A 52,825-nucleotide genomic window follows, 5' to 3' on the forward strand; every position below is an offset into this window, starting at 1 on the left:
TTTTGACTTCAAAACCTTCACACCCCTTTAGCACTCGTAATTTCACTGCTAAATCCATTTTCCAACCAGCCCAGGCTGAGCTTAGCCTGGGTATCAGGATGATCACAGCCAACATGGAAAAACTGCCGGCAGTGTGTCCCTCGGGAAGGCTGGTTGTGAAACGGGAACAGAAGGGATGTCTGTGCTTTGCAGGCATCCCACGAGCTCCCTACACATGCACTTGTTCCTTCTGACAGGAAAATGTGGGATTTCAGTGGCAGCAGGAACTAATAAGGAGGCTTTTCTCATTCTTCCCCCCCCCCCCCAAAAAAAAAAAAACATCTCTGCATTTAAGGGTATTCTTTGTGAGATTCTACAAGCTTTTCATTAAAGATGGCAGTGGTTCAGCATCTGCTTTTCCTTGAAGAACCAGGTTGTGCTGCAGTGAAATGGAAAAAAAAAAACAAAACAACAAAACCCAACACAGAATCCTAAAGAAAAATATCAATAATTGGGATGTGCACAGAGTTTTTCAGCCCACGATCTCTTTTGCTTATCTTGTACAATGAGGACATCAGTGGCACAAAGACATTTCCAGTTAATATTGACATTTTGCAGGAGAACCACATAGATCCAGCTTGAAAAATAAAAAAAAAAACAAAATAATTTGATCAATATATCACACCTCCCCAGCACAAAAGAGGATCATCCCTGGTGAGGCACTGATGGATTCCCAAGATAAGGAATAGAAGTGGAAAGGTGAAGTACAGCCCATATTACCACCACTGCATTGAGGTTTATCAGTGCTGAGGGGTTTGGGTAGATGATGAGTTAGTGACTGAAAATGTACCAGATATTTTCCCCAAGACAAAAAAAAAAAACACATTAATTCTTCTCACAAATGGATATTTCGTTATTTTTGTTCTTTGAGGACTGGAGGACGGCACAGAAAATCAAATTATCTCCTTTTTCAAAGGCATCTCCTCACTCCTGGTGAGTGGAAGGGTTACAAGACAGACCCAGATATTAGAAATACCAACAAGCTGCTACTCCACACCTCCTCTATCTCAGATGAATGTGGGATTTAACTACATTGATTCCTGGAGTTAAAAAGCCCTTTGAAATCTTGAGTCAGGACACAGGGTTCAGGAAGTGCATGTTATTAAAATTCCCAGCTAACAGGCTGCCCTTGCCACTGTATTTCTTTGATATGTATTTGACAGGGCTGTCCAGAAACTGCTTTTTAAACTGCAAATTAAACCCTGCCAAACAGACCTTCTCTTACTCCAGCAGCAAGAAGCTGGATCTGAAATAATCAGACAGCCATTAAAGTGTAAAAAGTGATTGTTAACAAGGACGCTGCTGCAAGGTAAGGCTGTCTAATGGTAATTAGAGCTCTGGGAACGTGTTCTGCTCCTTGTTTTCAGCCTCTTCCAGCCCAGCCAGCCCCCGTGTCCTCCCTCCCCTCCAAGCCCACGAGGTGGCACCGTTACTAAAAGAATGAGTCGAGGAATTAATTATTTCATAACCCATTAGCCAACAGTCAAATACGACCCCCGAGCTTCTGCTGAAGTTGGAAAGTGCATTTTCCTGGCTCTTAAATGCCGATTTTCCCCCCTTAAACCAACAGAGAGAACGAAATAAAAAATCGGATTATCTGTTCTGCCTTTGCAGAGCACCTGCTGCCAACACAGAGCTCAGAGAGGCTCCTCAGTGCCTCTGTAAATCAAATAACATCCATCCGCCCCCTCTGAGGGACAGGGTGAGACACAAAGCCTTACTTCTGGATATATATCTGTGTATTTATATATATATTTTTTAACAACAGCTGCTGGCTGGACTGTAGTTTTAATAAACCTGTGTCTGCCATGCCCCAGAGCTCTCATCCTGTTGTGCATCTCCTGCCCAGCCCTAATTTTCTTAACGATGACATCAACAGAAGCACCATCACTTTCATTGGGTTTGACATATGCCTCAATATTTAATGACTTCAAGAGACCACTGCCTTCCATCTTCATGTCCCTTGTCATAAAAGTCTGAGATTGGGTGTTTTTTTTCCCCCCCCGTTTCACCTCCAAATGATAAATATGCTCCGATTTTCCATTAAAATGCTGTGGCCAGCAATTGCTGAGAAATGTTGCATTTCCATTTAGCTCAGGCATACACGTATTTCTCCTTAGCAAAATAACCATAATAGCATATTTTTCCCCTCCCTCCTCTCTCACAGCAGCAGTTTAACCATGTCAATACCCACAGCCCATAACACTGCAGGTGTCTGATGTACATGAACTTGTGCCCAGTACAAACCACTAAACAAGGAGCAAAGTTAAAAGCCTGGATTCTCCATGTGGGATGAAGCAGCACATCTAATTATGGTGGAAAATTCATGTTACCCTCTCAGCTCCTGAACAGTCCAACCACCTTTGAGTCGACCAAAACTCTCAGGTGATACAAAGCTGAGATCAAATCTGGTTAAAATCAATCCTTGTCTCCACCTTTGAGCACAAAGAACAAGTGACACCTATTTTAGATGACTCCATCAGTGCTACACATACTAAGAATATAATCCTAATTAACAAAGTCCCAGATAAGGAGAAATAATAAGTTGCCTTGCTTTATTTCAGCTCCAGTGGATATTCAGAGCCAGGCTGAACAATTCCCAGTGTTTTCCTACTCAACAATCATGAGTTTCTGCTGCTGAAGATCATTCTGCCCTTCTCTGAGCCCGCTGTAATCAATGTGACAGAGGAGAATCTGAAACAAGGTGACATTTTCTACTTCACTGTGCAAAACACGAAGTAGGAGTAGGTTGCATTCCCCAAACTACCAGCAATCACGAGCACCTTTAGCAAGTGAAGGGAAAAATGGACAGAGAAATCCCACGCACTGTCTGGGGGGTGTGTGCACATGCATGGATGGCAGCAGCCCTCTGGAATCTCTGGCAGGTGGTAGATGTGCCTTGCTGCCAGAGATATTGCAAAAATAAGCCCCAAATTAAGTCATTTTCCCCCCATATATGTCAAGTTTCTGTTCTTCAAGCACTAAAACCACAAAACACATGAAAGGCTTCCCTCATCTCACACCCACAGCAAGGCAGGCTGTGAACACCTCCATTCCCATTTCTCATTTTCCAGTTTGGCAGTGGAAAGGGAAAGGAGTGCCCTGTTCCAAATGTGGGCTACCCCTTCTCCCAAAAAACTACCTGTCCTTTCTTATCCAGCACCTGCACAAACGCTCAGAGCAACAGGGAGTTAATGCCAAGACACAGACACAGGAATTGTGTTCTCAGGCCAAACTCAGGGCAGTAAAACAAAGTGGGAGAAGACCTTTCCCTCTGGACTAAGTTAGGGGATTAACTGGCAAAAAACAGGAATTTATGCAAGGAACAGAACCAAGCAGTGTGAAATCTGTGCCACGTTAATGGGGGGCTTTCACTGCAGTGCTCAAATTCACAATCTGTTCTGCAGAAATTCTGGAAGGTAAAGCAGTTTCACCACTTTTACCCTTCATGGAACAACCCAGCTCCTTTAGAAATGAAGGTAACAACCCATCCAGACTTTTCTGGCACTGTTCCTCCCTCTGACCCTGCAACTTATAAAAATTAACGTCCCCTAACCAAGACTCCAACCCGGAGCTGCAGAAAGCAGCAAGTTTGACAGGCATTTGCCCAGTTAGAGGCACTAATCCTAACAGAGCACGACCCCTGAATTATTCATTGAGCAGCATTTTTCTTTCCTTTTTGCAGTTAGATCTGAAAAAGAAAAAAAAAACCACCCCAGTCTCTCTCAGATGATCTGTAACAATCTACATATCTGGCTGAAACATTTTTTTCCTTTTAACAGGCTTTTAGTTACGCTCAGTGGAGTGGGGAACTTCTTTATTCAGACACAAAGGGACGCTTCCCGAGAAGTCCACGCAGCCACAAGCACAGAAGGCTCAGGGAGCACCGTGGAACCCAATTCCTGAGGTGAACACACAGCCCTAAAGTTGATGTGGCAAGGCTGACATCACGCTTTTTGATCTGCAGATGGGAAATTGGAGTTAATCCCCTGCCTTCCTCCTCTATTACACAACTGCTTCCACCCTTCAGACATCCAGTCATTCCAGGGGGAGTGGGGTCACATCAAATCTGCTGCCAAATTATTCTGATCAACTGAGGGCTGCGGGGCTGTCAATCTGGAGCTTTAAATGAACATCCACCTTCAAGACGGAGCATCAGTCAACGGGACAAGAAACAACTCACTTGACCTTGAGAGAGAGAGAGAGGGGACTATTTTTTAGCCTCTGATTCTCCAAGATGAGGAATATTTGCTGCTCCAGCCCTCCATCTTCCATCTCAACACTTCAGCTCCAGCAAAGCCTTCACTTGAAAGTAACTCAGTAAAATACACAATGGGGAAAAGACCTGCACCTCCAGAGAGGATACCATGGTATTCATTATTGCTTGCACAGGAAAACATTCTCATGTAGTTAGTTCCACACCCAGTCTAAGTCAGAACAGCCAACTAACTACATATAATAGTAAAATTGGTGCCAAAGCCAAATGGAAATACCCTTTATTTCTGAAAGGACAAGTTCACTTCCATTTAAACCCCACGCTCGTGTCAGGCCAGGGCCAGAACACAGCCTGTTCCATCTGTCAGCAAAACCAGCAGTGCCCTTTTTCGGAAATCTATGGTAATGTTAGTGACCCAACGTCCCCCTTCCCCCAGAAAATGAACTTCTTAGTGAATTATCTCCCTACTTTTCTTCTAACTATGTAGAAGGGACACAGCAGAGAAAAGCTACATCTGCACACTGTCCAATGCCAGAATTTGCTTCCCCTGGGTGACAGACCACCCAGCATCCCCTGTCAGAGACAGCAGGGCACAAATTCCTACAATTTGTCTTCCCAAGAGCTTTTTTTTTTTCCCCTCCATCTCCCAGACATGTTATTTTGTCTTCAGCTCCAAACACACACTGTACTTAGGAAAGATATTTACATTTTGAAAGCATTTCCATTAACTGGCTTTAACTTTTTCCCCCCTCCCCCCTTGCTTTCTGAAGGTCAGTCATAAATTATTCAGAGCTACATACTGAAGGAACATGCAAAGCTCAACTTTTTACATACACTGGAGTTAGAGGACCAACTTCCATCCACAGAAAATCTGTGTGCTGTTACACCCACCATGTAAATCTACCTCAGCACATTTCCTACCTCTGGAGCCAGACAGACTCTGGATTGCATGTCTCAGGCTTATATACCTATAATATATCTAAATAATCTCTTAAGCCAGAGGTTTAATGTTTGGATTGACTCTGTTCCTCTAGGAAGGCACTGGTGGGAGTGGCAGAGGGGAGAGCTCTCCACCCCAGGGGGAACTTCAAATCACAGCAGCCTGAGAGGATGAATCCCCCACAGGAACTGGTTAAAACATGTCATCCTCATCACATGCCTCGAGTCCTAAAAGGCTTCATCTCATCCAAGTCACACTTTGCAGGGTTGATTAATTCCATGAAATGTATTATTGCCATGACAAAAGACACCAAGTGTTGCCCAAGACAGCTCTGTCATGTATCTGTTAGGAGCAGGAAATGAGTCACCTAAATTTGGGATCTACTTTCCTGCAGCATCTGTTCCTCGTCTGGTGGCAGAGGACTGAAGAGCATGATACTGAGCATCAGCTCACACGCAGGACACACACATCTGAATCCAACAGACACAGGAAGGTGCAGCTGGTAACCCAGGAGGGGTTAGCCAAAGGACCTGACTGCTGAGCAGTTTTTTTTCTCCACGTGCACTTTAAATGACAAGAGGAGGAAAATCCTGCTCCCAGTTCAGTGTTTCTGGCAAAGGCACAGTGCTCCGAGTGACTACACCAGTGAGAGAACCTCTGCAGCTGCCTGGCAGTGTATAAATGAGATTTCTCCCCCACACCAAGCTGAACCATCTCCATTTCTACCTTTGACCTCCCTGTCCTTTCCCCTCCCCTCCACCTGTTAAAAATATTTTGTATTTTAAGTTCGCTGCGAAAAGAAAAAAAAAATAAATTCCGTTTGGAGCTTTTCCAGGTTGAAGCCTTCAAGCCCCCATCAGCAGAAGCCTCTGAGTTAAGAGAAAGAAATCTGCAAAAATCTGACACCTGCCACTTTCCATTGAGCTTTGGGTGGAAAATGTCCCTGGCCTCTTCCATTTTTAATGTCAGGCTCAGCCTGGCGGAAGAGATTACCTCCAGGTAAAGTCATTCAGAACAGGAGCTGAGTGCCAAGCCCCTCCTCATTCCCTGCTCCACTCGTTCCCAGCATCACTCCTGCAGTCAGAATCCTCTCACAGTGTGTCTGGGAGCCCAAAGATATCCCTGATGGGATTCCCTCTCTGCAATTCCTTCTCTCATTTTGGTCGAGGGCACCTCCAGCTCCACAGGTATTTAAACAGCCCCCAAATGCTCTTATTGGTCATCAATAGGGGAATCTCAGCTGGGAAAAGTCAGTTTTGTTCCAAAACCTGTAGGATTATAGGTTTTAGCTCCTCCCAGCCTGGGATGGCTGGGTATATGTGCAGTATCCTGCATATATAACAAAGGAACAGCCTCCACCTCTGCCATAAATCAGCACTTCCAGAGCATTTCTGTGCTGCAAACGGGAAAGAAACAACAACAATGAAGAGTTATCAGAGTTTGCTTGGGCCAGAGAATTGTTTGCTATGTTCCACATTTGTATGGAGGCTTTAGGTTTAAATACATTTGGATTAGAAGTAAATCCCACTGAAACACTTGGATTCCCTCCCCAATTCCCTCTCAGAGATTAAAGATCTCCAGCCCAGCAGAGGAGGCACTGCCTGGAGGACCTGCCAGACCAGAATTCCTCTCCAGAAGGGGACTACAAAATCGACAAAGTGGGACCACCAACCTACAGTTCTCCACACAAGAAAAGCAGACAATTCCAAATTAAGATGATGCTGCCTCAGAGGTGCCCAAGGACAGGGTTTAGGGAAGGCTTCCCCCCCTTCTCAGCTTAATGGATTCCTTTAGCTCAACCCAAAGTACCTTTTATTTTCTTTTTTTAATCAAGCCCTCAGAAATTTGCTTCAAGTGCCTTTTTGAGCTGAATGTTATAACTTGAATGTTCTAAAATAGAAGGAAATAAAAGCAAAAGGGATGTCATTCTTCCCTCACTAATGTCATGAGATACTGATGCTCTTTATTTATTGATGGAGTGCTCTCACTCCAGTCTAGCAATCTCAACATCTTCATGAATATTTCTATGCACCGGGGAAGGAGATCCTTCTGCTTCTTTCCTTGCTGCTGGGACCATGAAAATTGGTTTCCTTAGACACGCTGGGCTGTTGTAACTTGGCTATCAAGAACCAGGAGCAAACTCATCTTGTCTCTGTGCTCTCCTGAAACTAAAACTCGTAGCGAGCAGAAATCCAGTTTGAAATGGCCAGGAATACCTTGGAGAAAGATTATTCATTTAATAACATGATTAATTCACAGCCTGGTGGCAAGGCTTTTCCAAATCCTTAAACCCTTCTCCCAGGAATAGTCACAGGAGGTGGAAGGAAGCAGAAAAACAGAACAGTAACTCTTGAGTGAGATTCATCAGACCCACATTAACAAGGAAAGATGGAATAAGATCCCTTCAAAGCACGATGGAGAGAGTCCAACACACCAACCTAAGCAGAAAATTCCAACGGCAACCAGGCTAGAACAGGGTGGAATTTCATCCTGTCACATCCTGAAACAACAGCAGAGCTGGAAGGGGAACTTTTAAGAACATTACCCACAGTAGAATCACAGATTCCCATGTCCCTTGAGCACCTTCAGGGTTTCCTATGACTTCCCAAACGTCCTTTGGGTTGAAGTAGCTTTGACTGGTGCAACTGGGACTGTCAGAAAAGCTTTAGGAACAGAGCAGGAAGCCTTTCCAAGTGTTTTTTTAATCCATCCAGAGTCGGTGTCACAGCACCAGTGACCACTCTGGCACTTTAATGGGAGCTGAAAGAGCAGGTCTGGGAACCTTCACTCCTTGCACTTCACATTAAATTAGTTATATACATTAAATGATTATCTTAGATGGCATTATTTAAACATAACCTCAGAGGACACTTGCCTGGAGCGAAGCTGCAGCAGAGCAGCTGAGCCATTGTGTAGCTCATCCATAAATGAGTGTACAACAACATGTTTGCACGTGGAGGTGTGTCCAGGCAAGTCCACAAGCTCCAACAATTTTTGGAGCATATGGACACGCAGGGCACGAACCCAAACCCATCAAAAACCACACTGAAAAGTCAGTATTTTATAAAGATACAGTAGTTTTTGAACAGGCAGTCAGCACGTGGCTGCCTTGCTTAAAAATCAACACTACCAGTTTCTCCCAAAACTCTCAGGGATTTCATGAAATCCCAGGAGAAGGAGAAACTAAATCATAGCCTGCAATAATTAAATTCAAGAGTTACATATAGCATTAAGCAGCAAGAGAGGAGTAATGTTACATATAGCAGTAAAATATACTAGATATTCCTAGATTGCTCTGCCCATTATAAACAGCAACTTCACTGAACATTCTTCAAATATTCAGAAACATATTTATAACAAAATATATGAATTCCTTTTCTTTTTGAAATCAATTCTTCTTAAAAAAAAAAAAAATCACTTCTAATATTGAGGGGGAAATCATTTGCTAAGGCAAGTGTGCTGCATTCTGGTAACCAAACCAAATAATTTACTTTCCCAGAGGCAGCTGGCAAAACTATGTCACACAGAGAGCATCCTGTGATGGGAGCAGGCAGGAATGTAAACCTCAGCCTGGTTGTTTATTAGGAGAGAGTTCAGCAGTACTTGGAGAGCAGTTACCTGAAAGCAATTCCGAGGTAATGGTTTGCTATTCTGGAGCGCATCGTTATGAGTTTGTTCACAAGCAACACAAATATTTACGTTTCAAGTAGCAAAATATTTGGTTAAGCGGGAGCAGAACAGAAAACTCAAACACATCGTTCACCTTTTACCCTAAATATTTCATGTCAAAAGCCTAAAACGTTTGCTTTTGGGGTAAAAAGGAAAATCTCTTTAGTTTTTCTGCAGGTCACACTTTACTAAACTTTGAGGTTTTTTAAGAAATACGTTTCTATGGGTGCTCAGGGTGAGCCTTTTTACCTCTGTTGCACTTGAGGACACAGATATTTCAATACAAAAACGAGCTGTGAGGAGTTTTAAAAGAGATTCTACACTCATAGCTGCTGTGTCAACAATAACTGTGCTGTGTAAAAGGAGCAGAGAAGGAAAATTGAAGAGAAAAAGTGCTGAGTTTCACAAACCAGGTCAGTGACAGGGCCAGCAGCAAGGCTTGAGGGCATCTACCATCTCCCAGGTGCTAAGTCACTAAAGCCAATCCTAAATTACCAAGCTATTCCTAACTCAGAGGAACAACTACACGCTGGGAAAAGTAATTTTAAAGCTTGATTTATATTTAACATTAGGATATTCAATTAATTCAATACTAAGATATATTTAACAATTTATATTCAACATTATTCCTGCATTAAGAGCTTCAAAAGCCTCGGAGCTTATTCAAAAGAAGCACCATCAGAACTAAACTATTGATGCTCAGAAATAACAGACGCTGAAAACAAAAACTCTACCAACACCCAAGCCTCCTTAAGCTCAGATTTAGGCACAGTAACACCTAAGCAACCTCCCTCAATCCTCCTCCAACCTATTTTTATGTTTTCCTATATTTTACTCAGGATAGAATTAACTTTGTGTGCTCAAACCCTTCATAAAAGTACATAAAAACTACACTTGCTTTAAAATAAAGCTATTTGGAAGTATTAAAAAACCCAAGGTTTTTGCTTACCTTACAGTAAAAGCAGCAAATAAATTGTCCTTTTCCCAGCCATATTTTTTACATAAATGCTTCTTTCTTTATTCCAGTTCTTCTTCCTAGCTAGTTTATTCAATTTTTCCTAACACATTTTCAATTGTTACCACGCACACATTAAAAAATAAAATTAATAAAACAGAATAAAACTCAGCATTTAGGGCTGTTTGAGCTCTTGGTTTTATGGTTTTCCTGTTGGCAGAGCCCTGGATTCTGAAGGTAGAGAGACATTATTATTTGGATATAACATTTTTGTGCGTTTTTTATGCATTTTTGTATACTAGATTGAGATTTTTTTTTTCTCTCAAGAGTTTTCTGTTAGAGCTTTAGTTGAAAATAAAGGCCTTGTATATTGAAAATATATAAAGCTTTTTATGGTAATGAAAATTAAACCTCATAGGTTTTGACCTGCTTTGCCTTCTGGTATGAAATCAATAATATATTGTAAGTAGCTTGTGCTCAGTTCTTTGTTTTTGTAGCATCAGCATAAAATTGGTACATTAAAAATTCTGTTGCTGTGTACGAGGAACTCTTTATATTTAATGTACTGAGGGGAGTTACAGGCTCACATAGGAAATAAAGCTCTAGCAAAAGGCAGACAGGGTGTTTTGCCATAAAACAAATAAAAATAAATGCTGGAGTAACAAGGACTGAGGTTTTAAGGAGCTTTTTTAGTTGTTGGTTTCTCCCTCAAATACATTTACTGGCACTACGAGTGCTAAGCCTCTCTGAAGTGAGAATTTTTTTAGTGATACTAAATGACTAATTGTGCTTTTATGATCAATTATTGAAGCCTCCTTGAGAGAGGAGAGCTCCTTAAACAACAACTGGTTTACAAGGCAGTGTCTGGGTCCTGATATGGAATAAAGCAGCTTTTCCTCCCGTGGCTTCTTGTGAAAAGAAACCTGTGGGAAGGGTTTGATTTTCAAACCTAATGCTCTTTATTGCCTGTTTGCAGGATGATCTTGTTGAGAGACTGGTTTATCTGCCTTGTTTGTTTTTCCCCTTGTATTTTTGTGCCTCTTTTTCAGCTATAAGTCCCAAATCAGAACAAAAAGTGGTTTTGCTCAGGAGATTCAGATTCAAAGTGCTCTTTGAGCTCTCCTGATGAATGAACTGTGGGTTTTTCTACTTACTATGACAATAAGCTGCTTAAATCACTGAAACCATGTGAAATAAGTTTATATGGGGAGTGCTGGAGAACAGGATTCATAAAGAGTCAGCACAAAGCTGTGTCCCTGCTGTGCCATAACAGTTCTGGAACAGAATAGAGCTTCTGGAGGTGTTTTGGGTGCTGGGGAGTGGGTTTGTAGTGTTGGGGGACAGCTCTAGCTCCAGGAGGAAGAGGGGGGTGAAAGAAATAATCTGATATACAAAAAAAAAAAAAATAGAAATTATGTAAAGGGTTTCTCTATGTGCTTCTGCTAGCTGAGGTACAAGAACAAGGTACTGGATGTTGGGCAGGCTTTTGGGACGTTGGATTTATTAAGATTTAAGGTTTAAAAGAGTGTGTTTTCTGAAAGGATTTATCATCCAAATGTTTGAAAGTGGGAGAGCACCAGGGAAGACACCAGAAAAGTGGTTGGTCTGTGGCCCGTGAGGGTCTCTACTGATGTTTGTATTCAGGAGTTGTAGATTGAACCTGCTCCAGATTTAAACTTGGGTCTGCCAGGACCGGTACAGGACCCCCAGCCCCAGCTCTGAGGAGCTTCCTGAAGGGGCTGCAGGTACAGTGGGGGTTGTGGAACAGCTTGTCTGAGATGATGGAGAGGAGATTTTGCATCCACCACATCCCCCCTGCTCCTCTCCGTGCATCCCAGCTCCCGGAATTCCCATGGGAGGCCGGGTACTGAGCACAGGGGGTGACAACACCTCTCCCCCTCCTGGTTCCTGATGCATTGGTTCCATCAAAGCTGAGTAGGATGTTGGGAATTCTGCAGCAGAGCTCGGGACATCTCCTGTCAGGCTGGTAATGCAGGGAGACAAGCTCGGTGCTGCCTGGCATTCCATGCGCTTCCCTCCATCGATCCCTGTCCTGAAAGCACTGAAACCACCAGCAGGTTTGACCAACTCCGTGGGGAAAAAGTTCTGAGGGGATCTGCTCTTAAAGCAGGGATAGGTGGAGCTGCTCTGCAGGAACTGTTTCGTTCACTAATAATGTCTGATTTTTGTTATTGCTGGTCTGTATTGGATGAATTTGCTGCTTAAAACGTTGTGTTACAGAGAGAAAAGCTGTTCTAGGAGAGGAGGAGCCAAGTACTGCTCTTGTTCCCATCTGAGCCTGGGAGGGGCAGATAAAACTTTAATGGAACTGGATGCAGAAGGGTAATTTTTATCCGTGTAATTATCTTTGGTGTCAGTTTGAATCCAAGCTTTGATCTTTGTCCAGTGCTTGTTGTCTTTCTAGAAATGCTTGCACAGCTCTGTCATGAACAGGTAAGGCAATAAATTCCTATAGAGCTTCCTAGTGTTGTGCCCCTCGTTAAGGACTTCACAAAAATTGCTGTCTTTTGTGAAAGAGCAGAATATTCTGAGCTGGAGGGGACCACAAGGATCACTGAGTCCAGTTCCTGGCTCTGCACAGGGTTTATTTTCATCCCTGGAGAGAGAAAGAACAGCTATCCCTGATTTATGGCAAAGTCTACAGGAATTATGTGTAGATGGGGTTACACAGAGGGAGAGAGAGCTCGAAACTGGAGTCTGATGTCCCAGAGCACAGGCTGGCAGCTCTTTCTCTTAGGATTTAAAAACACTTTCATAACTGTTCCTGAGTGGAAGAGACTTTGTCGTGTATTCCAGAGCTTTCCTTTGGCACCAGGATGGGTAAAGGTGTTTGATTTGCCACCCCCTGTGCATGACAGAGGTTTCCTTGTGAGGATAGAAAGGAATATCTGAGATAATTTTTAAAACTTGCCCCCTTCTTTTTGACTGCACTGGGGTGAAGCTGAAGATGGGCTTTAAAGGTCTCTCAGGCTGCCTAAAAATGCCCTTTTGGAGTGAGATATAAGTTGCACCCACTAAATGTAGACAACCAATTTCTGCTTGATTTGGCTTTTCGCTCATCAGTGTAAAATTAAATGCTTTTTTTGGGGAATTTTTCCCTCTCCTAGAAACTCCAAAAGAAAACCACACAGCAAGTATTCCAGCAAGACTAAAAGCTTTAATTCTGCAATTTATTATTATCTAGGAAAGAGAACAAAGCTGATGTATCTGCGTATTTATGATCTGAGAAGTGTGTGTGTGATTCTTCCAGGAGTATCTTTCTAACCCTTGAGTGACGAATCTGATTTTTTCCTTTTATTTTTTTTTTTTCCAGGCTGGATTTTTACTGCCTCCAAACTTAACTGTTTTAACACTAGGGAAAAGCCTCTGGCTTCTCCTTCACACACACACACAAAAATACATATATTTTCCTGCTAGAAACGAGCTGCACCTCACCCACATGACTGGTCTTCACTATTAATCCCAGCTGATGGCAGGGAGGGGCTCTTGTGGGAGGCAGCCATGTGGTGAACATTGAGCACAGTGTTCTTCCCCTGCTCCTCTCCTTTCCAGACAAGCCAAATTGTTTCTGTGCCGCCGTGGATGTGAAGTTTCCCCCCTCCTCCTGCCACTGCCTCTGCCTCTTCTCCTCCCCAAACTCCCCCCGGGGCCTGAATCAGCAGCTGCAGAGCCCGAAAAGCTCTGCCCGGATCTGCAGATGGAATATGGACAAGGAGATGGATAGCAGGAGGGGAGAAGGAGTGAAGTTGGTTATTTTTCTGGCACATGGATGCAATTACGCTCCGTGCATTCCAGAGGCGTTCCTTTGAATCCTGGGCAGGTTCTGCCTGCCGTTCCTGGGAGAAAGGAAGGAAAAAAGGGGAGGAAAAGTCCCTCTGGCTTGGAGGCGGAATGTCTGCACTTCCAATTCTCTTCTTAGGTAGGTTTTGGTCGGTTTTCTATAACCAAACTTCCACGGGTCTGCTCTGTGGGACTTGAAATTCGTCTCTGGCGAGCTGGGGAGAGGGGTTTGTAAGGAAAAAACTTTCATGGAAAACTGTAATTTCAGCGGTGTTCGGGTTCTGATGCTTTCCTTGTCGCTTCAGTAGCAGGTTGATCAGCAGAGATCTCCTAATATCTGGATTAATTTTAAAACTGGTGGTTAAACAGACTCATTTTGGAACGTGTGTCTCTCGTTTTTGCTTTTCAGCCATAAACTAGTGAGGGGCTTGAGCCTCTCTGGCAGAAAAAGGTGAACAAAATGTCTTTGTTTCGGGCGTAGTGTCAAATTTGTGTAACTGTTTGGATTTGCTCGGGCACTCAGCTTTCAGATTTTTTTTTTTAAAATGAAAAGGGGTTATTGTTTCCAATGGATGGTTAAGATTAGAAACAGATGTGTTGAAGTGCAAGAGGGAGGAGGAGTTGGGGGAGAAAAGGATGGGAGAAGGGACATAAAGGGGGGAAGGCAAGGGAAGGGAAGAGAGAGAGGTCTGCTGAAAGAAGGGAAAGGAGAGAGGTGGAGGCTGATTGAGCAGGAGAGGAGTGGAAAATGGAACAGGAGACCTTAAAGGAGAGTGAAGACACAAGAGCTGCTTGTTAAAGCCGCAGCCTGTGGGGAGAAGAGTTTGCAGGGGGGGTTTTTCTCCCAGCCTGGGTTTGTGCAGCTCCAGAGGCACCGGGAGGTGATGAGTGAGCCCCTGTCTCCACTCTGCTCCCCACACCCTGCTGACAGCCCCTCAGCTCCCACATCTGCCCTGCCCGGGCAAAGGCTGGGAATTCCTGATCTTCCCGGGGACCTGGATGCAGGTGTGAGAAAGTGGGCTGGTCCTTGATTCCCTGGGAGGAGCTGAGCCCCAAGGGATGCTGGATTTCTGTGGCTGGGCACGGGCAGAGCAGGGGGTTTGAACAGCCAGAAAGAAAAAGTTTCAGGGCCGGCCCAGTTCTTTCAGTCTCAGGTGTGGAATGTGAACCAGAGAGATTTTAAATTTTTTTTTTTTTTTAATTCATCTGAAATACATTCCCATATGTTGAATGCTCGGAGCAAAAGGAATAAACTGCTACCACAGAGGAGGTGTGGGTGTGGCTGTAATGTAGTGACAACTTCCCTTTGCTGCTTTTATTTGTGAAACACGATGGGCTTTATTGTTTTATCTCTGCCATCTGGGCATCTCCAGCACGGCAGGGACACAGGGATGCAGAACAAAAGGCAGCTGATGCCTCACCTGAGTCAGGTTTCTCAGCCTCTCTCTGGGAGTGGTCCAAGCACTGGACAGAGCAAAACCCGGAATATTCTGTTTCCTGATCCTACATTGGTCATTGAATTGTCCTTTTCCTCCCTCTGCTTTCCCTTTGCCTTTTCAACAGGTAACTTGGTCTGTGTGCAGCTTCATTCCCCAATATCAGAAGCACGCTCCAGGGAAAAGGAGGGAAGTGCAGTGCTTCCCTGTTCCTGGATCACCCTGAGTGCAAGGAGACTGGGGAAACTCATTTCCCAACTGGGGAAAGTCTATCAGCACAAAAAACAACGTCATCCTTGGCACTTCTATACCATTTTAACTGCAGAAAATCCATAAAAGCCAAAGGTTAGAGTGGGGGGAAAAGTTTTTAGAGAAACCTTGACAGTAGGGCTGCCTGGTTTGGGGTTTCATTATTAAACATACCAAGAGCATGGCTAATATACACAGTCCTTTACACTGTTTACCTCTCTGGGGCACGTGAGCAGCTGTGTGGGGAGACAGGAAACAGGAGGCAATTTGTTTTAAGGAGACTTTTAAAATGAGACAAGATGAAAAGACTCTTCTAAGTGTAGACAAGATGCTCTCTGCCAGTAAAGGCTGGGTGAATGAGGCAGGAGGGAACGAGGAGTGGAAGTTGGTGCATGTTACTATGTCTGTCTACCTGTGTGTGACACCTGATTCTCATCTTGGGTCAAAATTGTTTCAAGCACCACTGCAAATCAAAACTGATTTGATTTTTGAACATCAAAATGGAAATTTCCGAGAGAAATATCTGTGATTCTTTACTTAAGAGCGGAAAAACTTCATAATAGAATGTTGTGTAAAAAAAAAAAAAAAGTAACAAATGCTTTAATTTAAAAGTTTTACTGAATTGGTTTAAATTTTCGGGGGTGGGAAATCTCTGCTTTCTTTCACCAAGTCCATCATGAATATTTTTAAGGAGCCCTCCATTCAAGTAAAAATCTAATTTTTAGAATCAAACATGGGGGCGATGGCTTTGATGATGGCTTTGACACTGGTTTTGTGCTTTTTCTTCACTTGCTGTGTCTGGTGTGTGTGCGCTCTGCCCTCCAGAAACCCATGGATTTAGGATTCAGAGCAGCAGATGTGCCAAACTTGATCAGTCCCCCAGCTTTCTGGTGCCCAGCTGTTGGCACTGAACCTCTGTGTTGATGTTAAGGGTCGCTCACCCCGGTGCGTGTGATGGTTGGCTGAGCCAGATGTGCTGAACTGGGGGGTTGTGCTGGTCTTCTCTCCCTAAATCCTTGCAGTCCTGTGCCCCAGCAAAGCCAAGAAACACTGCAATATTGTGGTGGTTTTTTTTAAAAAAAAGCACTCCTGCTCTCAGTGAGGTCCCTGAGACCAAACCAGTCACCCAGCTCTGCTGTCCTGCTGTTGGCACTGAACCTTCACATTGGTGTTGAGAGTTGTCTGACTCAGATGTGCTGAACTGGTGGTGGTGGTGGGGGGTTTCTACTGGTGTAACTGGGGCGGGAGAGCAGAAATCCCTGGTGTGCAGATGGAGCTGAGCTTCGCCCTCCGAGCCTGGAGGTCGAGGAGTGTCTTACAGCCCTGCCCGGGGGGGCTGCACTGAACCCCCACACTGTGATTGTCTCACTGCACCGGCAGAAAGGTCACGGTGCAGATCCCTCTGGGCGCCTCTTGGCGTGAGGAATCGGCTCTGACAGCCCAGGTATCCACCAGACTCGGAGCCCGGAGGATCCGAGCGGATCCGGGAGCGGCTGGGCAGGTCAGCCCGGGGCTGTGCTCTGCTCGATGGGTCGGGTTTCTCTCCTGAGAGACAGCGAGTCTCACCTCCCTGAGATCCTTCCCCCTAAATCCTCGCCGTCCTGAGCCCCAGCAAAGCCAAGAAACGTTGCAGTGTTAGGTTTTTTCCTAAAAGAAAGACAAACCACTCCTGCTCTCAGTGAACAAAGCTTATGGATCCTTATATTTGCTGATTTTCCAGCTGTTTTCAAAATTTCCCAGTGGTAACCTATATATAATAATATGCAATATAGAGGTTAGTGTATATATAGAATAGTATATAATACACTTGCTGTTTTCTAGTCTTCCCTGGCTCCTTCTCCTGCCTTTTGTCTTGTTTCACGGTGTGCTTAGAAGCTTGGTGGGACAAGGGTTTTGCCCTGTGTTTTTGCAGCACTTTGCAAAAACAAAGCCTTGGCTCGGGAGTGGAGTACAAACCCAAAATATTTGTGCTGTGAAAAGAGTTTTGTTGTTTGTTTGTTTGTTTGTTTGCTTTTCTCTTTGGATCTCATGCCCTCTTTGTGTCACTGGATTCTGAGGGAATGCAGGTAACTACATGCTGTATTTAGCTCCAAAAACTTTTCACAAGGCCAGAGCATCATATAAGTGTTAATTGGTGAAAGTTTATGACATAAAATCCAAAACCAAAAAACAAAACACCAACTTTATTCAAGATTCAGCCTGTTACAATAGTGTGAACTTAATTCTAAGACAGGGCAAAGAGCTCTTTATTATAACACTACTCTGGGAATACCTAAGGAAAGGAATTAAGAGAATTAATGTATCCCTTTGGGAGCATTCAAAGGAGACAGAAACAATTGTGAGTTGCTCCCTGGCACAGCATTAGGGTTAACACTCCTTGTGAGACACTCAAATTCTTCTAAAGCCAGGGGTGGTTTGCATCAAATATTTTTCTGTCAGGACACTCAATGAAAAATGGTCTGTTTTCCTCCAGCAGTGCTTTGTTTTATACGGAATACTTTGGATTTTTAACGTTAGAAAAAGTTTATTTTGGGGGTTATTTTTATCCTTTCTGCTTTTTCCATTTTACCCTGAGGAAGAAGGGGGGGGGGGGGAAGTAACCTGGCAGAGTGAGGAAAAGCAGGATGCCAGAACAGAGCCAGAATTGGGAAGATGAATTTATTTTATGGGAAACAGTTTGAGGGAGGGCAACTTTTCTGAACTTCCCGTGGAAAACAAGTGGGGTTTTGCCCCTGGTGGGTCTGTTCTGGGGGGTGCTCTGGGCCACTTTGTGCCAGAGCAGCACAAGCTTTCCCAGGAATGCCACTGCACAAGTGGCTCGGGGACATCCTGGTGTTTATCCTCGGGATCACAACAAAAGCCTCAGTTTTCCTCCAGGCAAACCCGGGGCTTTGCAGGGTGGGATTTGGTTGGAGTTTTCAGAGCTGCCTGAAGGGAAAAGTGTGAGCAGTCACTGTGAGAGCCCTGAGTGTCTTTGGAACATCTTTTGTGTCCAAGTCTTTGCTACACTGGGCTAAATGATAGTGTGTGTGTGTAGAGGACCAAGAAAATGGGGTGCTGGAAGCTGCTTTCTGTGCCTTTCCCCCACAGCTTTAGTCAAACTATATCTTTTATTTCTAACCACTTCAGTGTTTGTGGGGGTTTTTTTTGCATTTAACACACTTGAGGGAAAGCCTGGCTGAGGTGCACATGATATTCTGAATATCTCGGGCACTGATGTGTTAAAAAGAGGCTGCTCTGGGTGCAGGGGGAATTTGGTGGTGTCCTGTTAAAAAGATGAATGGGTGTCTCTATTTTTTCTTCCCCAGGGAAAACTGTTTCTTCATCTGTTTTTAGGAATGGTTGGTTTGCAGAAGCAGCCCAGCAAAAAGTCAAGGGTGAAGTCAGGTCAGTGAGGTCTGGGAATAGCAACTCAAATGACGGGAAGGTGGAGGATGCAGGAAGCACAACAATGGAAAATGTGTGAAGTGATGGTGGTGGAAGGTCAACAGAAGTGAGGGTGAACTTCCAGCTTCTCCCTTCAGTGCTGGGTGGAATCACTGCCCACCTCTGCCAGCCAGGGGTTCAAACCTTGCCCAAAACATGAATTTTCCCAGGCAGACCCCAGAGGAGGTGCATGCAACACAAACTGGGAACTCTGAACTGGGTTGGCAACCCAAAATCAAGCTGGTCCTTCTTCCCAGAAATGGCCAAAGTCTTAGGAAAAGCAGCAGGGCAAAGTGAGGAGGGATGGGCACTGCCCTGCTCAGCACAGCACTCAAGACCAGGCTTTCCTCAGCCACATTTTGGTATTTGGTTTGTTCTTCACTCATTAAACAGCTCTGGCTTTGCTTTGCCACAAGTTGCAAAGAGGACTGAGGGTAAGATGCATCGAAGGTCTCCTCCACCTCCAGGAAAGCATTTGGGCAGCTTAAAAAGGCAAATCTTGTAACTCAGCACTTCCCCTAATGGAGCAGACCCAGATTCAGTCACATCTGCTGCCCTACAAGAATCAGTGGCCATCTCAGCCCTGTTTGAGCCTGTCCCTCCTCCTGTGGAGCTGCCATTCCACTTTTGTGGCTGCAGAGTGAGTTTAAAGCCCTTAGTGTGTGTGGAAAGGTTGGAGTTCAGCTCAGTGCCTGCAGTTTCATTGCCTTGGGAAGGGAAAAGGTCAGTGGAGATGCTGCTGAGCTTGTGACATGCACTGGCAGAGGGCAGGCAGCTCTCCTGGAAAGGCTCCTGCAGTGGAGCGTGCAGGGTTGGAGGCGAGGGGTGACCAACTGGGCACTGCTGTTCTCCCAGCTCTGTGGGAAGGGTCACACTTGGACAAAGCTTTGGGTAATTCAGTCCAGCAGGGCCACAGTGGGTGGATAGAGAATATTTAAAGCCCGTCCAGGAGGAGAAAGCCAGGGCAAGGTGGGTGCACGCAGCCTAAAGGTGATGCAGCAGTTGTTACGTGTCTAAAACCTTCGCTGCTCTGATCCAAAGCCGTTTTCCTCCTGATACAACCTCAAATGTGGGTGGAAATAGCGATGGGCAGATCACTGACAAGCAGCTACAACTGGAGGGACTTATCCTTATTTTCTAATAAGTTACTTGCTGAAGTATTAATGGATTTTCAGTGCTAGTGTGCTGAGAAACTCCACTCCTGGTGTGAAGTGCTGCTGAAAACCTCACAGGAAGGGAACTCGGGGCTGTGTGTGCTGAGTCTGAGTTACTCATGGAAAAGAAAAATCTAGTTTTTCCATCTACCATATACCTGTGGAGTGTATTTTGGCTGTCAGGTCTTTTGAGCAGAGACTCTTCCCCTCAGTGTCTGGATGGCATCAGGCACAAAGTGAGAGGACTTTTCAAAATGGGAGCATGAAAAAATAGTGACTCCAACCCATTCCCTTTGTGATTCACCAAAAGTATTGGAATCAGGTGGTTTTCCAGTATTTGGGATGTGTGCTGACTCAGTCTCACAGCTCAGACTGACCAAGCTATTTTTTTCCCTAAAGGATTGATAACATTTTAAAGGCCATGGAAATGTTTAATATCAATATGGACCTTTATCTGTCGGGTAGGGCTGCAGAGAGCCAGGAAATCGTGGGGTGTCTTTGTATGTGCAGGGGATTGACTTTCATATAACACAGCAAGCCTTGAATATTGAACTAAACCAGAGTCAGGCACTTCTTTTTTTTTTTTTTTTTAAATATTGCAGGGTTTTCAACCTTGAAGGCAAATCACTTTATGACTTCATTGTTTAAATTTAGGTTTTGTTTTGCGGGGGGGATCGTTAGACTTGAAGCAAAAGCCTTGTAGCCCAGGGACTGTCACTTCTGATTACTTCCAGTGACACTTCCAATTATTTCCAATCACAATTCCAGGGACAAGAGGAAAAAGGAGCCACGTTCTCCAACATCAGGGCTTTTTTTTTTTTTTTTTTCCTGAACAAAGGACCATTTACCAAAGCTCTGCAGAAAAAAAAAAGGTACCCAGAGCCAGATTGGGAACTCTGCTGTGGTGGGGGGTAATTCCAGAGTAAATCTGCTGGAGAGAGACTTGAGGCTGGTGCTGGGAATCCTGCTGCTGATCCTGCCTTGTTGAGTAATATTAAGGAAATTGCTTCATTTTCCCCAGGCATTAACTGGCACTAGCACTCATTTCAGAGCAGCAGCATGAGGCTGCAGTGCATGTCTGCTAAATGCTCTCTGGGTCTTGTAAGACATGAGCAGGCAGAAAGTGCTGCTCGTGGAAAGCCAACAGCTTAGTGTGCTCAAAATGGGAAACCAGGGGGCCTGCCTGACTTCCAGGGACACCAAATACAGGGTTTGGTGCAGGGTGTTTTTACCCAGATGAGCCTGAACCGCTGTGTGCTTCCCCCCCAAAAAAAAATAATGAAGCAGCACACGATGGGAAGCTGCAGCACCACCACTTAATTTTCAGATGTCTCTGGTAGCGTTACTTGAAATTCCTGGAGCATAAAACCAGTCTTGAAATGGTGTGAGAGCTTTCAGTCACACTCAGTGAACCGTTTCACTGGGCTGTGAGGGGTTATTAGTGGCTGTGTGCTTTATTTGCTGTGTGGTGGTTCAGGGCTCTGCAAACCCTGGGGAGACTCTTGTATGTTGTATTTGGAGATGAGCAGCCAGCCTGGCCTGATGTTTGGAGCCAGGTATTTAAGAACCTGAGTTCATTTGCAATGCTGAAGAGATTGCAAAAGAAACATCAAATGAAATCCAGCTTCATGTGATGACTAAAGTGGGAAGGGTATTTATCATTTATCATTAATCTACTTTCAAAGTGGGAATGAAGTTCTAGTGATTGCTTCTTACTGCCATAAACCCCCAGTTGCAGTTCCTTAAAGTGCTGGTGTAGTGTTCCTTTTGTGTGTTTGTTCTGGGGTTGGATGTCACCTGTGCCAGCTCCTTCCCTTCCTGTGAGGGAAATCTAATGTGTCCTTGTAGAATCAATGCTGCTGTGACATGCAAACACGGGGTATTTGTCACCTGAGCACGTAGATTTGTCAGTGAAGCTCAGAAACTCAGTTCCAGATGAGCAGTTTGGCACTGTGCTTGTTCTGAGACCTTCAAAGTCTTCCCGGCCCTCAGCTGGGATGATTTTGTGTTTTGGATGGCTGGAGTAGGTCGATTCCACTGCAGGCTTCCACCCCAGAGTGTCATCGAGGTGGCACTTCGGGAGAACTCTGTGCTGATCCCCAGGAACCTCAGCATCTCCCATCAGGAGCTGTTTTAATTTCCACAGTACAGCTTTGTCTGGTTCTCATGTGGTCTGTGCTGTGGGCAAAACCTCTCCTCCTTTCCATTGTTTCGAGCTCCTGCTTGGAGACAAAGGGGATTTGAACCAGACAAGGAATAGCTTTTGTGTTGACAAATGCTGGGATTTTTTTTTTTTTTGGTTTCTTCTCAAAGGGGAATTCGAAGCAATTGTGAGTGTCTTCTGGTCAAAGAGGCATTCAGGATGTCTAGATTCCAGGGTTGGTTTGGCCAGTGACTCAGTAATTTAGTAATTCAGGCCCCATTTTTAAGTGGCTGTTAGTTTGGAGTGTCTCCATGTCAAGGATTAGTCCTTTGGAAGATGTGAGTGTAAGGACATGTGATTTGCTCACACCAGCTTCGTGCTGTGAGGTGTCCTTTAACCATTCCAACTTTTGGGGATGCACTTGAAAATGGTTTCTACTGCTTTGTGCCTCAGCTGCTGTTCCTGAGCACTCACAAGGTAACAACCTTTCCCTCCTGAGCTGTAAAAGGCTCTGAAATCACTGTAGAAAGGGAGCTGAAGAATTCCAGAGTCTGTGGCAGGCACTGGTTTAATGGGGGGAGAGCGTTCCCATCAGTGTCCCTCGCTGTGCCAAATGGATCCCAGCATGTCTGGCTTTGTCAGCTCCTTCCATTTAGCCCGAGGCTACCCCTGGAGTCAACAAAAAAGACAATTCTGCAGCTGTCAGTGAATTCAGACCCAACACGACCTGGGATAAGAGGAGCTCACAACTCCCCGAGCCTCTCTCTGCTCCGGAGATAACGATCCTGCATTACACAATACTCTTGCCTCTAATTACTCGGGCTTTTTTCCTATTTACCAATGCCCTGGGCACGTTGCTTCCATTGTGGGGCAAGCAATGAACACATTCCCATTAGGAAAAAGCACTGAGGGACAGCAGTGAACACATTCCCATTAGGAAAAGGCACTGAATGCAGTGGAGGCTTTGGTGTCATTAGGCACCTTCCCCTCTCCACATCCTCCTCTGCGAAGCACCAGGAAACAGGAGGAAAGACAAAAAAAGAAATACAGGACGTGGATGGAATAAACTGGGCCTTGCTGCACCAACCAGATGATCTTTTCCTGGATTTTTAAGTGCTCTGAGTGCTTCTTTGCCTCTTTGCACCTTTCCCTCCAACTCTGCAGATTCAAAAGCTTGCACAGCCATCCAAAATATCTCAAATCTGTTTTTCCTCCTGCCTCCTGTCTAAATGAGCCAGGCACCAGATTAACATCTATTTGTGTAATTCCAGAGCATGAATTCATGCAGTGAGAAGGCAGAAGACTTGGGGACTGAAGACATTCAGCTTAGATTAATTCTTTCCTTATTTGCCCTCCTGCTTAGAAACACCTTTAAGCAAAAAGATGGGGGTGGGGGGGGAGGGGGAAGAGAAAAGCTGATTATTCATGCATGTGGAATGATTTTAACTAGCCAGTTAGACGATATTGACATTTAATTTTTCTCCCTTGTAAGTGGTTTTCTGAGCACTGCTGGGGACTGTTCATTATTACACTCTTTGTTTCCAGAAACCAATGCACAGATAACTGACCCAAGCTTGATTTTATAGATTATAACACTGGTGTATGGTGTGTCCCACCCCAGCTCAGAAATATTAAGTGAATATTAAATTAAGTGAACGGTAAAACCCCTAATTTTTTGCTTTGTGACTTACTACAGCTGGAGCACATACACTGTATTACCATCACTTGATGGAGGCTGAGGAATGTCCTTTATCTTGACAAAGGGCTGCCTTCCCTGAGGAGAATCCTTTGAATGCAAATACTTTTTATCACTTTGCAATGGCATGTGACATATGTAAGAACCTTTCCCCTTGCAGTGCCACCCCTGCCTGTCTTCCTTTGCTCCCTGAGCAGATTGGAGCCTCTCCCCCCACCACGGTGCAAACCCAGCTTTGCTTGGGGCTGCAGCTTTCCTAGTTCCTGGCCTGGGGGTTGTCCTCTCAATATTTCCTTTTCTGCAGCCCCGTGCATGGAAAACCCAGAAAAACAGCGGCTTCAGTCGCTCCTGGCATCCTTTGTGCTGATGAGACACGCTTGGAGTATGCTGGAGCTCTTTTAACTCTGTGAGAGCATCTTCCCTGGTGGTTTGGGGGCTTTATCTGGGATTTGGGATGCTTGCTGGAAATCTCCAGCTCCTGGCAGCCTTGTGGTGGGGTGGAACATCTCTCCACGCTGAAAGCACCTGATAGAGCAAGTCTGGCACAAGGAACAGCCTTCAGCCCCTGGAAGGCAAATTAATTTCCAGTTCCTGCAAGGAAGGAGCTTATTCAGGGAGGGATTAGCGTTGCTTTTGCAGCCCTGCTGCTGATTTAAAGGCTTCTTCACTTTTTTTGTGATCATCTTGTACAAGTAGGGGGTGGTAAACCCACTAAAAAGTAAATAAATTCTGTTTCTCTAAAAAAGCATCTGTGTGAAGCAGATTGCAGCTGAGCTCACTCACTACTGTTTTCCTGAGAAGAAATTTTGTAGCATCCTCCTAGTGTGGATCTGCCTGGCAGTGGGATCTAATTCCCTGGATTTAGGAGGATTGTGTTGTCCTTCTCTTCTGAGTATATCCAAGTCTCTTCATCCCTTTGTGTCTTATTGTCCCAGCTTCAGTTATCACTTCTGCTGTGACCCTGGGCCATAAATTCTTTAGTTCATGGTGGGGAGAGTGATTACTTTAATAATAAATTTATTTTTGAAATGGTAAAATATTAAATAATTAAAATAATAGTAATGAAATACATAATAACACTAATTATAATGAAAATAAATTTGATGATCTTATCAGCAAGTGAGGAGAGCAGGGTGGGGGGAGGCTGTCAGAGGGTCTGTGGTTGCTCTCTCTGGTTTAAGTAGCTGGGTTTGAGTTATAGGAGGAAAGGGCAGTAGTAGCTATATATTCCTGATCTGGAGGAAACAGCCCTGCTCATGGCTTTAAATCATTCTGGGGTTTTATTTTTCTGTGTCAGCACTGTCAGAGCCTATAATCCTCAGCCAAAAGAGGCCATCCTACCCTACCAAGAGAAGGACTTCAAGTGAGGAATCCCCTTCAGCAAGGATGTGACAAGCAGACTGACAATGTAAGGGAAAGGAAAAAAAATATCCTGAGCCAATATGCATAAAATTAGGGCCTGATTATGATGCAGAATTAAAAATAAACCAGGAAGAATTCCCCTAGCAGAGGGAGCTGGTGGAGAGCAGCACAAGGGGCAGCACTTGGTGCCAGCCATGCATTCTAACAGCACTAATTGAGCAGGTAATGATTATTATGCATGATGTATAAACACCCTCCATCCCTGAGCTCGTCCTGGGCAGGCAGGGAAGGTTCCACGTAGCAGATTAAGTGTTATTCCTGCAGACACTTTAAATAGCAGGCACTGTTCATATCCTCCTGTCCCTCTCTGATGCAGAAGTGGTGCATAATAGATGAACATTCGGAGCAGATGCCAGGGAAGATGTCCTGGGCAGCTGTGAGGGATTAAAGATACCAGAACATTAGACTTGCATGGGTCCTGAGCTGGGCTGGGGATGTTGGGACAGGTTGGCCTGATGGGTAGGGCAGCTCTGCTCATGGTCTGGCTTTCAGGTCTCCTGGAAGACTGAACGAGGCACTTCCCTGGTGCTGCAGGTGGAGGTAGAGAATTCCTGCATGGAAAATGGCATCTAAACCATGGCAGTGTCTTCACAGCAGAAGAGTCAGAACTGTCTGTGAGGAGACAGGAATCTATGGGTTTGCTTCCAGTTCCAGAGGTGACTTCTGTAATCTTACTGGAATGAAAATTTTCCCCTCTTAAAACTCGATTCTGTTGTTCATTAACTCGCCTCATCTCCACTCTAATCCCAGGAGGTGGTTTTATGAGTCCTTTGGGAGCCTTGGCTCCCCCAGCTGTAAAAAGGGAAATGTCTCATTACATAGAGAGTGCAATTCATGGTGTTCAGACAAAACGTGGAGTATTGGTCAATGGTTTGATTATGGGTTTTTTTATCATCCTGCCCTTTCCAGAGAGCTTATAGCTGCTGTCTGTTTGCATTTGTATTTCATGTCACTGGGATGTAACTGTGCTCTGACAGAGCCAGCTCTTTCAGCATTTAGGGAGGAAGAGTTTGAGGTCTGAAGGAGCCACACAAGTCCTTGCTTGAATTCTTTATAAATCTTGTAGGAAGCACACTCAGCCATACTTCCTAAAAGAGGAAATGCTTGAGTCCTGTCTCCTGTGTTTAGAATAAACAGAATCCAGATAATTTAATCTAAAAGGAAAATGTTCTTTTGAGGATAAACAGCTTGAATAAAACATTTCTGAGCAAACCCTTGACAATGTCCCCCCCCCTCTTTGAACCAGCAGTTTGTATCCTGCAGGATGCCAGAAGCAGCTGGATGATCAGGGGAATTGGCCTCACCACAAACCAGACTGTGAATCTTGCTCAGAAATACCCTGTTCTGCCTTCTCCAGTCAACCTGGTACCTGCAACCCTCCCAAAAAATGCTTCAGGATCAACCAGGACCCTGCAAGTGGGCAATTCCTGTTTGGCTTATCCTGTATAAATGTCAAATAAGACCCATTGCCTGTATATATTGGGTTTATTTCTAGATGTTAATGAGGTCCAGATGGGCCCTGGTGTAGTCTGGGCTGATGAGCTGCTGTCATTTGTGGAGCCACTGGATATTTCCCCCCACCCCTTTGTTTACTAAGCAAAAATAATAACCAATTTCCAGTGTTATGAAGCTGCTGCAACTTTTTGCTGAGCTTGCTGGGCTCGAGGAAGGCAGGGAGCAGCCTGGGAGGGTGAATCCAGGCTTGGAAATAAGGGGTGTCTACTCCTGTCATTCCAGATAGAGCCAGAGGGCTGGTTCGTTGTCAGTGCAAAATTCACACATTAAAAGCTGTGTCCTGGACTTAATGAGCATGTGTTACAGAATAACAGGTACAAGAAGGGTTGGGATGCCCACTTAGCCTGTTAGCTTGTTTCCAGTTATTAATAGGGGCTGCTTTGAGGGGAAGAACACGGCAAGAGGGTGAAAAAAAAAAATAAATAAACACCAAGCCAAGGGACTCTTCCTCAGCCAGTTTTTTCCCCCTCAGCAAACACAGTGCACTCATTTATCCATCCTCCTGTCCATTGGTTTGCCACAGTTATTCATGCCCTTGATTCAGCTCTGGGAGCTGTCACAGTTGCATCAGGCTCTGACAGATGCCTTGGAAACTCTCGGGTAACCCTAATAAATTTGATTTCTCTCGCAGGGAGGTTCAGCCTCTGAGTCAGACTCTGCTGCCCCAGAGCAAACATGGAAATGAGGAGCTGGGAACTGCAGGATCAGGGGGGGATAACAGTTATCTGAGGGATTGTTTCGCTCCAAAAGGGCCCGGTACGGGGTGGAGGTGGGGAAAAAAACCCCAACTGGCAGGATGTGAAATCACAGGGGTGTATGGGGAACTCATGGCTGAATATGGGGCATAAAATTATGTATTTGGATACTTGAAGAAACAAATTTAACTTGCCACCGAGACCTCGAAGTTACTTCTATTCAGGAAGGCATTAGATAAGCCCTTTGAGTCTGTTTTCTAGTAGTTGGATGTTCCATTTTAATGTGCATTTGTGAGGAAAATGGGTCCAGTTGTACCTTTGCTAGCCTGCAATGCTGCAGCACTGGATATTTATCATCACATCTTTTCCCTGAGCGTGAGTAGCCACTGAGGAGGCCAGTTTTGGAAACTGCCTGTGGGACTAGACCTTTCCAAAGGGAAAGGTGGAAGCCTGTTTAAAAGACTGCAAAGTCAAGTTTTGCTTCTGCTGTTCTCAGGTTGTGGGGAAGAACAGCGTGTCAGATTTTGCTGGTACTGATCTGTCACAAACCCAGAGTAATCCAAGCCTGTCTTCCCATGGATTTTGAGTGCTGTGTGCTTCAGGAAAAGATGTGGGTGCTAATTAGCACACCCACAGCCTTGATGGGCTGTACCCAGCTTGCCATGGGGAGAAAAGGGAACCAAACTAGGGCAGGGAACTCGAGTTTCCTGAGATTTGATGGGAAAACACGTTCTGTGGCCACCAGCTGAGTGGGAATAAAAAGCATGGACGCTGGCTGAGTTTATAAATCTGAACTGCAGTGGATCTGATGAGCTGGCTGTCACAGAGAAGACAAGATTTATCAGGCTGATGCAGGAGTTCACATAAAAATAGGCAGGGGAACCTGTTGAGGGATTTGAGCTTTGGCTTTGTGGAGGGGGTGCCGTGTAGCCTCGGGTGAAGAGCTGGCCTTGCAGATGTCCCTGCAGCCCCCCCAGCCACGCTCTTTGTCTCTGGCTGGTTCAGGATGGAAGAGATGAGTAAATAATTAGAATGTGGAGCTTTGTTTGGGAGCTTGTGCCTGGAGAGGCTTTGCTTAGTCTGGGTCAGGGGAAAGGTCCCTGCAGCAGAGCCTGGGCACAGGGCTGGTTTCAGCTGAACCGAGGCAGCTGAGCTGGGTTTAGCTCAGGGAATGGGAGCTGTGGGAGGCTGGGAGGTGACTCCAGGCTGTGCCCCCTGTCAGGCACACAGAGCTCTGTCAGGATGTGCTGTCTGGCACCTCGTGTTTTACCTGCTTGCCTTTTATGTTAATATTTTTAGACGAGCACCAATGCGTGCAGGTGAACAGACACAGGGATGTGATAGATGCTCTGGGTCTGTCACCCAGGGAAGGGTGCTGGGATGGATTCCCTGAATTAAAACTCATGGAGTCAAGGAAATTCCTCGGTGCTAAACCTCCCCCTGCCTGGATGAAGCCCAGGATCAGTCCCTGCTGTCTTTGCAGAGCCCTCTGAGAGCAGTTAGCTAATAATGTAAATATATGGGTCTTTAGGAACTGGTTGCCGTTCCTTGAGAAATGCAAGATAGAAAACAAGTTTCAAAGAATTATCAGGCAATTTAATTTGTCACTGAACCAGTCTATCAGTGGAGCAAGAAGGGCTGTTTCTCAGGAAAAGATGCTGATAGAATTGCCAGCTGTCAAACTGCAAACATCACGCTGATGTTCTGTGAGCTCTGCACTGAAAGCTGTACTGAAACTCAACCAAATCTCATCTGTTCTGCTTTGGAAAATTTATTCATAAATGGTGCATTTCATTTTTACACTTTTATTGTTGGGTGAGACTTGAATTGGTGACTGTGCACTTAGAAGTTCCCACTGAATCGTTATAGGCTTAAAATCTGCATTTTTGAGGCAAAGGTGCAGCAGTTGGGCACACAAAAGTATTTCAGTGAGTGGAACAAGTCAGTTCTTAGACTAAAAAAGACCATGAAGGTGTCTGACTTAATTTCCTGTTTGTTTTCTTTAGTTAGCCTGTCTGTTCAAATATCTTTTGGTGTCCATCTAAGTTTCACATTAGAATAGAGGTCTGACTTATCCTCAGTCTTATAATTTGTTCTAAAGATACCCACAAGGCTGCTTTTGTTCTTTCGAGAAACCTCATGGGCTTTGAGGCTTTGTCAGCCTCTCCAGCTATTTAAAATAACACTTAACAAACAAAAGTTCATAAAAATATGAAACCAGAGGAGCTGAACTCAAAGCACAGGCTTTTAAACAGGCAGCACTTGAATGAGTTTGAAACATCCTTTTGAACATTTTGCTTTGCAAAAAAAAATCTTTGGCTGTCTGGGGTTTTTTCCCCCTCAGATTTTAAGTTCTCAAGTTTCTTCATCAGTCTCAACTTGCTGTTGTCTCTTTTTGTACACAAATTTTCAGATCATGTTGTCTTTGTCATTCACTGTGCAGCATCTAAACAAAACATATCCTTGTTTAAGGGCTTAGCCCTGTGTGAATAATATCAAGCCACGTGTCTACCAGGCATCTTCAATTAGCAAAATTGTGTAGTTAGAAAAAAAAAAAAAAAAGGAGTAGAAGAGAATTTTTCTAAGTAGTAATTTGTAAACCTCAGATGCTCTATTTCTCAATTCTTGGCTTTGGGAATAGATTCCCCCTCATCAAGAGCCTTCCAAAAGCAGGGAGGCACTGGGCTGGGGCTTGTTTGCTACAGTTATTCTGAATTGTTTATTTATTTGATCTTAAAAGTTCTTTGGGGGGAAATCTCTTCATCAGCTCCAAAACGCGGCTGCACCAGTAAATAGGAAGCCGTGACATTAAAAGTAATTGACATTAAAATGTTGTGACATTAAAATTAATCACGTTTGATGGATGTTGGAGACCGAATCCACAAGGCTCCCGGGTCCCTGTTCCAGCAGGCTTTGACATTCATTCTCCCCCCTCAGTTCCTGCTGCACTTATGTAACTGCCTGATCCCAAAACCTCCTGCACGGAGAAATCCTGGAGGGAGGGGTGGTTGGTTCGGGAAAGAGGAGGGGGTTTTCTTGGAATTCACCGCTTAGAATGGGGTGAAATCGCTGTTTTATTCTCCCCACCATATTAAAATATCAGATATTCAAAGCTGGCACAGAACTGGTCACACTGGTCTCCTAATCAGCACCAGAAGATGCTGAAAGGGATGTTGGAGCGGAGCTGGTGTGGAGCTTTTGTTCCCTTTGCTGTGGCAGTTCCAGGCAGAAAAAAAACTTGGAAAAAAATTTAAAAACCCCAAACCCTGGCCCTTGCAGTGTAAATAGGGATACTTTTCGTTGCCATTTTTAGTAATAATGGGAAAATATTTAGTTTTTTTTGTAACAACTCGTGCCAGGTTTCGTGAGGAAACGCCATCAGCTGCCAGTTCTGCTCTCACGTGGCACCAGCACACGGAGTGGAAAAGAAACTGGAGTATTTTTCCCCAGAGCCTGGAGTTCCTCAGAGCTGGGGAGGGGGTTGTGGGAGAACCTGACACCTGTATTTCCCAGCCAGGGGCACGGAGAGTGTCGGGAAGGGCTGGTCGTTATTTCCGCGCTTGCTTCTTGGAGCAAAATTTGGGTGAAATCCCAACCCCCCCAGCAGTTTTTGCTCTTCCTCTGGGTGCCCAGAGCTCACCTAGAGCTGCTCCCTCCAGGCAGACGGCAGGAGAGATGCAGCACTCCTCGCTTTCCAGCACAACAGTTTTCCAACTTCCTTTTTTAGCCATGTGGAGCTGGAGGGGCCTCCGAAAAATGAATGTATCGGGCACGAAGCCAGTTACCTCCTCACAGCCCGAGCTCTGGGCTGGCTTCACTTTCTGTCCTATTTGGAAACAAGGAATAAATTGATTTTTTTTCTATTTTGTGTAGAGTTCCAGTCTCTGGAAGTCAGCACAGTGTGGGCACATGGCCTTTTTTCCATGGTCTCCTCTTGGCACTGAGTGGTCCCTTGCATGACACTCCATATCACTCAGGTTTTTTTCAAGAAACACAAAGACTGTGCTTTAAGTTTAGCTCAGTTAAGCTTATGGTGAGGGGCACTGAGAACTCCTGCCTTCTGCAGGTGAAAGGTTTCCTGTGCTCACTCTGATTTTGGTGGAATTATGAATTATAAATCTTATTCCTGACTCTGCCACTGATTCCTTCGGACCTTGGTCAGCCTCGCTGTGTCCCTGGTGTTCCATGGGCAAATTGTGCTTTCAATACCTGGTTTTGTTTTTTGTTTTTGTTTTTTTTTTTAACTTTGCAAACTGAAAACAGTTTAATTGGGAGCTTCAGCAAAGAGCTATGAGGAGAACTTGGAGATTTTAGCACAGGGAAGTTGGAATTTTTTGTCTTGTTCGTTGTGCACAAGGTCATGTTAAAGAAGTCTTTGCTTATGGAAGAAAAAAAAGTTAATTAACTGCCAGTGGATGAAATCTGGAAGGTTTAAATAAGTAAATAAGTGACCCTTTATTGAACGCACGATTTAATTTTCTTTGCACTTTTCTGTTTCTCTGATATCCGAGTCCCTGAGAAATAACAGGCTGGAGCGTCCCAAATTCCTGGATTTGCAGAGGTGCTCAGGACCTGCAGCTGGGGAAGGTGAAGGGGGTGAGGGTGAGCAGCAGCTTGGGGAGGCAGAGAGAGGGAGCAGAGTGCTCAGTGGATTTATCTGGTCTTTGTTCTCACTGCAAATGCCTTTTTTTAAGGTGGGGGGGAGAAGCTGTGTCAGCTCCTATTACAGAAAATGGCTTTTCCTGGAGAAGTCAAGCCAGCAAAAACCCATGGGTGCTGCAGAGAGTAGCCAAAGATTTTTGGTGGCTTTTTGTGGCAGTTCTGGGCTCGAGAACCCAGGGAATTTTTGAACAGAAAATTAAACCCATTGGAACACTAAACTGGGAGAATTCAAATTCCTTGCAGGAAAGGTTTGGCTGAGAGGGTAAAGCCTGGAAACCTGGGGTTGTGTTCATTTCCAGGATCACAACAGGGAGTAAAACTCGGAGCTTGTCGTAGAAGGATATAAATAAAAAGGGATTTCTGGAGGGCTCAAAGCAGGGTCAGTTCATATCAGGCTGCTCAGGAGCTGAGTTTTCAATAGTTCCAAGGATGCTGATCCCATAAGCTATGAGCCCCAATCCCAGAATATGCTGAGTGGGATTGACTGTTCCCATCATGAATAAAAACCACAATAACCCGTTTTAGGACTCGTCTCTCATCCAGCTTTGCACCTCTGAGGAGTCTGGCTCTGACTCCTTCATCATTTCCCTGTTCCCTCTGTAAGCTCTACATATGCATCCCCCAGGCATGCAGGTTTTCTTACACAAATTGGAAAGGACAGGAGTGAGGAGCAGAGAAGCTGCAGCTTGTCCAGGAAACCTGACGTGTGCAGCAGGGCTGGAGGTCCTCTTCTACCTTGAGCTGTCCTCCCAGGAGTTACTGTGCCCTCTCTGGGGTCCCCAGTGAGATAAATATACTGGGATGAGTCCAGCTGAGGGCCATAAGAATGATTAGGGGGCTGAGTTCTGCTTGGAGCAGGGGATTGGAGTGGATTTTCTTGGGAGTTTCCTTCTGACCTCTTCTATTCTGTGGTTCTAAAGCACTTCAGGTAAAACCGAGATATCAGGAGTTTATGGCAGGTACTACACTCATTTTGTTGTCCTCAACAGCAGTTTTAAAAGTGGCTCTGAGAGCTTATATTACAATCACAACAAAATCTAAAGTAGTTTTTCACAAGACAGACTATCCTTCACTACACTATTCCTAATTTTTTTCTCCATGGTTCCCAGCATTTATTCAACATCAGCTTTCTGCTAAGTCAGGGCTGCTGATAAAAACACTTCTTGGTGGTCAGGAAATCCACTGGCCAGCTTGTGGTGGGGACCTCAGCCTGAACAAGGAGTGAATAGGGAGAAGTTCAGCGATGCTTTCGAGCTGGTCAGACCTGAAGAGGAGGGTGGAAACGGAGCCCCAGTGGTGGAGCTGGCCATGAGTGCTCCATTCCTCCCAGGCTCAGTTCCCTATACTCCACCTGACCTTTCCAGTGTGTTTCCTGATCAGATGCCTGACCTTTTCACGTCCAATTAGCAGATTGGTTCAGCCATTGCCTGAATCCCATTTTTACCCTCCTCCTCCCCCCTCCTTCCAAAGCCCTCTCTGTTTCAGCATCCTGGAAACCCTGGGCTTGCTCACCAGGGCTCTGTAGCTCTCAGACAGGGCTTTTTTTTCTTGTTTTTTTTTTTTTTTGCCTTCAGAAGGCTGATACCCAACCTCTGCTCTCAAAAAGGGCTCTGCCTCTGCAGCCTCCCTGGGGGCACCCCTCTCTCCGGGGAGGGATGTGTGCCAGGGAGCTGGGTTGCTCTTTTGAGCAAAGGTCACAGGAATATTTGGCAAGAGTGATGCTGCATCTTCTCACTGAGGGTGTCCCCCCCCCCAGCAATGGCCCTGGGCTCTTACAGCTCCTGGGTTGCTTTGCAGGACCCTTGGTATTTGCAAACATGCAAAATGGATGTAACATGCATTTCAGCTGCTGGCAGTGCAGCCCATGGTGGGCACAGGAACATCTGCTTCCCTCCCAGCCTCATTCCCACTGCAGAGGCACATGGATATGACCACTGAAAACTACTTTGTGAGGCTCAGCTTCGGTAGATTCGGAGCTGTCTGACCCTGGAATAGCATCCCTCTACAGTTTAGCAGGGTTTCTTTATCTCGGGGTAAATATTTATTTATTTAAGGTTCGGGGTAAATATTTATTTATTTAAGTCAAGGAATTCGGAAGCTTTGTTTTGGTCTTTCCGCCTACGTGTTTGAAAGCCTGTTAAAACTGGGTTTGAAAAGTCGTATTTTGAACATGTTTCTGTTGGAAGTGAAATGGTGCTGCTTTCTGGTTTAGTCCTTCTGCCTTTTCCAAGCATCCTACATGGTAATTTAATTCATTCTTTGGACTTTTAAAGATCAGGGCTTTGATAAATCTACACTGAGACTGAAGAAGAAACAGAGGTTTCTAGTTAAATAAGTTGAAAAATCAATAAACATGCTTTTCCTGATGTTTTTAAATGTTCCAGAGCTTTCACAGAAGGAGAAAAAAAAAATTAATATTTGTTCATTTTCTTAGGCTGTTTCTTAGGCTGCAGCAGTGCTGCAGTTAAACAAGTTTATTGCATAGTCATGCCCTTTTTAGGTTTGTAGGGTGTTGTCAAGTGGAAGGGATCCAGAAGCTGGAATTTGGCCCTTAGCTCACACCCTGCAATCCTGGGGGAGCAGGATCCTCCTCACACTGGTTGCCTCTGCCTTGTCTCAGGGCATGAGGACACCTGAGCTTCAGCTGCTGCTGACAGCCACTGAAAATAAAAACATATATAGACAAGCAGAATCTGTTATACTTTGTGTTAAAGAGCATTTCCCTGTTTCCCCTGCCTGATTTTTCAGTGCTTTCCTGGCTTTCAGGGTCCCTTGCAGCAGCAGCTGTGCTCCCCTCTGGAAAGCTGTCCCTCCAAAGCTTGCCAAATTGTGCTTGTCTCTCTAAAGCCAGTGCAAGTTCTCAGGAGCGCAGTGCTCAGGCTTTTCCTCGGCTTGGAAATATTTCTGGGAAGAGTCTGGGGATGGTTTGGAGCACAGGGCCTCTCCAAATGCACCATCAGGCTGTTCAGTGCAGTGTGAACTCACACACAGCGTGGAGAACTGCAGTGAGCTGCTTCCTAAAATGCAGTTGGGCGTCTCTCCCAGTGTTTGCAGAGGGGTTTGCATTCCTCAGCAAATCCCACTTGCCCCATTTGCAGCTCTGATTCAGAAAGTGGGACTTAGGGCTCCGCCTCCACTCGTCTGAGACCTCAGTGTCGTGTCCAGATGCCAAAACTCCTGGTAACTGTGGAAAAAGTGAGGGAAAAGATGCAAATGGTCTCAGAGTCTGCTTGCAGCTGGTACAGGGATATGCCAAACACCAGGGGAGACACAGGGAGGGAACTGAACCACAGTGATAAGATAATTAAGAACTTGATCCCCTTTTTCAGTTCCATCCCATTCACAGCGAAGCCAGTGAAAGATGAGGATTAGGAGAATGTGTGTCTTCAGTTTTCTTACCCCTGAAGTCAGCAAATAAGGAGTAATTGATCCAAACTACATTAGCACTGGTGAGAAATAAAGAGCTGGATTGACAGTGCCTGTGACAACAACTCTTCCCAGAGTTTTGAGCTGCTGCTCTTCCTGGTCCCGTGCTCAGAGCTCGGAGACTCAACCTCGGCTTCATCTCTGAAGTGTTTAAGTTGAATGTCTCATTCACAAGACTTCTGGGGGTGATGGGGAGGAGCTGCTGCTGTTCATCTCCTGCCTCAGGGCAGGCTGTGGCCCAGGCTTTGAGGCTGAGTGGATATGAAAAGTGACAGAGTGCTAATACATTAGGCATTCATTTTGTATCATATTAGTGGGGCTTGTCGTGGATAAGTGAGATGTCATACCCTGTTATGTGCAATTAGGAGCCCACAACTGAACATCTCGTGGAGGTAACAGGGATGTGCTGAGCAGGGACTGGAGGCTGTACCTTAAAACTACGTCAGACATTGCTGGAAATGAGATCTGAGAGGCAGCTGCAGGAAGGGATGAAGTTCACCTGTCAATACCCTGGGTTTCCTGATACCTTTTTTGGCAAGTTTAAAATGAGCTGGATTTCCACGACAAAAAGTAGCAGAAAAGCACAATTAGTTCAGGGCTTGCTGGTTAACATCTTACACTTGGCTAAGGGATATAAAAAAGGAGATGGAATCCTCAGTAAAATTGGTTTTATTGGCAATCTCTATCAATCTCTCAAGTCTCTTCTTCTCTCCCCAATTTTCAGAGTTACCTCAGCTGATGCAACCCACTCCTTGGATTTCAAAATGGGTGAGGGAAGATCTGATGGACAAATACTATTTTGAAAACAGTTTTGTTGCTGTCTCTTTTGGTTTGTATTCTGGATTCTGCTTGGTGTCTGCCTTGGGCAGATAACTTCATTTCTGTGTGCCTTCACTTGTGTGTCCCTGAACTGACAGCAACAATAGGCTCCCTGGGAGACAGAGGCCTCATTTCTCAGACAAAAGACATCCTAGAAATTATTATTGAAACCACATTCCTCCTCACACTTTTCAAGCCTCACTTGAAACCGGGCAAAAAGCAGTGAAAATTCCTGATGTTTAGGGATGGAATCTGCAGCTTTCTTGCTTTTCCTCAACACAAAGCTTTAAGGTGCATGAAGTACTGTATTTATCTTATCTCACAGACAGGGCTTTGAGAGAAAGGGAATATCAGGCAGCCATAGGTGCTTCATCCCTCAAGGAATCTGAGATCTGCACTGACAAGGTCTCTGCACACATCTCGTCCTCCCAGCTTGAACTCAGCAGCTGCATTTCTGAAAGGCTTGGCTGAGCTGTGTTGCTGTATAAACAGAAAACACCTGGACCATTTTACTGATAAAAACTGCCTGGGCTAAAGGCAAAGGGATTTCACACATTCCCCTGCCCAAGCACTCCGTGAACCGTTCAATTGGAAGATGCAGTTCTGGTGCCTTTTTTTTCTGTTCTCAGGTCTCCAGGGATGTAAACCCACAGTCTCCTACATGCACTTGGTTTTTAAAGTGCAATGAGGAAAAGGAAAGCCACAGCACACCCAGAGCTGCCTGGGAAGGCCCTCAGCTAACAGAATGCTTGAATGGGTTTTCCCCCAGTATTCCCAAGTTTCCATAGACTTTGGATTCCATTGTGTGGATTGGTGCTGAAGGCAAACTTTCTGTTGGTATTTGCAGGGATAGAGTTCTACCTCTTGGCTGTATGAATGTATAGGTAAGATCCTTAGTTGCATGTGGTTTCTGGGTGCTGCAGGATCAGTCTTTCATCTGTCTTGAATTCAGGGGATTCCTTTGTGGATTATCCTCTGGGAATTTGCATCCTTGCTGCTGGGGGCATCTGTGAGACCCAGACTTGCCCTGGCTGGACCATCTCATTTAGACATCAGTAGCACACACACACACACATTGTGTGCACTGACACTGTGCTGGCACCAATTATTCCTCAAATCACTTCCCTGGGTCCTCCAAGACCGTCCAGGGAAGGATTGGTGGGCAACTGCTGACGATTTTCTGTTGACAGGACCCGTGTATCACCAGCCAAATTCCAGCCCCCTCCTGCACTGCTGCTTAGTTGTTGCAAACCTCTAAAAATCAGAGTCTTTGCTTCGTGTGTTCTCCTCGGGCCTTCCTCACTCCTCTGCAGTTTCAATTCCAAACTCCTCACGTCACCACTTGGAAACTCTGCCACATGCAGGACTTTATTTCTGTTTGAACAGGCTCCTCGAGCACATGTGGTTCCACTTACAGAGCCTCTGCAGGGCTGTGTGGATTGGGCTGGGGCTGGGCTGACCTCTCTGTTCCACCACAGCCAGCCCCGTTCTGGGGGGAGCTGACTCTTATCTCACTTTTTTTTTTTTTTTTTCGTATTTGGGATGCTTTTGCTTCCCAAGGAAATTCCTGCCATCAAAGGGGAGCAGGCTGCAGGCAGCACGCTCTGGGGCCAGGGCTTGGGCACTGGGAGCACTGGGGCTCTCGGGAGAAGGTGACCCTTGGCCCCTGAGTGTCTGCCAGCCAAGGAATACAGAAAGCAGATGTCCCAGAGCACAGGGTAATTATCCTTAGGAGACTTGGCCCGCCCCCACTTGTGCAAAGAATGCAGAAGAGCTGTCTGGAGGGGGACACCATTTCATGTTTATTTTGGCCCCAGATGCTGTCAGGGTAACTATTAGGGCTGTGTGGTCTGAGGATGAGTGGGGTGCCGACCTTCTTGAGTCTGGAATAAACCAACATATTCTCTGTCCTTTCTCCACAGCAGAAACTGGGGGAAGAGGGAAGAATCCAAGGGGAGATCAAAGCTCTGATGTGCCCGTGTCTGTCACTACAGAACAGTACTAAGAGAGGGGAAGATGCTTGGCTTCTCAATAAAGTTTGATTTTAAGGCCCACTGAGCCTTAAATACTTGACTGTCAAACCAGTCTGGGGTGTCTTTAGCGCTGAGCTGATTGAACTCCCAAGTCACGCAGGCAGCTCTCAGAGTTTTCCTCGGGATGGAACTCTTTGGCCATAAAAGTCCTTGTCAGCCTCCTACTCAGGCATGGAAAATTCCAAATTTGCTTATTGCAAAATGCTCAGGTTTTGCTCATTAGCGCTGGGGAGGGGGGAGGCTTTTGCTTCTTCCTAAGGAAACTTAGTAAATCATTTCCTCCAAGGCTCTAGCAGGACTGAACTTCTAACAGATGTGAAATGTCTTAAATTCCTGGAATGAAGGGGTGGTTCAGAGCTGCAACATGGTAGGCTGTCCTGGGCTTTTTGTTTTTAATTCTCCACGATGTTATTTCTGTGTAGACATAATTTAGGCCTCTTCTGTTTTCAGATGCTTTGATTTTAGCCCAAAACACTGGGGCAAAAGTGCAGGATTATTCAGCTAAAGAACACTCTGGTGTAGTTCTGTGGATATTTATTCTCCCTGGGCTAATTTAAGCTTTAAGTAGGGAGTTCTAGCTGATTTGAATTATTTTTACTAAAATGAGGTACTTAAATGAGCACCTTAAATGAGTTTAGCCTGCAGGTCTGGCTGAGACCGGCTACAACACGGGACTGTTGGATGCTCTGAGGTGTCCTGGATTTTCAGAACGTGTCATTCAGAGGACAACAGGGCCAAAACCTTCTTCTCAGAAGGCTCCCATTTTCAGACAGTGGAATGACAGATGTGGAAATGACTTTTAAGAGTATCCCAGCAAAGCCTCTAAATAAATCAGAGCACAGAACTATTGGTTGCACTTGAGAACTTGTCTGTAGGGGACTGTTCTTGTTTCAGAGGGGATGTGATGAGCCTTGACATCAGTGGTTATTCACTGTTCCTGTCACACTCTCACCAGGGAAACATTCTGATATTAATGAACAAAAGCAGACAGAGCACCTATCTCAGGTGGAATGGAAATTGTTCAGACAGTGTATAAACTGTGTGTGTGGATACCACTGGAATTCCTGCTTTTGCTGGTGGAGGGAAGATTTGAGTCTCTTCCTGAGTCTCTTCCCTCTGCCTGGTGCTAGGACAGGACGTCTCAAGTTGCAGCAAAATTGCAGGTTTTATTTCTACTCCTCCTCGGACATCAGTGTCTTGGAATAGCCTGCTGCAAATGTCATCCTTGATAAAAAGCCAAGATAAATTGGAGTAAAAGTGTAGCCGAAGAATAAAATTCGCTGGAGTGGCTGAAACTTTCCAAGACCCGTTTTGGATATTCATACCCCAAACGTAGGTATGGTTTGGGCTGAGTTTACAAAGGATGATTATGCATTTCTTGTATCTTGATTCTCTGAATCTTGCCCAGGCTGTTCCTCCTAATTCCAGCAGTTAAGTCACACAGCACAATTTATTACTTTTTTTAAAAAGTCTAATCTATTTTTGGCACTGCTGCCTAATCCAAACCTTCTGAACCTGATGAAAGATTTAAATCTGGAAGCTCTTCAGCTTTTAGGATGTGAATTTGCCTACAGATAAAAATGTCAGCAAAACAGTTATTTCCACTTTCATTCTGCTTGTCTGTTAATGTATATTTGATGCTGGTGTGTTTGTGTACAGACATGTACTTGTTGTTGGATGGGCATGGAAATAAAGTGATCTTCATGTATACTAGAGTAAGTGTGAGCAGGGCCTGGATTCGGGCATGAAATCACTACTTTGGATGGTGATCATTTGTGATAAGGCCAAATACACAGTCCCAGTTTACTCAGTATTGTACAGGACACAGCCCCTTCCCTCCACATCCCTTTCAAAGGGCTGACTCTGCTGAAATTCAAACTCCCTCAAAATACAGTTCTGAAATCAGTAGTCCTTGCAAAATGTTGAAACGAGTTCTGGGAAATACTTTCGGGCTGACATCTTTCCACGAGAGAGATGCAGGCTGTTGCCCACGTCTTTTATTTATTTATTTATTTATTTATTTATTTATTTATTTATTTATTATTTATTTCACTTCAAAATCTGCTGTGCGTGTGAGGCAGAAGGGTCTGAGAGGGCTGAAATCCCCTTTTCTGTGTCCTCCCCCAAGGCAAACCTGTGTGGGCACTGCCTGTGCTGCCTTTGGGCTTGTTTAAAATCTTTGTTGCTCCGTGTTCCTTGGGGATTTGAGCAGCGGTGAGGGGTGAGAGGGCTTTTGTCCTTGTCTGCGGGGTGTCGGTGAGTCGTCGTGCTCTGAACAATAGAGGGAACAGTCAAACAAGGCGAAGTCTCCCCCCTAAAATACTGAACATGCTCTCCCGTGGCGTGGCACCAAGCCTGGCGCTGCACACGAGGCTCTTTCTTTCTTTATTTATTTATTTTCTTTAGTCTTCCAAAATGCTGCAGCCGGAACAAGCAGGGGAAACAATCCCACCTCCCTCCCGAGTGGTGGGACAGGGGGCTGAGTCAAGCTGGAGGAATCGCTTCCCAAATTGCTGCTCGCAGCACAAAGAGCTGCCCACAGGAAGGGGAAGAGGGTGGTTTTTTTGGGGGGTGGGGTAAGAACCGCGGAGCCTGCATTTAACATGTGGCATTTCTGGGAACATCATCCATTGTTGTCTCATCTCCTGCGAGCCCCAGCCAGCCCCGAGTCAGGCTCCGGGCGGGCTCTGCCCTCGCGTGGCTGTGGAGCTTCCTCAGGAAAGGCTTTGGAGCCCCTTGGGCACCATCCAGCACGGAAAGGGGACTCTCAGGGGCAAATTCCTCTGCCATCCACCTGTGTCCCGGCCAGTGCTGCTGGAAGGGGCTGTGCCTGAGCAGGCACCCTCCTCTAGTAACCATTTAAATAAAATTTAAACTGGGGAGGAGGGAGATTGAGTTAAAAGCATCCAAATTTCTTCGACCTGTTCTTGCGAGGTCTCGTCTACACAGACACAGCTTCAGACTGCATTTATTCTTCTTTGAATAAGAAACCACTTTTAATAACCTAGAATATGTTTCTAGCCACTTTTTCTTTTCGAGGTATAGAAGAGAAATTCCAGCATGTGTCTAAAGTTAAATTTCCATTTCATCATTGCTTGTTACAGCGAGACCCTCCCCAAACCGTGAAAAACATCAGGATTGTTCACCTTGAGCTCTCCGTGGATTTTTCGTGGGTAATTTCTGCAACTGGCACCTCTTTGGGTACTTTTATGAAGCCGTTTTGAGCTTTCTTTTAATTCTGGACAGTTCTAGATGCCTGGGAAGAGAATAAAGTGTCTTGTTTAGAACACCTGCAAAATTTAAACTCCTTTGGGAGCTTGTGGGCATTGTTACAGCACTAATAAGAATTAAAGAGGCAAGTCAGGGGGTTTTTAATAAGACTTTCAAAAATAATACTGTAGAAGAGTATGCAGAGTGTATGAGTCTGGTTATTGGTTCAGTGATGAAACGGCTCCAATACATTCTGATTGCAGATACTTTTAGGAAAAAAAAAAAAGAAAAAAGAAAAGGGGGAGGCTTTAGAAATCTGTAGTCACTATTTCCCTGATAACTCCCATTCTAAATGGATGAGTTTAGAGGCACAAGGCTCTTCCTCACATCCACGGATGCTTGCTGGGAGCAGTACGAGACCGTGGGCTCTCCTAAAACCACTGTGTCTCCAAGCTAGAAAGGACTGAAAATGGCATTTCTTACACCCCCTCAAACGGTGATTTTTTTTAACGCTAATCAAGACTTTCAACGTAAAGTCCAATTTTACCATGCGGTGTTGCACAAACCCCCCGGCACGGGGCTGCGACAACGCTGCAAATGTGATGCGAACGGTCCCCATTGTGTGGTTAAATTAAGGTTATCGACCACCATCTAACGAGGGCCGGCGTTAATGAGGGCAGCAGAGGGAGCTGAGGGGAGAGCAGGGCCCGTCCCGGGCACGACGTGTAATTGTATTTGGCAGATGGAGCTCTGAGAGCAGCGAATCCAGTGATGAACGGGATTACTTTTCCCTTTAAAGAAAGCAGCTAATGTGGCTGAAAAGGAGCTTTCACTGTCATCAATTCACGCCGGGATCAGTGCAGGGGCGGGGGGAGGGAGGAGAGATTAAATCCTTTGCAAGGCTCCACCTCTTCTTACAATTCCAGGTGTTCTATAAAGGTGCACGTAGGAGATGATACCTTTTTACAAAGTGTTTTGGGAAGTATAAATTAGGAGCTGAGGGATGGTCGGGTCTGAGAATGGGAGCAGGAGAGGAAGGAATTTTCTAAAAGCGAAGTTCTAAATTTTCTAAATTCCAAAAGGAATTTTCTCAGTTGCTCCTAAAGGAACAGAGCTGAGCAAGTGTCGTGTTGGATGTCATTTTTCTCTCTATCTTTCGCTTCAAGGTAAAGGGAAGGTTGAGGATCCACTATTTAAATACAAGTACAGGAACAAATTCAGCCTGTGTAACTGGAACTTCTCATGCTCCTGCTCTGGCTTGTGTGTTCAGTCAACACATGTGACTTCCCAGGGCTGTGAACTCTCCCAGTTTCACAACATTTGGCTCAAAAAGCAAAATATTTAATCTCGCTTTTCACAGGCAAAAAAACCCAAAACAAAACATGTTTTTAGGATTTTGCCTTGAACAGCAAAACTGAAGAACAACCCAACTGCCCCGTGAGGATTCATACCCAAAAGGCAGATGGCATTTGTGCCCTAGAAATCCCCATGGGAACTTGGCTGGAAAATATTTGGGTGTCAGAGCAGACCGGAGAGACCCCTGACCCCAAATGCCCATAATTTTCCACACCTCTGACCTTTTGGGTCAGTTTGAAGTGAGTTTGAGCTTACCATGGCGTGTCCACGTTCAGAAGCTGGAGATGGGCAAAGCCAAGCACTGATCCCTGATTTTTATTCAGTTTTAGCATGGATGCAGTGCAGCAACTCGAACTAACACAGTGCTGGCCGAACATGCTATTTTTCTGTGGGCTATCATCTCTCCTGGGCCAGGTTTTAAGGCCTTAGCACAGGTTTTGGGATTTTTGGCTGATATTTAAAGGGCTCTGCTTCCCTCTAGTGGGTCCACTTGGCACTTTCCTCCCCTTTTTCGTTCTGTTTAAAATCCTGACAAACGGGTTTCGACAACTTATATTTTTTCCCTGACGTTGCTGTTCAAAGACACTTCCCTGTCCTACTTGTACCACTCTTTTTCTTAGGTTTAACCCTCTTCCTCCCAGGCTGGTCTTTTATTTCCAGTGCTAAAATACTTTCATTTATTTATATGCTTATATATTTATATATTTGGGTTATAAATATTTTTAAAATATTTTTTATAAAAATAATTTATAAATATTTTTTATTTTATTTTACTTTTTGTATTTATTTTATTTATATACTCTGTGCTATTATCTCAGCATCATCAGGCAAGAGACTCCAAGCCTTGTCAGACTGACACAGGGATAAAGTGATGGGCTCTGAAGGATTTTGGGGTGGAATTACTGCTTATAAATTAAGGTCACAAGAGGTGAAGGCAAAACTGAGGGGTTTATCTGAAATTTGGAGTGCACTGAGGCTGTGGGTGTGACTTCAGTATTGACAGCTCTGCAGTGTGAAACCATCTGCTCTTCCTGCTCCAACAGCAGTGTGAAAATGCCTGTTTGTGTAGAAATGTCCCCTTTAATCAGCTGCAATCTGCCCAGGGAGCCAAGCTCTGCTGGGTTTTCTTGGATGCTGGGAAGCCAGTGAGGAGGAATCCACCCAAACCCAGGGCAGGGCTGTATACCCTGAACCTCTGGTGACCTCTGGCATCTGTTTTTCCAGCTTCCTGCTCCGTTTGGGTGTGCGAGGCTCAGACTGAGTTCAAGAGGGTGGCCGAGGAGAACGTGACGCTGCCCTGTCACCACCGCCTGGGCCTGCTGGAGCAGGGCAGCCTGGACATCGAGTGGCTGCTGCACGTCTCGGAAACCGTGCAGAAGGCGGTAGGTTTGCCCAGGAAATCGGCTCATTTATGCCCTGACACCACCAGCCACTGGTTCAACAACACCCCCGCGATGATCCCTGCAGGTTACTCTGCTGACCTTTGGAAAACACAGCTGATTCTTAAGAGAGATTTGTGGTGGATAAAAGTGATTTGATGTCCACACGGGTTCTGTTACAATCACGTTTCCTTTACCCACGGGTGATTGATTATGTTTAAAGATCAGAACGGCCCTGCACGTCTTCCAAGACGACCTTGGATCTTGCAGGCCCGGTTTTTGAATCCTTGGTTTCAGGGAAAAAATACAGTAGTTCAGTACTTATAAAAAAATGAGGTCTGCAGTAACTTAAATTAGCTCAGCCAAGCCTACAGACTGCTTTGATATATTGTGACATGAGCTGCTGTCTATTTTGACAGTTGTATAAACGCTCCAACACAAATCTTTAGCATAAATACACTTTATGTATACCATTCTCAGACTAGAAATCCAGGTTTAATTTTCCACCCTGCCACAGGCTTCCTGTGCGACCCTTGGCAAGCCACTTAACCAGGCAGAACCTTGGTCTGGAGTTCCTGGAAAGGCTTTATTTGCTGTTCTGTGTGAAAGTACAATCCCAACTGGCTGTCAATGCCTGTCTGTGCCCCTCAGGTGATCACCTACTCCGGGGGCCGTGTCTATGATGACCTGAACGAGGAGCAGAAAGGCCGCGTTTCCTTCACATCCAACTTCCTGGCTGGAGATGCCTCCTTGCAGATCATCTCCCTGCAGTCCAGCGATGCAGGGAAGTACATCTGCAAGGTTAAAAACGCTGGGCAGTATGAATGGGCTCGAATCACCCTCAAGGTGGTAGGTAAGGACACTTTATTGCTAAAAAAAAAAAAAAGTAATTCTAAACTCACTTCCTGGAGAGAGATTCAGAGACATCTCACAGTCAGTTTTCCCTGTCCAACTCCAGATTTGCCTTTGCATTTTTTTTTTTTTTTTGGCAAAGGACAGGCCACAGATCAGGTTTGAGGTAAGTGATTACCCACAGCATCATATGAACTGGTCTTTCCAAATTATCCCTATGATCTCATCACCCAAATCGGGCTGACCACCCTGTCCAGATCCCCTGCTGTGGGCTGTGAGTTCACGTCCCAGGACCCCAACCTGATCCCAAGCCAGTGGAGGTGACAAATAAGCTGCCATAATCAGCATTTCCTTTCCCTGAAGTCAGCTCACAGGTTGGCTTTTCCACGTACACCGTTATCCCGCGGAGGAAGTGCCGTGTCCTGACAGACACTGTGGGGAGAAGGAAGAAATGGGGAAGTAGGAGGAGGGAAAGGATGGTCTCTAAGTAGTGCCTAGAAGAGGGATGTGGTGGTAGAGCTCCAAAGAATATTATAAACTCACTCCTATGCACACAATTGCAGCTTAAGCCCGTTAAAAACCACGACTGGTGTGATTCCTTAACGCATTCCAGGAAGGCAACTCTTGCCAAAGAGAGGAGTTTGCTGTGTTTGCATGACCTGTCTTCTGCTCCTCCTAGAGAAACCTTCCAAGCCCAAGTGCTGGCTGGAGGGGGAGATGCTGGAAGGGAAGGAGCTGTCCCTGCAGTGCCGCTCTGCCTCGGGCACCGTGCCCATCTCCTACCGCTGGCAGCGCATCAATGAGGAGGACAGAGTGGAGCACCTCCCGCCCAACTCCAGAGTCAGTAAGTCCAGGCATTTCCTCAATTCCAGAGGGGCATTTCCTCAACTGCAGACTCAGTGAGTGAGCTGGGGCAGTTCTGGGAGCGTGCAGAGCCGGATAACGCCCGCGTGGCCGTGCGTGTGGACAGTCACGGGCCTGCTCTAAAAATGGGATCCCCCAGGGGCAGTGACAGGGATGATCCCACAGCTCCTCTCACTGCTGCAGCTGCACCTTGTGGGGTGCTCCACCCCGAGCACCAGGAGTTTGTTCAGTGTTTTATTGACCTCTGGGTTGCCCTGGCACTGATTTGATTCAGAAGTTCAACTTGTGCTGCTGCGTCCTACCCACGGTTAAGGTTTTTTAGCCTGTTTGATTAATCCCAGCGGTGTTTTCTCCTGTTTCAGACATTTCTAATCCTGGGCAAGTCCTGCTGAAGAACCTCACGCAGATGAGCACAGGGTTGTACCAGTGTGTGGCCACCAACGAGGCTGGGCAGGAGAGCTGTGCTGTGCAGGTGACAGTGCAGCGTAAGTACTGGTACAAACCGGGGTTCACACACGTGGGGCCACACCTCTGCCCTTTTATACTTTAATCCCATTGAATAGTTCTTATTTATACTTATTTTTTGCAGTTAGGGTTTGCACAGCAAACTCCCCTCTTGTATAATCTACAGTGATAAAACCCCCACAACCTAAAGTGACAAAACCAGCATTTGGGCTCAGATGTCTGTTAGAAATGTTGATTTTCAAAATGACTAATGAAATAAAAAGGGGGAGGGGGGGAAACTGTGAGTTAAAGGTTCCAGAGTCTGCAGCTTTTGAGGTACTTCTGCCACTCTCTCTGTGGATACTCCATCAATTCAATTCCAAATTATTTATCTGTTGCACTCGGGGCACTAAACTATCTAAAGACAGCTGGAAAGGCTGATTGCGACAAGGAGTGTGTGGGGGATAAAAAGCAACACTGAGGACATTTTGGTTTTAATCCAGATTTAATAAATTCTGTCCTGAGCATCAGAAGTTAAAATCTATGTCCTACCTGATAAAACCCATCAAGGGTGGAGTGTCCTTTGCATATTCATGCCAGGAAAAGGGCGGAGTTGAGCACCTGAAAATGCAAACAACAGAGTTTAGCAGCTCTGAAAGGAGATCAGCAGGAGCTGGAACTGCTGTGATGAAAGACCGCTAATGGCTGGGTCTCTTCTTGGAGATTCCACAGCTTTGGAACTTTTCTGCCCGGCCAAGCCTGAAATAACTGGAATATGGTCATGCAGCAAGGAAAACCGGTTTGCCTCAGGCACCTGAAGTAAAAGCGTCCAGGCAGCTTTTATACCAATTGAACTGAATTGGTTTAAAACCTCACTCGGGTTTGCTAAACCCTCCGTAGGGACGAGCCTTAAGGGAACAAACTTTCAGCCAAGCCCAGCCTAAACCGACCAGAAGTTGTCATAAAGTATCAACCAAGGGCCCGTAATCGCTGGGAAATGTCTCATCTTTTCTGTTTTTTGGGGGAAAAAAAAATTCCACGCACGGGATGCTCTTTCTTTCTGCCTCTTTCTTCCCCTCTATCCCAGCTCGGGTCGCTTTTTCCCCTCGAGATTAAATAATTCCTTCTGGAAAAGGGGTTGTAATCATTTCAGGGTAAGTTGAAGTAGGGGGAAAAAGGAAATCCTCAAGGGGGAAACATTCACAGTTCAAACACTCTTGTGCCTCCAGGAATCTGCTCGGTTTCTCATGTCTGTGCTTTCGGTGCCTCTGACCCACAGCACTTGTGATCCCACCGATCGCTTTTCTCAGCTCAGCTTCAGCAACAATGCCTGGAGATAAACTGGTTCAACTTCTGTGTGGGGACACACCTAAATAAACAACCTGACACGTTCTGTTCAGATTTATACCCGGTGCTGTAAATTGTAGTGGGGATTAGGACCTGACCGCGCAACTCCAGCGAGAATTTATCGACTAACACGTCTGTTTTCTGGACAACAGATGCCCAAAATATCGGCATGATCGCCGGGGCAGCGTGTGGGGTGGTGGTGGGACTCTCCCTCCTCCTCCTGGTGGTGAGGCTGACGATAAGGAGGAATGAAAAGAAGAGATATGAGGAAGAGGAGGCACCAAATGAAATCAGGTAACGCCTTTCACTTAATCCCCCACCTCCCACACTGCCTCCTTGCAGTTTCACACATCTCTTCGCTGTAGATTTAAGTAGCTGTAAGTAGAGGTAAGTGTTGCCAAAGTTTGTTCTAAATAGCTTTTAAAGTCTCTGGGAAATAGCACTGACAAATTTCTTCACTTGCGAGAACCTCTGTGAAGACTTTCCAGAAAATCAGATTAAACTTCCCCCCCCCACACCCCCAGGGCGAATCAGCCTAAAACTCAACAAACTATTCTCTCTCACATTTGCAATTTCAGCATTTTAAAGCATTTGCATAATCTTTTATGCTGATAAAAAAACATAATCTTTTATGCTGATAAATCCAACCCACTTGTCCATTGTGGCTCTGAGATGGTTTGGGGGGATTTAGTTCTTTCTTTCTTTTTCTTTCTTTCTTTCTCCTTCTCCTTCTTTATTTTTCTTTCTCTTTCTCCTTCTTTCTCCTTCTTCCTTCTCCTTCTTCTATTTCTCCTTTTCAATTGCAGTGGGTTTTTTGGGGAATACTCCAAGACAGGCAGGTTCTCTCGGTCTTCCTTGAGTCTTTTGAACAACTGTGCTCTGGATTTAGCAGGGGTGAGCAATCCCTGAGCTGTGTGTGAGGGGAGCAGCAATGCTGACACATGTCCTTCGAGCTCATCTGTTCCAGGCCTGCCCCTTAACTCCCCTAAGCAGAGATTGGTCTCCAGCCAACCCACAGCCTTAAACTCCTCAGGAAGGAAAGCACTGGAAAGATCTATTTCCAGGAAAGAGTTTTAGCTGCTCCCGCCCTGGAAGAAACAACCCCCGTGCCTTGATCCATCTTTGTGTCTATTTGTATGACTGCCCTCATATGACATCTCTGCACCACTCGGCATCTCTGTAATCCCCTCAGCAGCTGATTCCTCTGCCTCACACTCAGGCTGCCAGCCTGAAAGCAGTCTCTGCTGATTCCTTCCCTTTTTCCTGTTTGCTTTCACATCTTGCATGAATTTTCAGTTGGAGCCTCACCCTCTTGTATCACCTTTTCACGCCTGACTGTTACATCCTCTCTCTCTCTCAGGACCCAGTTCTTGCACTTCTTTCCCTACCCACGGGTTATTTTAAGTGGAAGAACTGGTTTCAGCTAGTCTTGCCCGGGCCATTTCTCATTATGAGTCAGGATTACAGAGCAGACAGTTCTATCTGAGCTGTTCGCAGCGACACTTGGTATTTGCGTGTATTTTATTCCAAACCCGTCTGACCAACAGCTCAGCAGGGCAATTGTAGGGGTTCAGTCCACCAAGTTACAGAGCACATAATTCAGAAAGCAGATAACAGAAAGCAGACAACAGAAAACACATTCTTGGAGAGATTTTGCTGGTGATTTGCAGCTCCAGGGAGCAACTGCTTATTGCAGTGGTGAAATGAGTAAGTGGTTCCGTTCTCTCTCTCGTGGTGCTTGAGCCCCTGTCATCTGTTCGGTTGCAGAGAAGATGCAGAGGCACCCAAGGCCCATCTGGTCAAGCCCAGCTCCTCCTCCTCTGGCTCCAGGAGTTCCCGCTCAGGTTCCTCCTCCACCAGGTCCACAGCCAACAGTGCCTCCCGCAGCCAGCGGACTTTGTCCACGGAAGCCACCCCCCACCTCACCCCTCCCCAGTACAGCCAGAGGGAGAGGGAAGGGAAGGAGATGGAGCCAAAGAAGGTCGACTACAACAACCTGATGAAGATGGGAGCCACGCTGGTGATGGTGCCTGCCCAGAGCCGGGCGTTCCAGACCGTGTGACCCTCGGCAGGCTCCTGCTGCCCAGAAACACCTCACACACCACCAGCCACGTAGGAGTCGTTAGATTAGCTAATTATCTTCCTGGTCAGCTTAATTTTAATCACTTGTGATTATTCACACCACAAAGAAGCCCTCCCACTTAAAACTCTCGTCCATCTTCCAGCACTGAGGTTCTGATCCAGGATTTTCTTTTCTTGAAGAAAGATACGTTTGAGGAGAAAAGGGGAACCGTTTGAGGGAAAAGGGAGCTTCTTTTTAAATTATCTCTTTTTGGTTTTGTTTTGGGGTTTTTTTTTTTGGAAATGGAACATCAAGCATTTATAAACTGCAACAGCAAAAGCGCTGTGCAGGTGAAAAGAAACCAAACCTCAGGATTTTTTAAAAGGGATCAACAGAGACATAGAAGTGCATAATATACCAGAGAGAGGTTTTGTGGGGAGGGAGAAGTCTCTGGTACTGGCTTTGGAGAATTTTCTCAAAGATGCATGGTCTCATCTGAAGATTTTGAGGGCAGGCTGGTGTCCAGCCTCAAAGGGGACTGAAGGTGCTTCACATTTTCTGCATTCAGTCTCCCAGTGAAATGGTTTTGGAGGCTGGAACTGAAGTGGAAATGAAAGGATCACTCCAAAAGGTCAGGAGATGCAGTATTAAGGCAAGCGTCTGAACTGAACGCTGTATTAAAGAGAAAGGACCTTTTATGTCAAGAAAACAGAGGTGCTTTAATTGCCAGAATAAACTTACTGATGCACCCAGAGACACGGCCTGGAGCCTGCTCTGCTTTCATGGCCAGCACTGCAAAGCCACAGGAGCCCCTCTGGAGTGGTGTCTGTGGCAAATGAGCCTTAGTGAGATGAGAGCTGGGCCCTGAATCCAGGAGGGAGGCAGTTCCTCAGGAGGGGAGGGCCACCAATCTACCAAAAAGCCTGGATGAAGCATTTGGAAGGTGTTTGTCGTTGGCAGGTGGTGAATTCCCCAGTTTTGGGGTGAGCTGTGCTGTAGGAGCCTTATGGAGAGCTCTTCCCAAGACTGAACCAACAGCACTCTTGAGGTGACCTCCAGGTAAGACTGAAGGACAGGAGGAAAACACACCTGGGACAGGTAAACAAGCACGATGATGCTTCCACTAGGAGATATTGGTGTGCATTGTCCCGTTCCTACACCAAATGCTGGGCCACGTGCTATAGGTGAGGCTTAAACCTTTAGCAAGATTCTTAAAAACCTGCAAGAATTGTAAAAAGTATTTTTTGTTATTAGCCAGAATAATTGTTTGCAAGGGATATAAAGTCTTGCACTTCAAGTTGAAGGCCAATAGGAAAGGATGGGAGACAGATGCAGGGTTCTGTCATTTATATTTTCCTCTGAAGGACTTGGCTCTGCCCACTGCTACACACAAGACACTGAGCTTGTAGGTTTTAGATTCCTGTATTTCTGGACTGATGATTTTCTGTTTAAAAGAAAAAGAGGGTGGACTTTTTTTTTTTTTTCCATTTGAGGGGAGGGAAGGTTTTCTCCAATTTGTGGGATGAGTCTATAGAAGATGGACCTACACAGAAGAACCACAGACCTATAATTCTTTCACTCCAGGACTGTAATTTATCTCTTTTTTTGACTGAGAGCCAGAATTATAACTTGTCTAACCATGACACTCACTTGAGATCTTAAACAACCTGATCAAAGCCAAGCCCTGCTTGGGCTGCTTCCATATGGGAAATAGATTTCAAACTTGCCCTGTACTGTGTGAGAACTCCTTTTCCTAGGAGCAGCCACCCATTTTCATCAGATGTACCAAAATTTCACTTGCTTTCTCTACCCAAGTCAACCCTTGGCTGATGTTGTGCACAAAAGACAATCCTGAGTCACAGGTAGGAGGTGTTTGAGAAGCTGCTGCTTCCAGGGCAGCTCCTGGTGTTGGATACTCTCTCATTTACCCAGAGAGATGCCCTGGATGCTCCAGGAGCACATTCCTGATCAGCTGTTTGCAGCAGCAGCTGTAAGTGCCTGTGATTCCTCTGCAGTTGCTCTTTTCCTGAGCCCTGAAGCCACCCCAGAGCTGGGGAAACCCCAGGAGCAGGAATAGGATGGCTGAAGCAGTTTGGGGCTTCTTCTGTGCAACCAGGAGCTCCTCACCACAAACTTGGGGTGACAATTCCAACAGCTCAGCTGGTTCCAGCCTGGGAACCGAGGGCTGTGGGTTGGCTTTGAGTCACAGGCCAGACTTGTAATTATTAGGGAGGAGGATCCTCTGTCTGCAGCCTGGAGGCTCGGAGAATGCTCCAGCCTGCTCCTGGTAGAGTTTCTGGAGGCCTTTGGGAATTAGCTGCAGGACAGATCAGCTGTGGCAACCTTCTCCTGGTGTCCCAACCCTCCTGGAGCAGAGAAGTCACTCTTTGCCCAGTGAGGCATCAGTGTGGCTGCAGGGGCTGAAAGGTTTATGGGCCTTTTGGTGAAGGTCAGTTGGAGGAATCGCTGAAGCCTGGAGTGTGTGATCATTCCTGGCTGTTCCAAGCCCTGCTGGGAAGCAGTTCAGGTACCTGCTGTCCAGGTATTCCTGCTTGGGAAACGTGGGCACCCCAAGGATTTAAAATAACTAAATCTGAAACACTGAGGTGCTTCCCAGCCCCCACATCAGTGATCTCCCAGGGGAACACAAAGTCAGTGCTGCCAGCAGGAAACCCAGGGGGAAAATTCCTTACTCAAAGGGAACAGGAGAAAGAGATCATTCCAAAGGTATATTCTATTTTCAGGAGTTGCACAAGGGAAGCAAATGAACCATAAGCCAAACTCTTTGTAAAATAGTGTATTAAAGCATTTACTGTCATATACCAGTTATTACTTGTGTGATTAAATGCAGACCATGTTATGTAGCTTTCTTTTATTTCTCAGCAGCTGAACTAAGCTTCCATCTCTTCTACCTGCTATAATTGGTGTACTTGTACTGTGTCTGAACAGCTCAGAGGAAAGCAAATATTTATTATTGATTCCTTTGAATCAATGATTTCATAATTTTTTTTTTTT

The 52,825-nt window shown here is 45.5% G+C and overlaps 1 protein-coding gene across 1 annotated transcript; it reads left to right on the forward strand.

The window, feature by feature from the left end:
- Positions 1–13,353: 13,353 nt before the first annotated feature.
- Positions 13,354–50,004, forward strand: CLMP (CXADR like membrane protein). Its single transcript, XM_027888067.1, has 7 exons — positions 13,354–13,759; positions 44,087–44,244; positions 44,893–45,094; positions 45,773–45,937; positions 46,320–46,442; positions 47,901–48,042; positions 49,516–50,004. Exons 1-7 carry the CDS (start codon positions 13,606–13,608, stop codon positions 49,808–49,810), a joined length of 1,239 nt encoding a protein of 412 aa, XP_027743868.1. The 5' UTR covers positions 13,354–13,605; the 3' UTR covers positions 49,811–50,004.
- The last annotated feature ends 2,821 nt before the right edge of the window (positions 50,005–52,825 follow it).

The sequence above is a fragment of the Empidonax traillii genome, unplaced genomic scaffold, assembly GCF_003031625.1.
Source record: "Empidonax traillii isolate 1590-97213 ecotype Southwest subspecies unplaced genomic scaffold, ASM303162v1 scaffold230:size732421, whole genome shotgun sequence".
In the NCBI taxonomy this organism is placed as follows: Eukaryota; Metazoa; Chordata; class Aves; order Passeriformes; family Tyrannidae; genus Empidonax; species Empidonax traillii.

What these genes read in the sequence shown, in the direction of transcription:
- CLMP (XM_027888067.1), top strand. Translation starts at nt 13,606, where the DNA reads ATGGATGCAATTACGCTCCGTGCATTCCAGAGGCGTTCCTTTGAATCC. An exon ending in AATCACCCTCAAGGTGGTAG is followed by an intron (nt 45,095 to 45,772) that starts GTAAGGACACTT and finishes TGCTCCTCCTAG; the next exon opens with AGAAACCTTCCAAGCCCAAG. An exon ending in TGTGCAGGTGACAGTGCAGC is followed by an intron (nt 46,443 to 47,900) that starts GTAAGTACTGGT and finishes TCTGGACAACAG; the next exon opens with ATGCCCAAAATATCGGCATG.